Genomic DNA, 72,089 nt, shown 5'->3' with positions numbered 1-72,089 from the left:
CTGGCACCTGAAACATGTATAACCCTTCTAATGAAATAGCTCCGTGGGTTTGCGCTCCAAGCTTACGTGATCTAATTTGAAGGCAAGTAAGTGGGTCATATCTAGTACCTAAGCATGAGCCCTCATCATTAGTGTGCCTGTTATCCGGTGTTGTGTAGCATATCTGCAGGGGTGCAATCTTGCCTCCAGGTGTCCCTGATATTTGTGGTTACTGATTAGTTGCTGCCACTGGCTCTTCCTGATAAATTCCACATGTGGAGGCTGAGGCCTGCAGTACCCTGATGTCATGATGCATTGAAAGCGTGTAACCAGTAGCTTCATCAGGAGCACCAATTTGTACGTTTTCCATAGCTACTTTTTGAAGTTATATGTCTGACTTGTTGACTGAGATTTATGTACAAAAGCAGCATTGCCCAAACTCCACCTGCAGCATGGGTTATACTTCAAAGCTGCTGCTGCTTACAAAGCGTTCTTCTGTCTCGACAGTGGATTTACACCTGAATATCAAGTTGGCTGAAAAAGCAATGGGGTGCAAAGGATTATAAAACTAATCAGATTAATTCATCTCCCTTTGTACTGATCACAAATGAAGTATATTCTCATAGTGGCAAGTTTCTATTCTGAAGTGATCAAAAGGTTTTGTCCTAATGCATGTTAATTCATTCAAAAACAAAAAGTGTGGACCTGTGAGCTCAGTTGAGCACAGACCACTGCACGCTAACACCACGCGTCTTCCCAACGCATGGCTGTAAGCCAGCTCCAAACCACGAGCCATAACTGCCTGACAGATGTCCCAGAGTGCCAGTGCATCACTGTTGCTTCCAGACAAGCACTGGCTCACACATCACCCTCCTGAGCTATGGATGTCTCCATGGTGGCTCTTCAGCCAAGTGCTGAAATAGTTCATGTTCATTTAAGTCTGATAAATGGCTGATGTCTGTCAGGGAGACCACTTGGACATCCCATGGCAGCCTGCCTTTCAAACAGTCTGTAGATTTATAGCCTTCAGTAGATATGTTGATTCTGTGAGGGAACGTGGAGCTCTTCTGCGTTGTCCACTCTTCCCTGTGATATTTCTGAAGCTCCTTGCGAACAGAAGCTTTTACTCCTTTTTTTCCCCCACAAAGACTTTTTGATCATGTAAGCGGAAGTCATCACAATTTTTCTGGAGATTCTCTGTTCTAGATCTCAAAGATTTTTATTTTTTTCCTATTTTAAAGAGTATTTTTTGAGAAAGTGCCTCTTCTTAGGGAGAAAGTTCTGTTACTAAGATTACCGCTCAGCTGTAAGGTGCAAAAGTTAGACAAAAAGAAATCTTCTGCTATTTCAGACACGATTGCTTCTCTGTGCACCTTTCTGTTGTCCTTCAGGCTGATGTCACAATTTCTCCACTTACAAGTAACTGCCTTATTTCACAGTGTTATATGAGAAATGAAGAAATTGTGAAACCACCTCCCCCGCTACTATGATGTCATGAGCTTGGGGAGAAATGAACTCATTGATTTGAGAGCAATATGACATCCCAACAGAAGTACATGGCTGGCTGTTACTTTTTCATGAAAAGACAATGGTGTAAGAAGAAAAGGGAAAATTCAGTAAATATTCTTTCTTTAAACTTCTGGTTTAGGGATGCTGCCTTAGTGCAGAATGGCATTTCATCACATCCACAGACTGTCTTATTGAAACTGTGGAAACTGGTACGATTAAAGCATGTGATTGAAGCTGTTTGTGTGCCTGATGGTCCCAGGCCTCTCCACCTTCTTCATAAAGCTGTTTGGTGCCAACTCTTCATTCGGTATTCAGTTATACCTAGTGGGTTGTACTATTCTTGAACCAGATCCTCAGATTTGTCTTTGTTTCTAAATTGTTCAACAGAATATGGACCAAAGTGTGTTGTTTTTTTTGAAAAGCACACTCAGTCTGGTTATCATCACACCCCAGGAAAAAAGACAATGTGTTATTCATGTATGTTATGACTGTACGCTATTCAATTTAAAAAATAATTGTGAACCATCTGCAATGGTGAAACAAAGTCCTGTTCTCTTTAAGCGGAGAGAAAATGACCTGCTGGGTACCTATTTTCAGGTTAACTCTACTAGTTTACACCACTGTTTGTAAAAATAGAATGGTAAAAGTTGCAAACTCCAAAAGTAAAAAAAGCGTACCCAGTGGTAACTAAAAATTGACAGAAGCATATGTCTTCCCCTTGCTCACCTTTATGAAAAATAATACCAGAAAATAGAGCTTCTGAGATTCTGGCGTTCTAAAATGCCACATTTAAAAACTAAAAAAGCTAAAATTTACACTTCTGTTTTTCTTTAAATCTGAAAATTAAAACACTTTGAATTACTTCCATAGACTTAGACCTACATATCAATAGAAACCACCAGGCCATTCCCCTTGACTCAGTATCCTGACTCTGATCAAGGCTGGTATTTAAAAGAAATGGCTGAGTTATGGAGTAAACTGTCAACAGGGACAGTTTTTCTCTAACCCTCATTATTTAGAGTTGGCTTATATTCCACAGCATGATGTTAAGCAACTAAGATACATCATCAATGGTGGGAACATCTCAGTTCTGAAAAGCGAATTATTTAGGCGTGTTTTTCAAAACTTATTATAAATCAATGTACATTTCTTAAATGGGAAAACTATGAAATTCTGGAACAAGTTTCTTTCAAATGTATATAGTACTGCAGCATAACAATTCTATAGGAAACAAACTTACTCTTATTAAAGTCAGGCTTCATCTAATAGCTTCCACATACTTCAGGGTGGAAAAAAGTTATATACAAATGTCCTCAGTCTTTTGGAAAGGCTGTGACCTGCATGATATTTAAAAGTCCACAGGAGTATATAGGAATGAACACAGCAGTTGTTCCCTCATAGTATGTTATTACAAAGAGAACTGGGGGTCAAATTGCATGAATGATAAATGGAAGGTGCTTGAAATGAGTTGGTTCTTTTTTGAACATTATACATTGACCTTGGCAGTTTTGACAATTACATCCATCATTTCTAAGAATCCATTCCAGAACACCCGTCTGTTCTCTAATGTGGCCAAGTAAACAGGATTTGTGAATATACGAATCAAAGATTGATCTCCTGTGCCTATACACTGATTAACAGTTGGTTTCTTGGTGCAACTTTTTCATTCTATGAATTATGCGAAGATCATAATTCACCATGGCACACCTGTAGACAAGCTTGTTGGAATGCTTTAATCTTCACTCACAAGGTCTCAGTAGGATCAATAGTTGGCTTCTGAGTTTGATAAGCAAAATGGAATAAAACCATTAAAAAAGCACATTGTACACAGCAAAAATGATGTTTCACTGCCTCAATGTTCCCCCTAGCAACAGAACTTTCTGAAGACAAAGATGGGACAAACCAGGGTGGAAAAACTTATCTGCCCTTGAACGTGAGCATTCCCAAGCACTCAAAAAGTAAAAATAAGCATTTCTGCTTGCAACTTAAAGCTTATCCATCTCGGACTGACCATGTAAACAGGCCTTGTAATCCTAAGACAGGTAACAAAGCATGCTTATAACAGCAGTGTTTAACGGGGAGGTATTCCTGAGCAATACCTTTTTCTTCATCAGAACAATTCTATTCATTTGAAAGGTGTTAAGCTGAATCAATAAAGTTGGCATGCAACTTTGCAGCACATTAATACACACAGAATCACCTGTGCACGCTTGTTCTCTGCCTTCCAGTGTACTTCCACATATTCTTTAACAAAAAAAACATGAAAAGCAATGTAAGCCTTCACTGAAGAGATGAAGGTTGAGATGACTGAAAACTTGCTCAGAGTATAAACGGATGCAAATGGAGTCTGAAGTCCCAGAGCGATGACATCCAAAGCTCTGTGTCCTTGGAAGGGATCCAAGTAGGAGCCATCCGAGCATAATTTGGTAATAATGGCAAAATCTGAGTTCATGGAGTTAACATAAGGGGATCAGCTATGGAGGTAACCCTTAAGTAGAGCTTTATCTGACCTTCTTTTAGTTCTCCTCAGAAGACATAGCAAAAGTGAGACTAAAGAGAGCTCTAAGAGTTAGGTAGGTGGTCAGTGCGAAAGGGTACAAGCTTTCTGGAGATGGGCTTAGTTCAAGAGGTGGATGCAAGAAAATATAGTATTCCACCTCTTTAGCTATGATAAAAAGATTTAATAACTTCTGTACTTTGACAGATAATTCTGTAATATTTGAGTTTTTCTGTACAAAATTACTCAGAATTGGAATGTATTAGTAAAATAGCAGAGAATCTTGACTCTGTAAAAACTCACTCATTCTTAATTTTACCTGCTATTCTTTCACACTATGAAATCACACTATGATTTCAGTAGGGCTGCTTATGCTTATGTAAAGCATATTAGTGAGTCTGCGAAGGAACCAGGCTTAAAATGCCTACAAAAAATGATCTGACTGGGGATACAAACCATAGAAAGTAAGCACGTGAAGCAGTATAATGTCAATAAAACACCTTTTGCCCACAGACATCTTTGAATTGTGCTCATCCAGGTTATCTGTAGATGTATGTTACATTTGAAAATGGTGAACTGCCTTATTTTTTAAGCAAAGGAATTTTTTCAGCTGACATAATTTTTATTTTGGAGATGGAAGGTGCATTTAAAAATAGGTATTTAACACAATTGAGAAGTTCATGCACACTTCAAGAACTCACTTTGACATAAAACTTAGAGACTCCAGTTGAATAAATTAAAGCATGCACAGACTTTCCCTAAATAAAATCCATTCTGAGCTTTCTCTTCCACATTCACAGAATGAACACAGAACTCCATGAGATCTTGAAGCGGAGCATCTGCTGGAAGCGACTCCTTATGAACTACTCATACCTCAGTTTCAGGGAGAGGTGTTGCCAACCTCCATTTTCTCTCTTTTTCCCTGTTCTTTCTCATGGCGCTGTGAGAATGTCATACCTCACAAAAGAATGTGATATTTCAAATCGAGTCACTTTTTAGTCCATGTGATCTCCTTAATATAGAAACATACCATTCCTTTGCCTACAATTTAGACTGGTTAATACAGATACTACTTTTGATACAGGTTCTTCTCCTGGTTTTTGGCTCCCAATCTACCCTTACGTACTCTGATGCTCTTCTATTTTCACAGTTGTATGATGTGCCTTTAAAAAAACCCTTCATATAATTCATCCACTGTAACTAGGTCTGTTATTAATTTCCTATATTACATTATAGGAAATGACAATCTACTACGTTTATGGTAAATGTCAGTGTGGTAAATGTAACTTTCTAACCTGGTAACCCTAACTGCCCATCAGTTTGGTGTTATAACACACCATTACGAGGGAAGGGTGGAATTCAGTTACACTTCAATGAAGGCTGCGCTATGTTACTGCTTTTTCACAGTTTGTTTTAAAGCACTGCTATTCATTCAACTCCTTATTAAGACTTCAAATATCGTTATATTTGGCTCAAGTTTGCCGAGAGAAACATTATATTCTAGAGCAACAGTTACTTCAAATATTACTGTAGAATGAACTTCTTGTAAAGCATGGATATTCCATAGTTTTCCAGAATTATGCTTCCTTATAGTGGATAGCCTTTTCTTTTGCCCTAAAATGTCTCAACTCCCCCCCACCTCCCCCGGTTATGTGAGGTGATGTGAATCCTCATTTAAATCAATAGGATCTGACACTGTCCATACTTACCAGGATTTTTCCTATGTCTCATGATACATAAACAGTTTCTCTCCAGTGGTATGTCTGATATATGGTCTCTGTGACCTCAAAAGTTACCAGTGGATGCATGAAAATATATTCTTTTATTGCACGCATTCTACATCGAGATGTTGAGCCATCATGCCCTCTTATTCCTCTCTTGGGAAGTAACTAGTGACAGCTTAGATCATGACCGTTTCAACATTGCTGCCTATAGGTAAACCAGCTCACATGGTGTGCCCCTGTAATTCACAGGGTATGTGTTGCAAATCACAATGTCCCATACAACTTTGTATTGTGAACAAAGCTTTTAGTTATATATTGCTTTGGGGCAACTTGGAGGAGGAAGCATGCAAGAAGAGTGGCTTTCTACATAAAATTCTGTCTTGTCTCTAGCTCTTGAGGAATAGCACTAGAAAAGCATAAGAACGTTTATAAAAATGTTTTAAGGGCTTTTTTTGTGGAGGGAAGGGGCTTGAATAAAGATTACGATTAGTGAACTGCTCTTATGTTAGAGCAGAAGGCTACCTCCCATAACATCTAATCAGGTAGAGCTCTTTCGTTCTGTGTCGTGACCCAGGATTTTTCATTTTCATGTTGGGAACGTGGTTCACAATTTCTTTGCTTGCTGCAGAGTTTCAAGACAAAACCGTCGATGTATATATTCAGAGGGCTGAAGTATATTGCTTTGGTTCTTGAGTAGATCAGGAATCGATACAGCATTTATAAGCTTAAACCAAAGGTGAGTAGGAAAGTACACAGACCAAACAGAAACATCTCACTGGTAATCCCGTGTGCTGTAAGGGCAACTTCATCACTCACAGGGGTAGAAAGTTACCATCAGCGGTGTTCCTCCCCTCCTCCTCCTCTTGCACTGAATGAACTATAAAAAGACCAAAATGGTTACGTGACAAAGAATTAAATAGATTGCAGCAGGTGGTATCACAGGTGCCTGCATAATTCCTGTTGACACAGTCTGTAGCTCAGTGACGGGGAAGGATGGAGAGTCCCTGACTGCTGGTCAGCATTAGGGTAGGGTGAGGGGAGCCAGATTAATGGCTCTAGCTCAAGCCATGAGCCTATTACAGGGGATTATTATTATTAGTGGAATTGGAACAGACCACGGGTCCATCCAGCCAAGTATCCTGTGACTGGAAGAGGCATGCACTGACGCGTTGACGGAAAGTCTGCGGCGTTCCCTCACACCCCTCTTGATAAAGGCAAAATGGTCAAATCTGCGTTGTCTGTCTCTTGCTGGGACAGTCAGAGGGATTGCTTCAGCAATCTGCTTACAGTTCGCTAACGCAAGCGCAAAAAAGTTCAAGTTGAGACAAGCTTAGTGTAGCTGCTGCCACTGGTCAGGGGGCGAGCTCCTCTCCAACCCACCGGCAGCCCTGCTGAATTTGGACCATAAGGCTCCCAGTCAGGAGCATCAGATGTCAGTGCATGAAGGACATGCGTGGAGCCCTCCTACCAGATGGGGTGCTTTGCTAATCAGTTAAATCTGCTTTAGCTGATCTTTTCATAGCATGGATGGAAACCAGATTTTTGAGTTCATTTGAGTGGGATGGGAATATCTAGCAGCCAAATACAAAGACTTCCCTTTAGATTACACTGCTGAAACAGGAAGGATACAAAAATTAATTTCCCAAATCAAGGCAAATGTATGCATTTAATATAAGTGTCTGTATTTTTTTGTGAGGATTTCATTCATGTCTGCCTCGTTAGTGATAACCAGTTAAAAATTTATTGCGGTCAGGTGTAAACAGCTCTCACTTTTGTATGTTAATCTCTAATAGTGATGGCTTCCAGGAAAATTGATCCGTCTTTGCTGAAAGACTGCAATAACCGTCCTTGCAGAGGACACCAAAATCATACGTGATAGGCAGGGTAGCTCCATTCATTCTGTACAAGTCAACCTTCAGTGGCCTAATGAAAGCAAGAGGAGAATAGGTCCCACCAGAATGGCAGAAGAGTCACAATTACATCCAAAAGCAATAAGGAGATGCATAACCATAGCTGAGGAAGAATTCAGGGGAGCAAAAGAGAGACCTGTAAAGAGCAGCCCCCAGAAGCTCAATTGCCATGAGTTTCAAGTACAAAGGGACGGAGAAACACGAGCTACCTGTCCCTAGCTAAGGGAAAATCCAATGAGACAGCTGCTGCTGTGAAAAAGGAGGAGTTTAAATCTGCCGGCGGTTCTGGTTGAGGAATGGTGAAGGCCTGTTTGTTCTCTGCAGTCATCTACGGCCGCTGCACTGCCCGTGCCCTGTGCTCTGTGCACCTGCCTGTACACAAGCCTATGCACGGCTGACTTCGGCTGTGTGGTCTGGATGAGGTGTGGCACGGCTGAGTCGCTCCAGAAGGCACAGCTGGGCTCCAGGGACCTCCTGAGGTTTGGTAACTGCTGGGGTACTGCATAGGGAAACCGCTGCTTTCCTGCAGCTGGGGGAAGTCATCCTTGTCTCCTCTGTGTGCCCTCCCTATACTGTGGAAGCAAAAAGTATGGAGAAAACGCCCCAAAACACGTTAAAGGATGTTTTGAGACTGAAATTAAGTATACTCTGTCCATCTTAATCTCTAGATCTGAGTGCTTGTGCCTTGTCACAAAGATTAAGCTTTACCTAGATCCTAATTTATGTATATAATGGCAATGTGTTTACGACATATAAATATTCTGTTTTTAAGGGGCTGCACTTTATTGAATGATGTAGTCTTGATTCACGCAGAAAAGAAACATAGTAATAGGAATAAGCACTACGCACATTAATCCGTTTTGCATAAATTATGCCATGCACAACTATGCAAGGCTATTCAGGCCAAAAGCTGAGAAAAGATGATTTGTTATAATTCACCTGATTATAAATGATCCACTTATATTGTTGTATTTTATAATGAATAAGGGGACCTGCTTTCCTGTTGCAACCAGTAGTCTCTCTTTTTAAAATGTTTTGAATTTTTTCCTTATTCTTAGTTATTAAGGTCAAATTACTCTGCTTGGTTTTCCTGGTTTGTATATTGCAAGTTGTGAAGACACGGACTAAAGAGGAAATGTGAATACTAGTATATTTTTATTGTTTTTCTGCTTGATGGTAGCACTTTTTACCTCCTTCAAGAGAGTATTTAAGTCTTTCTTACTAATTAAAAATGTTTAGTTTGCTCCCTAGTAATTGGGAGTTGGGTTTGCAGACAAAAGCTGGAAAAGTTTTAAATATAGGGAATGATCTTTAAAAAAAAAAAAAAGGTTTCAGTAGAGCATCTTGGCCTTCTTGCATTTATCTAACACTGGTAGTTTAGTTAAATCATGTCTATACTGAAGTAATTGTATATACAGGACTGAAGTACTATTAGATCAATTCCTTAGTGCTACTAGCTGAGTATCTTTAGCGTCAAGGTCAATATCGATCAGCAGTTTCAGTATTTGGCATCACAGACTGAGTTTCGTGTTGGCAGTTACCATCCAGGTAGTGTCAGAACTGCATAACTACAAACGAGCTCACCCCTGTCCATGTGAGCTACAGCCGCAGTAGTCCAACGGACCTGGAGAACGCTAGCTGATTTTTAGGAAAACATGGATAAAATTTTGCCTGTGTACACTCCAGCCCCAAGCCAGCTGCTGGGCAGACATCCGCATTAAGCTAAAATGTATATAACTTTTCTTAAGAAAGACACAGTTAATTTGTGTAACAGGCACAGGCCTGATTTCCCATTCAATTTATGCATTTACAGTCTGCTTTTTAATGTCTGTTGTGTTTGTGTGCCTATATGATAATGGCTCAATACAACATATGGATGCTACTTTTTTCTTGGGTATATATTATGTGGCATATGCGTAAGGACGGATTATGCTAAAGCCTACGCATAAAAGATCACTTCATAACTATCACATTTCTTGGTGTAAGAGGCATCAAGAGGAATGTGGAGTGTGGGGTTTTTGTTTGTTTTTTTGTTTTTAATAGAAATGTCTAGAGGCTTAATGTGTGGGGACAATTTACTGTCATATGTACAGCTATTGCAACATAAAGAAAATTCTTCGCCTAGTAAATGGCACACCTTACATTAAAAGAATAATTTTCATACTTTTATGATGATAACTAGCAGCACAGTGTGAAAGAAAGCATAAACCATTACTTTTTTTCTACTAACTCAATTTAAGTGTTAGAGTCATTAAAATACACAAGGGGCATCTCCCTGCACAAGGATTTTATAAAATTTTCAGAGTTAAATTTTATATATGTGCTAGTCTGGATTTGGTGAATGCTGGACATGGCTTTCCATGTTACCTGAAGAACTGTGATAGTGACAGAGACAGAAACAGGTCTAGACTGTGTTGAATTTTAGATGTAGCACCTAGTGACAGATGAGTACAAAGCTTCAGTCCAAGCCCCTGCGGTGCCAGTGGGCAGGAATTAATACTTTGATGATGAGTATTAACAGTTCTCATGCCAATGTAGCCCTGATAATTTGATTTTTATCATCTTTCCCTTTGGAAAAGAAAAGAGCTTGGTCCCTTTAGACTTTCTGTACCCACTAGGAAGTGTTGTATGTTTTGTTTTTACTTAGCATCTGTATCTGATTTAACTATTTATTTCCAACTACGTAGCATATCTGGAGTCTAAAAATATATCTGAAGCAAAGAAAGCAATGATTGCTATGCCATAAAAATATTTTTCAACAAGCTGTAGATTTAAACTTTAAATGCTAACTTTCAGAAATGGTCTAGCTATTGTTGATAGAAAACGGCACAAGATACAAAAATCCATGGAAAGTTACTTTAGATTAATAGCATATTGTTTTATCGTGATATTTAATCCCTTCAGTTTAAATCAGCGGTTTGCTTTCAGCCTGCACATACTGTAAAAATTCTTGTCAGGGGCTTGCTCCTCAGCTGCTGCAAGTTTGCATAGCTTACCTAAGCTCAATGATGACATGAAATTAATAATTTAGTCAGAAACCACTGTTATAACAGTACGTGCATGACTCTCACAAACAAATTCCAAGCAGGTTTCCCCTTTCACGGAAGCAGGCAGTTACCATGGTGATAGGAAGTGTGCAAGAGCTAGAAGAGACAGAACAATGCATGACTTCAAAGTGCTCCCCTTCCCACCAAAAATGTCACTGCTCCCCATTCCCCAGCAATTCCTATGCATCAAATAGTATATGCCAGGACACCAGAGGAGTCCTAAAAAAGCTTTTGCGCAAGCAGAAAGAATAGCCCTATCTTCTATTAAGCCAAGTCTTGCTGTCCTCCGTGTGCCTTCTAAACCTTCCAGTGCCTTGGAAAGTCTTCTGCCAAAAGCAACTATCTTGATTCAGAAATCAGAATTACTGTAATCCAGTGCTCACTGCATTTCAATTTTAAATTGCTCAGAACAGTAGAATAATTAATATAAAGACAACAAAGCACATACCAAAAGGAAGCAATCTAGTTTTTGTTTTGGAACTTTATCCTTCCAACTCCGATTTAAACATTAGTCAAAGCATAGAGGTCATGATGAAACTATGAAGAAATAATACTTGATCTCAAAAGAATGTATTTTAGCATAAGATTTAAGGCCGACTTCTGTCCTGACTCTCACCTATGATGATGTCAAAGAGGAAGCAACATGATGTGAGTCAGGGTACAGATTGCCCCCAGAGAGAAGCTTTGGAAAAAAAAGAGGAGGCCTGGAGCCTTGCAACAAAGAAAGAAATGCCCGCGGACAAATGTGCATCCCTGTAGGCAATGGTAGGCATGGAATTTCATTCAAATGTAGAAAATAAGCAGTGAGCTCTTGAAAAAGTGGTGTGAGTGTACAGTTGTTGTGCTCTCTTCCACTTTGATTCCTACCAGCAGTGGGAACAGATGGCGCATTACACCTCCTCCCCAAAACGAATCATCATCTATGCTCCCACCCACCAATCCTAGCACCGCGAAAGAGGCAGGGACCTTGGAACAGAGCTCCTTCACGCTGGTTTTGTGTTGGTTTATTTCCACTGAAATGATTTGCATAACACTAATGGAAAAGGGCTAGAAAATAATCATGTTGTCTTTAGGAGAGGGAAGAGAGAGTCTCGAGGGAAGTATTGGGAGGGCATATTGAAGATGCATCCAATTCTAGAAGCTGAGCTAGTCAAGAAGGTTAAGTTCAAAACTGTCATAAAGTCTTGCTGTAGTAGATACCACCAAATAAGCCACCCAGGGGAAAATACATCTTTAAAAATTAAGCAATTTCTCTTGAGGATGCTATGTGTTAAGACATGCATACTAGAAAACCAAAGAAGTCAAAACCATTCACCAACCCTTCCTTATAATGGTATCTCTCAGACTTTAACAGAAATACTGCATTAAATAGTTGTACACTCCTTTCAGCCTCATGAAATTATCCTGACCATAAGCACATTGGCTAGGCTAGAAGTCAACTGAATCAAAGCACATTGAAATCAATGTGAATATATTGAAACTTTGATTTGATTGTAAGCGAACATCTAGACTTGAATTTAAATGTACATATTACACATATATGGCAGCATTTGGGCAAAGCAAAAATGTTTTTGAAAGAGTATCTTTCCTATTCTGTGATACTTAAGAGTTAGAATTTATTACTTTGAAAGCCTTTATTGCCCAGAACCTTTTTGAAGGAAACTTCAAGGAGATTCTCATAGTTATTGCCCTTTCCTTTTGCATATGTATATTGGTGTTTTCTGGTGAGCTTGTTCTCTGTATCTCTGTTCTGTTATGTGTTTGTGTGATACCAGGTCACAAGAAATGCAATACCAGATGGATAATAGAGGAATATTATACAAAGTGCCTAACAAATAATTAGCAACTTGGTTTTTTGGTTTTTCTTTTTTTTTTTTTTTTTTTACTTTATACAGCTGCAAAGTAGAAATAAGCATCAGAGGAGCACTTGCCCTGTGTATGACAATGAGGCGCAGATTAGCAACTGGCTACTTATCAAGAAGAAAGCAAACTAATCATCCTCTTTGTTATTGCTTTCATATTGTTTTGTTTAGTGAAGCTGGCTTAGCTGGATGTAATGGATACCTGTGTCGTATTGCACGATTTTGGGTTGTACAATGGGTGTAGAGCACCCTCTACTTTCTTTTGATCAAATAACACTCCTGGGCTTGAAGAGAAGGGTGTGTAGGGGGAACATCGATGCTGTTTTCCTGCAGATTTTTGTACTGAAATCAGAAGAAAGAATTTGTCTGTAGGGTTCATTAACTGTTGGCCTCTGCTGGCAGTAACCCATGTTATATAGGCCACCATTGTGACAGCCTCAAAAGAACTCCCTGAAGGAGGCAAAGTCTAGAAGGAGAATATCTACTCTGAAGTTTCCCACCTTCCCTGAACTATATCTGCAGAGCCACCCCAGGAGGGGAGAATGTGGCTTTGAAAAATAACACCTTTGTTATTCCAAGTGTTAGAGATGAAGCAGAGTTTTCAGATGGCCCCAAGGTTTTTGCACCCTTCACCAAACACAGATGGAAACTGGACTCTTTGAACTGCTTTGAAAATCTGTTACCATGCGTTGCTGTGGGGCCTGTGAAGCAGCCATTGCTAACTTCTGTCTGCCTGCAATTTTTATGGCCATGTGATGACAAGGGATTAAATAGCTTCATTTTAGAAGCAGACAGCTTTTAAATGTAAAAATGAAAAACAAAATAAAACAAAAAGCCCAATAATTCCTTGCTCAAGGCAAAACCTTAATAGATGCTGAGGTAACATTTCAATGAATGAGGTGAATCCTGAAGTAAAAATGCAAGCAGTTTAGAATTTAAAATTGTATCTTAGGCAATAGTTGCAAAACCTTTATAGCATTATGATCTTAGTACATTGGAATCCAGAAAACATAGATTATCCCTTCTTCCCCAGTTTAGGATCTATTGGAATTATGGTATATGATACCATGACTGTTCCTTGTAGTGTTTTCTATTTAGTGCCTGTAATTTACATGGAATTATTATAGAGGTGCTGAAAAAATTGTCAATTTATTCATATAATGAAAACTTCTTTGACTCATCTGAATTAACTGTGTAGTTGATGGGAAATAGCGTAGAGCTTTCTATAAGAAAACATCTTCTTTACAATTTGTATTGCATCTTATCCCTTCTTTCAGACTATCAGAAATGTGTGTGCTTATTACAACTGCTCTTGGTTTATTAAAAAAGCAATAGCCTTTTTTCCACCGTTATTTTATATATCGAATTTAACTAGCAATACATTGTGTTGTATTTTCATCTTTTTCTTTATTCTAGAAGTGCTTAATTTGTCTGTTAGCAAATAAAAAAAATTTTTTTATAGATAAAAACTAATCATTCAGATTTTGTTTTTCCAGTTCGTTCAGTAGGATAACGTACGCTGCACTCTGCTATATTCTCATCCGTTACAGATATAAAACTCAGGTGCAGCAGCTTTGCTAGCGGAACAACTTCAGAGGAGACAAGGTGGGACCTTTTCTGCAAGCTCTGTCCCTGCTGCCTGGGTGGGGGGTCTGAGCGGGGCGGTGGGCGCAGGAGCCCCCGGGCTGTGCTACCGCCTCCTTCGGGCTGGAGCTTCCCTGAAGTCTCTTGACTCCAGATCCTTGCCTTTTCCTCTCGGTAAGGTATGAGGATCGGCTTTCCCTTGGCCGAGATCCTCTTCAGAAGTTTATTCAATGACCTGATCTTCTCTCCAGCTGGTGAAAATTAGGACAGCCTGTGTTGGCAGAGTGTTTTGTCATAAGAGCTTCAGATACTGCAAGATGTTTTTGTTAGCTGAGTGTTTGGAGGTGGAGCAGCTGATTGTAGTCTGTTATCAGAAAAATTAATCTTTTTTTGTATCATGTAAATGTCTCTTACAATGATTAATTTTTCTTGAAGCACTCTGCGGTTTTGTGCACTGGAATATACTAGCAGTTTGAGAAATCCTTGTCTAAAATTTCTGGAGGTTTGAATCAGATCTGTTCTGGAAACTCTGCTGCTTCTCGTGTCGCTTCAGCAGCTGTGGCCCTGTCAAATGTTAATGTTTCGTCCAAAGTGCCTTATTGCATAAAATATAATATGACATATACAACTGCAGACTATAAATTAGTTAAAAACTACAGATAAATATTTTAGTCTGTCAGCTGTTAGGAGCTGTTGTGGAGACTTTGGAGGAGGTAGAGGAGTCCGCCTGGAACGCGATCTACCCAGAAAGAGGGAGGGAGTACTGGTCTGCAGCTTCTCTGCAAGCTCCTCGTCCCAAAGATGACAAAGGGCTTTCACTTCTCTCCACTGAAGGTTTCCTTTCCCTGGGAACCGGTACTAAGAATTACCAGTGTGAGAAGCCACTTTGGGTCTACTGCCTTTCCGGACGATATAGTTTATTTTGAAATAAGGGGGTAGTAAGGGCAAGTGCTGGAAGGCATATGGGAATATAATGCAGCCTCAGAGACCTGAGGTCGGTGCAGCAGTCCTGTGGGTAACTTCCAGCTCAGCGCTGAAGTGGCGGAATTAATCTAGCTATTACCACAGCGAGGCTGTAAAGTTCACCACAGCTTTCCTCCGCGTTCAGTGCCACAAACATCTACATGTTTAGGACAAAAGAATTGTGTTCTGCATATACTTGCATCACATGAAATGTCACTCATGAAAGGAAATTTTATTCCAACTCAAGGAAGCTCATTGTCATAGTTGCAGCTTACGTGGAAAACAGCTTACAACAGACATTGTGTCACGTATATTAGAATTTTCTTTTTGGAAGTAATTTTTCTGCTTTATTTTAAGTGCAAAAAAGATGCAAAAGACAGTTTGGGCACATACAGCGTCTTGCACCTTATCCTTTTCATGTTAACTTGAGTGCAAATAGTGTGCCTGTGTGTACAGAGTAAGGATAATTACTAAAGAAAATAGCAACAGAAAAATTTTTACCATATAAGAGTGTTTTTCACTTGCTGATAAAGGCAGGGACAGCTTTTAACATGCAAGTGGGACAGTCAGTAACACAAGGTGTGGAGGCACAGGGTCAGTGTGAGCAATGATAAGCTGGTAACAAATCTTTAGCACTTGCTTGCCATTAATCTCACTGACATTTCTTTATCTGCTAATTGAAATATTTCTTCTAATTCAGTGAGTTTTGAACTTTAGCACAAGTCATTTTAACTCTGAGGAGAGCTCAAGAATATTTTAACGTTTGATCACAAATTTAAGCTAATAATGGAAACATAAGGGATTATGTTTTCTTTAATAGCGGTCCTCCTATAATAGAAAGGGATACACTTTCTTTACATTTTACAGGAGAAATATAACCCTCAGCAGAGTTCTAATCACTAATTTTAAAAGCTCTATTCTCTAAGATACATAGATCTTAAAAGACAATTTTCTAGATTACTATTAATTTGTTTTTTATCTCCTTAAAGAGCAAGGGTCACACTAAGTCATATGCCACTAAAATCAGTAAAATAGTGTAACAGTGTTTGGAGCAAGAACAAATATGCAGGCAGTGACATCAACCCATTTTTCTCTAGGTTAAGTAGTTTTTGTACATGTTTTAAATCTTATAGGAAATATTTTTCAGATCTTATTTTGCAAGTGTGAAATGTTCCAGGTGGAGCTTTTACTCACTTCTTCTTTTGCTTGGCAAAAATCATAAAATTGTTCTTTCAGATACAGTCTTTTCTCTGCCACCTTCCCAGTTTCTCTGGGTCTCTGTATTATCCTTGTTTCCATTTCTTAAGGATCAGTTCCATGCATACGCATTTTGGTGGGGAGTGGTGGTGAGGTAAACCACCACACTCTGGTTTCATGTTTGCTTTTTTTTCCTTCACGCTTATAAGGTAGAGGAAGGTGGGAACTTGCCACCAAGCTGTCTCATTTCTCAGTTAACCAGAACTCATTACTGTCCTCAGAACCCAGATTTTTTGAAAAATTATTCTAGAGATGAACATAAAGGCAGTCAACTATGTTGAGTGGTGAGAGATCATTGCTTCTGCCTCTTTCAGGATTCCCTTTAGATTCAGCTTTTTAGTCTGACTAGAAAAAGAAAGAAGAAGAAGTTACTATGCAATGAAAGTGAAAGAAAGAAGGAAGAAAAACCTCAAAGTATTTTGTCTTGCACATTACTGCTCTACCCACTGTGGAAGCTTCCCAAAAGAATATTTTGATTCTGTTGTTCTTTAAGATCATTTCACTTTTTAACAGAAACACGTCACTACCAGGATGGCAAGAATTTGACATTTTCAAACGGGACCCTGATCTTTGACAGATCCTGAAGGTGTTTCACAACTCAGACTTACCATTGGCCTGGTGGATCACGCACTCAGGTGCAGGAGGGATTAGCCTCGTTTTGTTGCTGCTACACGGGAGTGCCCTGATGAGGAGGTGAATAATGATTCCAGATCCCTGATTTTGATCAGAAATTGCACTGTAGTGCTTTCACCTTCCCCGAGGAAGCCTAACAACAAAAAAAGTTTCAATTAACACATACTTTTATAGTATTATGTCAAGTTACTTAGATGCCTTTAGTTTGGTTAGACTCAAAGGTTCAAGATCAGTGGAAAGCTGAGACTTGGCAGTAAGAGGGAAATGGAGAACAGGGAGGCAATGTAAGCACAGTGATTGCTCTCACTAACACGCTAAGCAAAGTTCTCATATGCTTCAAACAAAATCCTTGTGGGTGTAGTGGGGAGGTGTGAAAAAGGCTTATAGGATAGCATCCTGCACAAGGATGTCCTGGCTGTACATACCAGTAGTCTGTTTCTTCATTATCACAAAGCGCAGCCTTGCTGTGGTCTTGGAGAGGTAAGATCCCCCGCTGGCAATTACAGCGCTGGCTGTATTCTGGGAGATCTGAGCCAGTGCTCAGTTACCCCTCTATTTTGTATAGCTGATACAGGCTAGCTGTAAATCCTGCTACAAGTATAGATCTCATGCTGCTAATACAGTCAAATCCTCTGCTGAGATATAAAGAAGTACTATACTGGAGATACTTGGTCTTCTTCACGTGGCCAAAGCCTTTTGTAACAGTAAAAGATCAGGTCATAATCTTTTCCCTCTGTGAACTTCATGCACACGTAGCCCTGCCTGCCTTTGCAGTATAACTACATGAATCACATCTAAATACTAGATCAATTTAATCAAATTCTCTTTCCTATCCCTCAAGCAGGAAAAGAGACCTGGCATTTTGCAGCTTGGGTCTGTAAACATTGTATTTACTAAGTATGCCATATACTTTGGGGCAGTGGCAGATCTATCTTCCTCCTTGTTCAGCTCAGCTTGGCAGCCTGTGTCTTTCTCTTATAGCAGACAGTTATCTATGATACTTTGAAAGAGACTTTGGACTAATAAAAGGTCATATTAAGGCAACTCGGTTGGTATTAAGTGCAGGAGACGGATGGCTTGACTACAAAGGGACAATTGGGGGAGTCTTAGTTTAATAAGATACTTTTAGCTTATTAATGCACATAACTACAATCCCTTCTACCCTGTGAATATCCTATTCAGAGTAAATTGATCTTGGTTACTGTAACTTTATTCTCCTCTTAGGCCCCAACACAGAAACTGGATCATACAAGGTGTAAAATATTTTAGACTATATGCATTGACCCTTAGTTGACCCATGAACTTTGAGTGTCTTCCCGTAACTGGGACCCATGCTGCCTTGCCTTAAGCCAGTCTGCCATGCAGAAGCCCACTGCCTTCTACCTCCTCCTTCACCCTGGGGGCAGGGACTGATTCTTCCCTTCGTATTCTTAGGAAAGCGATCCCACTTGGTTGTGGCGAGAAGGCCATAAGTAGCGTTATGGGATGTCCTCATCGCTTGGCTGGTGTGGCGCTCATGCACCAGGCTTGCCCGGTCAGCTGCTGGGTAAGAGAAGGCACCATTAATCATCTCTCTAGAACAGTTGAAGCATTTGGTATGATGCACTGATTGCTGCTGCTGTTAAAAGCTTGCAGATAAATGCTACTGGTGTAACATATTACTGGTCTGTAAGTAGGTAATATGCTTACGTAGGCATGTAGTATGACACACACCTTGGATACGTCCTAAATATATGCCTGAGGGGAGACAGAAAATAACTGGAGAGCAGCAGAGATTATTTTTGAGACTCTCAGCTTTAAATGTAGGAAGGGAACAGAAATGGGCATCTTTGCAGCACGCACAGACATATTAATCCTCTGAGCAATAATGGTATTTTTGCCACTATACTGTGAACAAGAGTTGTCTAATCTACAGATACAGAAGCATCTAGTGAGACAGTGTTGATTCAGCCCTGCCTCTTCACAATCAGAGACACTTTCATAAGTCTTGTAAGAGATTTTGTATCTAAGCCAGAATGAAATGCTTAATTTTTGGAGACAGTGTGTAATCAGAATCAGTCTTCCCGGTGTTACACTAGACCTATCGGTTCCAACACCCTTTTAAAGAAAATGACGTTGAGCTAGGCAAGCCTTTCCTACTGCTCAGCTTTCCAAACTGACTGGTCCTAAAACTAGGTATGCCATTTTCTCTAAGGAAGTGATGAAATGTTGTGTTCTATATTGTTATTATCCTGGAGAAACATTCATTTTTCATCAGTAGCTAATGAGTGCTGACACTTGTATCTTGGAGGCTACCAGATATGCAAGAGACAGTAAAATTGGTCATTGTGACGCAACTAGTGGGAAGCAATTATTTTCACAATTTTTTTCTAAAATTCTTTCTAACGAATCTGCAAAATTCGCTGCTGTAAATGACAAGCAATGCAACGTCTCAGGTAAAACTCCTTGGTATGTGGCTCTGCAAGATTTAGACATAGTCAAGCAATACTTTTCAGTACACGGACGACGACAACAACTCTACATTTTATGATTTTTCACCTTGTGCTGAACAAGTCACAGCAATTTGCATGTAAAACACTTTCTGTACTCTCAGGTGTCTTTGCTTTGGCCTCTCACCAGTGAGTTAATCCAGGCTTTTAAATTGTTAGTAACTGAACAAGGTTTAGATCCTGATGCCTTTTATAATCAGTCATATAAATACAAATTCTGTGGGAATTTGTACTCTCCAGGGATGGGAAAGACATGAGAGTCTTGGCAACTATGAAGTAAGTCACTGGCTCCTTTCTAATCTCTTTTGCTTCTACATTTTATGCACATTGCATGTGAAAATAATATTTGCTGGATATTATTTAAAAGAACACAACCTATTTTTAATTTCTAAAGAAGATGGCTATAGTATTCTGAAAATAGGTATTTTTGAAACAAGTTTCTGTTGAAAATATGAACTTTTTGGTACTCAGAAAAAATCTGCTAAACTATTAAGCAACTTTATTTTAGTAAACAAAAAGAAAAAACTCAGCCTAATTAAATTTAGTCAGCACATTTATCAACAGAAGTCATCAGGGAAGAACAGTAAGACAGTTCTTGGGAGCAGCTGTAATCAATCTGTACACTCTAGTCTGAATGTGTGTGTGTAAAACTATACAGAAATTACTTATATGAAAGAAGTTAAGATTTAATTCACATTCCTTAAAATGAAGGAAATCTGCATGCTCACAAGGCTTTCTGATGAGGAATGTTGGGTGTATAGAAGCTAAATCTGTTGTGTGTCCTTTCATGGCCTTACAATCTTTATGTCCTATTTTTTCCATATTTTTACATAGTGCAATTGTAGTTCAACATCTCGTTTTTCATATTTTTTTTTATATTAAATAGTTATTCCTTTGATGCACTTTTCTCTTGGAGCATGTTGGAGTGCTACATTCTTAGCTGATCGAAGCTGCTGAGCTCCCTGTTGTTCCAATATATTCAGGTTTATTTATTCACATCAGCTTAGGATCAGGGCCTGGAGTAATCTTTTTTTTTAAATATGAACTTCATATGTAAATGTTCTGGCATCTATTACTGCTAAAGGTCACCTGGCTGATTTTGTTCTTTCTTTGGATTGCAGCAACCCTTTGAAGAGTGTTAATTGATTGTAATTGTTTTAGTTAATCAATTTCAGGGGATCAGGAACCTATTTTACATGCAGGAGTTGTTTGCTTCCAGGCAGTTCACAGAGGTAGTTAAAACTACCTTAGGTCAATTGTTTCTTTATCTTAGGAGATTAGGTGGTTTGTATGTACCGGGTGACACTGGGTTTGGAATATGTATGAGCGGAGCTATGAGGAGAGTATGGCTCCCTCATATACAAGTTGGAGAAAAATCTCTCTGATAACAATTGCTGAAATGGTTTAATCATAGAATCATAGAATAGAATCATAGAATCATTAAGGTTGGAAAAGACCTCTAAGATCATAGAGTCCAACTGTCAACCCAACACCACCATGCCCACTAAACCATGTCCCTAAGCGCCTCATCTACACGTCTTTTAAATACCTCCAGGGATGGGGACTCAACCACTTCCCTGGGCAGCCTGGTCCAATGTTTCACCACTCTTTCAGTAAAGACATTTTTCCTTACATCCAATCTAAACCTCCCCTGGCGCAACTTGAGGCCATTTCCTCTCGTCCTATCGCTTGTTACTTGGGCGAAGAGACCGACCCCCACCTCGCTACAACCTCCTTTCAGGGAGTTGTAGAGAGTGATGAGGTCTCCCCTCAGCCTCCTCTTCTCCAGACTAAACAACCCCAGCTCCCTCAGCCGCTCCTCATAAGACTTGTTCTCCAGACCCCTCACCAGCCTCGTTGCCCTTCTCTGGACACGCTCCAGCACCTCGACGTCCTTCTTGTAGTGAGGGGCCCAAAATGAACACAATATTTCAGAAGGGTTAAAGTTTCCTCTGATAATGAGAAATCAAAGATATGGAGCATGTGGACGGGACTCTTCTGGATTCAGCTTTTCTAAAACCTGTTTATCCCTTTTTTAAAAATTGAAGATAAATAAAAGGGCAAAAGAGAGGAACCCTCTCTGGGCTTGGTGTTTCTAGCAGCATTTAAGGCTGCTCGCTGATATGGACATCAGTATCTTGCCAGCTTTGAGTGATCAATCCTGTTCCTTCAATGAAAGCTTGAGGCTCTCAGAATGCTGGGGAACATGTACCAGAGTGCCAAGGCTTCCTTAGAGGGCAGGTGAAATCCGAAGGGTTTCTGTGCAAGAACTCTCATTTATCTATGAAGGGCTGTTTATTTGCTTAGGACAGTACGTCAAAGTGTAAGAGTTTGTGAAGTATGGCCGTGTAATAAACTTCAAGGGCAGCTTTTGGAGTTCTCGAAAAGCAGACTTCACCTACTCAAAAATTTTGCGATAGAGGAAAAGTGTGTCCTCTCCTACTTCTTTTCCATTGCAATATCATTTTCCCTCTCTACCAGTCAAATAAGGTACATTAGCTGAGAAGGGGCTGGTTAATGCATTGAATGTATGTTGTTGTGTATGAAATGAAAGCGAAACTTCATTATAATCGGAACGTAATACGGCTTTTAGAAATCTTTGGCAGGTGACCATTTAAATCCACCAAAGTGACCTGTCCTATGAAAAAAGGAGGAACTTCCTGGTTTCATCACTGATTTCTGAACACAGCCCATAGTATAATTTCGTGGTCTGCATGTCTTATGCAGGGACTATGCACCTTAGTGCATAAAGTGGGTTATTTTTTTCTTAAATGTAAAGCTGACGCTTGTTTCATAAACTTCAAGTAAGCTGCAAGGCTGTCCTTTTTCTCTCCCGAATGTGTATTTTTCTGGATTTCAGGAACTTGCTGTTCTTTTTTCCCCATGACTCTTGCTATCTATGCAGTAACATTCAAAATTGGCAGATGTTCAGACAAATTAAATACCAAAATTCTGAGGGGAAATGGAAAAGGCTTCTGACCCAGAAGTATGGGTGGCTCACTGAGGGGAATGCTATTAGCAGAAAATGGCAAGGAAGGTAGTTAATGTGAATCCCAGGCTTCTGCTAGGAAGAGAAAAACAGAAGTATCAATGAAATGAAATTACCCAAATAAAGAAATCTGCACTTGTGGGCTAAATAGTACAAATATCATGCAAGGGGGACTATGAATTAAAGGCAGTTGAGCATAAAGTTGACCATATAATTGGAAACTCTGCAGACGGAAGTGGAGGAAGGGAGAGAAAGGAGTAACATTCACTTTAAAATACCGAGTGAAAATTAAAAGTATACAATTTTTCCTGGGCTTTTGTATTTCTTCATTCTGCCCTTGCTCTCCCTCTCAAAGCCCTGTCTATGACTCGACCTGTGTCTGCTCACATGTACCACGCACAAACGTTTCCTCCTACGCTCCTGGGACCACTGGGAATGAATGGTGTTGCCCTTAGACCCACCAAACTGGGCAGAAACTGAGCATGGATGTCTGCACTGCCTATGTGCTTATACTTTAAGGCATGGATGATTATTTGACATCTAATTCAAAACCACCTAAATTTAAAAGTCCTAGTGGTTCAGCCTCTAACTAGAGAATCTCAACGCTGAAAATCTTTCTACTGAAATAAAGAAAATCTGATGGGTGTGGAAAAAACGGCTAGAGAGGAGCAAAAGTAACAGCAATTAGGCTGGGGGGTGAAGATTGTTGTGTCAAGCCCTAAATGTTGTCCTTTACTGTGTGCATTTTGAAGGGGAGTAGGACTGCACCTGGGACACATCCTGATCCCTTTCTTCTTGGGTGAAGTACCACTGCAATCCATAGGTCTGTTAGGGGAAATACATGGAGCAGAATTTTCAGGAGAGGAAAAAAAAACCCCTAAAACCTTTTTTTTTTTTAATTTTGTGGAAAAAAATATTAGACTGGTTCCAGCCTGCTAACTTCCAGAAACAAACGGGAGTTATGGTAAAGAACAGCACGTTCCTTCTGATTTCGTCTGCCTCAAAAAATCACAGGTGCCTGACTCATTTTATATACCTTTCTGTTGTTAAGACAGGCAGGAAATTTGAGAACAATATAATTGTCAGTATGATAAATGAGAAGGCAAAATACTGTTGAACAGTAGAGGACACCGGGTGTTATTATGGCCTATTGTTGCTATGAATAGAACCACCCAGACACCAATTAACATCTCATTGCTATGATTACTTGCTACAGTATCTGTTCCACTAATCAAACTTGCACCTTTTTAGTCCATATTTTGATTTCAAAAAGTTATACCAAGAAGAGATTACATTTATCTCAAATGCAAATAAATGTGAAGCTTAAGAAGCTAATTAAGTTTATAACCACTGAGAATAACATTAAAAAGAAAATTAAATTGCTTGTTTTGGAGGAAAACCTTTTAGGAAACATTTGTTGAATAAACATAAAAGAAATTCTCCTAATGTACTCTTATGCAAATAGTGTTCTGTTTATATTTTCCATATGCCAATCATACGTAACTCTTATAATTTTTCCTTCACTAAACACTCTTCTTCATAGGAATATTTACTATCAAGCACACAATATGTAGTAAGTATGAGAGCTACATGACAGCAGCCTGCTATAGATTCCCAAACTTTTTAAGAACAGAGTTTCAGTTTTATAAAAATTATGGTGCCATTACAAATATTTAGTAAATAATTGCTCCAGGCAAGGAGATGGAAACGAAGGATAAAGCACACGAGGTGCTCCTTCTCTCATTTTTCTTTTTTTAGTGGTCATAAAAGGTACCAGATTGAAAGCCCCGGAGAAAGGAAATTTCTGCTTATGCGTCAGGCAGCAGTACTGCAGAATTTCTTGGGCTGGGCTCCATCTTCCAAAGCACTGTGGTGCTGTCCCTGGTCTAATAGACTGCTAAGGCATGTTCACCATCTATCTAAAGTCAACGAGAAGACAAGGGTAGTTAAGCAGACCCTTAAGTGTTTTGCTGGATCACATTGCTCAGTTCCTTGACAGGCTGAGCCTGTGCCCCAGCAGTGCCTCAGCTAAAAGGCTACCCAAACTGCCTTCTGCTGGGAGCACTCCTGGCTGGCACAGGTTTTGCAGCAGCTTGCTGCCCAGGAGAGTTGGCTGGCCCAGAGCTTCTCTCTCCCCCCAGATGGATCAGCTGCGCTAGGAAAAGATAAGGTTTCTGGCTACAAATCATTCCTCTGGTTTAAGGAAAAACAACTTTTGAAGGAGAAATAGGAATTCGTAGTCCAGAAGACAAAAGGGGGGGTGACATGATTTCTGCTTGAAGAGTAGTCCCGTGAAGAGTATTGACTCAGCTTCTGCTGCTTCTGCTCTTTCTGTCCCACTCTCCCCTCCGTGGAGCAAAGGCAATCAGTGCAGCATGCACCCCTCCTTTGCAGCTAGCTCCGGCTCTGCCAGGGCGCAGAGGAGCAAAGCAAAGTGTCTGTGTCCTCTTTCTGCAAGTAAATCTGGAGAGGAGGTTGGGGCATACCTTCGTTCTTCATTCCTATGTACTACGTTTAAGATTTGACAGCAGCAGAGTCACTCACAGGGAGTCATGGCAATAAATCTTTTGTTTTGGCTTGCCCTGTAGGGTATGGATGCCCTGGATGAGCTGAGCGGTGGTTCTACCCTCTGCTGGTAACAGCTTCATTCCTGTGAGCTGGGCACGACGAATATGGGGAGGAAATTGTCGCGATGGAAATGGTGGATATGATGTAATTTCTGAGGCCTTGAAATTGTTATTTTGTTAATCTTTAACACATGCCTTTAGCTCGCTGGTGTTTGGAGAACATCACTTTCACTGCAAGGGTTTCAATTACGACTAGAATATTTTGAATTTTGAAATGTGCCCCTGATGATCCATCACAATTTTTTTAAAAGCTTTGGACATGGAAGAGCAGTGTTGAACTTGGAGCTTAGATTTAGATATAATTTTTTTATAAAGCAGCTGACAGGTTTGCTGGATTAGTGTTTATAATACTTATTGACATCCCATGATACCTTTCCATAGCTGAGCAGAGTTTAGATTGACTCTGGAGTATTAGTACTTGATGAAGGTAATCTGTTTTCTTGGCTGAAGCTCACAAACAAAGCAGTTAAATCCCCATTACAAATGGGTAAACAGGGACCCATTAAACTTCTTATAGGCCTGTCTCATTTCTATAGCCCCTGAAACATTTATAAAGGGCACTGTTAAAAATTTACAGAACCTTGAGATAGTTTCTTAAGCAAAGCTACTCTGTGTACACTACCTGAAACATGCAGTCTTCCTTTAAAGAGTAAAATAAAAGTAGTTAAAAACTTTTTTCTGTACGCTTTGACCTACGGTAACTCTTTTAGCTTTTCATGATTTATTTTCAAAGTTTCATAGAAAAATAAATGTTACAGGTAGAAAAAAAACAATTCATGCTTAAGCTACCATAGGAAGGTGCTGGGGTTGGTTATTAATAATCAAACCGCCTTTGTTAATGTCTGTTTCAATTATTAGTTCTCCAATCACCCTTTTTATATGGGAAGTCACTCTGGAAATTGTTGGCACCAAATTTCAGATGACTATGGTAATAGTGGATGTATCATGTTAATGAGAATTCTCATATTAAGAAATATAAGACATTATTTTAATGATTCTACTGGCATCAAACCTTGGAAGCCACAAAGTTATTTTTTTAATGAATCAATCCCCACAGGCCTAAAGTAATTGTGTGAAAAGTGTTGAGCTTTTTTTATTCCAGTAAAAGACAGCCCCAAACTGAAATTATACTTTTCACTGTTTTAGCTGATGTTTTGCAATAATACCAGGTATTTTGTAAACCTCAAAAGAAAGAAAACGTTTTGCACAGCACTGGAGCGAGGAGGTTGAATCAGGCCTCCCAATGCATGTCAATAAAGAGGTGATAATTAGAGAGAGAAAAAGCAAAGCCTTCATTAGGCCACAGATTATTTGAGTTGCATGGGCAAACTGTCAAATTGAGCTCACCAGGGATGACAGTATCTTGTGAGACAGCCTGTACCTTAGTGCGTGGGGATAGTGGCATTTGTTTGTATAATAGGGACGTGGCACCGGGAAGGGGGAGGGGACGGCCAAGAATAGAAAAGCACTATTGTCTGGTTTGGTTCATTATATTCTAGTCATCCTCTCTAAGAGCTTAATCTTCTGCTCAAGTATTTTAAAAATAAATAAATGAGCGGTTCTGTCTTTCTAAATATGGGAGATGATACGGGAGTGTGGGGAATAATGAAACCACACTGTGTCTGTATTTTCTAGTTCCTGTGAATTTTGATAATTTCCAGATGGTCATTTGTAAGTATATGCATCAAATGTGAAGAATGGTTTTAGAGACCGCAATATATATTCTAGGACACCACTAAACTGCCTAGAAAATGTGAATCTTTAAGTATTGCTTTTCTCCCTAACCAACCGCCAATGCTGAAAGGAGTAATAATAAAGAAGTTCATATGATAGCGTGCTTTTTATTTACATGGATCCTGAAAATATATGTTAAGCCATCTACACCATCTGCTCCACTAGGGTCAAAGCCCCAGCTGTACAAGCTTAGGAGTAAGTGCTGTAGAGCTGATATTTTATATGGGATGAAGTTGATGTTTAAAGTAGTTTCAAGGAAGCCTTTCACAAAATTCAGGGATGCAACGAATGCTTGTTAGCATATTCCTTCTTGTGAGTTCTTAGCTGAAAAATAACAGATCTCTTTACCAGGTATCTTAAGCAAGGTACACAAAAGTTGTCTCTCAGCTGGGATTAGAGAAGCAGAAAGTGGCTTCTTCCCTTTGCAGTAGATAAGAAGGGGACTACTGGTCAAATAGCCAATTAAATGCCCAGTATAATTTAGTTGGGCAATCTTCCAGTTTAACAGTTTCTACCTGCCCAGCTCCAAAATATGGATCAACTGTAAAAATGCCACCCTGTGCTGGATTCTTTTCCCTTCCTTTTTGTGCTGCTCTTTGTCAGTTATTTGTTATCCCAGCACAAGACACTAAGGAATTATACAAATCCTTATGGTGCTTGTACGTGTTCCAGGTACTTATTTTAGACCTGTCCTTTTCAAGTGGGGAAGTGGATCATTAGACACAGGACAAGAAGTGTAGGAAATTAGCAGCAGCATCAGAAAAGGAAGATCCATTTTGGCTATACTTGCCCTAGGATAGTCAAATATCCTAGGGTATCCTAGCAGGATAGTCCTTGTTGCTAAGCAGCTTGTGTTATCTTGACTCTTTTGAATCTTTTTAGATAAATACGGCAGAAGGAAAGGATTGCAGAATGTCAGGCCAGAGTTTGGTCTTCACTTATACTGTCTTGGCTGGCCATCTTCCTAGAAGATCCCATTCTCATGTTGCACTTGCTTTTGCAACTTCATCGATCTAAAATACTTTTTTACTAGATGGGTGAAGTGCTTTTAACTATAAGAGTATTTCCAGCCCTTTGCATTGTAGCCATACGGTCAATCTATAATCAAAAAAAAGCACACCTTCGGAATATGGCTGAGTTGAGCCTAAAATTACCATGGATAATCTACTGCTTTCACACAGGCTTGTCTTATTGTATTCTTCTCAAACATTGGTTCTCAATTGCAGAATTTGAAAGAAAGCCAGAGAACCCCACCCATTTCTGTCCATCTCCTTAAGCGGGCACTCCTAGATATCACCGAGTATTTCAGTGGTTACATCTGGCAGCCTATGCTTGAAGGCAGTGATGAAAACAGGACTGAAAATACAAACATAATATTTAGAAATACTGCTGAGGGAGAGGAGGAAAAAAAGAGCCCTCACATACCACATTTCTACTGTTCTGTCTGTTTAGCAGTTATGCCAGTATGACAAACCAGACTGTTTCAATCATGAAATTATTGTTATTACCAAATAAAAAATTTTAAACCCATGGCTTGCATCACTTCTTTAAATGCCATCTTATGCACATCTGATGAAGTCCTATTTGTTTGATACTTGCAGGATCACACTTAAACAAACTCTTCTGTGAGCTGAGGTTGCCCATTGGAGTGTTATGTTGATACCGCTAGTAGTTTGAAATAAGCCACTTTAGGAGTCCTCTGTGCGTTCTTCTGCAAATCAAATTATCTACTCGCTAACTGGGAGAGCAATAAGAGGCAAAAGACAATTTGTCTGAAGAAATGAAGGCATAGAGAAGGGAAGTAGTAACAACTCCAGTTACGGTGTTTGATATATCCCCGGAAGAGAGGAATGTAAATCCTGAGTCTGTCCACAACCGCTGGCCCAGGTGCAATGGAGATTCCTTGGTATGGGTCTGTCTTTCTCTGTTCCTGTTTACTGAAAGTCTGTCTCTGCAATAGTGCTCCAGAGCAGCCTTGCTATGAGAAGTTATACGAGGGCCTGCTATAAAGCCCCTTAATTACTGGGAGCTGATTTTTTTTTTCCCTCCGAACACAGGTATGTCTCTTCCTAGTCCAGTGCCAGCACTAGGTACCGAACTCAGAGGTGTGAACTTGGGCAGTAAAGACTGAGGATGTTCTGTGGAGTCTGCACTGCTGTTTCTGGATAGACTTTTAGTGACTGTGTGATCCCAATTTATCTAAGTGTTTAGATTAGGAAACTAGTTTTGTACCCCTTGGTACTTTTGTTCCGATAGAAATTCTTAATTTGTGATATTTTGGCCAAATTTAGCTGCAGAAATCAGACTACGTTTCATTCGAGCTGTAACTATGCATGTGACATCAGGAGGAGGCTGCCACTTTGTTCTCCTACTCAGATCAATCTTTCTACGGACAGAATAAGTCACTTTGGTAGGAAGGAACTCATATTGAGCAATATCCTCCCTGCTAGAATTAAGGATGATCATGACAAACCTTTCCAGTTTCTGCTTCATGTGTAAGGCAGTTCTATTTCAGAATTTTTAACCCATTTTTTAAATTTCATGCCAGGGGTAAGTTTTCAAACATCAGGTATTTGTAGGAATATGATACAGTTACACCAATGCTTTTTGGAAAACCTTTGTATCTCTAGAATGGAATTTAATGAGACTTGACAATGCTCTCCCAAAAGGTCACTACCCAGGTGATTTTGTCATCCTGCTCTGAAGAAGGACTCAGCAGCTCAAATTCTTCTCTTCCTATTCCGGTTGGGGATTAGACTGAGAGTTCTTAATGTCTCTCCCCTTGCACCCTCTGAACTGTCAGAAATGGCTGTACCCACTTTCTCTCCCCTAGGATACTGAACTCCTTGGCCTAATTCAGATTAGGAATAGCTCTGGGCTGTCACGGCCTTGGATACGTCCATGGTAAGGTAGGGGTTCCTCCTATGCCTAATTTGGAAAAGGGTTTGGTCTTGAACCTCCTTACAAGGCAAGAAAATTACTTCCTACCTGTTCTTATTTCTTTGACGTCGTTGTTTTTCACTAGGAGATAACGTATTCACAAATGAGTTTCTACAAAACAGTTCTGCTTGGTGTGCTTCTCTACACAGGGAGAGAAGGGAACAGAGTTGCGTAGTGAACACCTTGCTTCGCTTGTTACCAGAAGATGCTTAAAGGTAGCATTGTAGGAGCGCTTATGTAAAGTGTTGTGTATGAAAGTTACCCTGCATTTCCTGGTCACACCTGCAGCCCACCAGAGTACATCCCAAGCCTCCCAGGCCGTGGATTTGCACCTCTCTACCTCGATGCGTGCTGTTAGTTATCACGGGAGTTTTGTCTGGGTTGTGGATTAATCTGGCTGTGAATTCAGAGAAGCCACACTGAACTTGGGCTGGGTGCCGAGCGTGTCAAGCTGGCTGTCCCCCTCTGCCCTGGCCACCGGAGAGCACGGAGGGCAGGTGCCGGGTGCCTTGGGGGTTCAGGAGCCGGCGCTGAGGACCAGCACAGCTGAGTGAGGGCTAGTGCACCCACTCGCCCAGCCTTGAGTGTCTTGCTGCTATGCTCTTCAGCATGTTACCCAAGTTTTTCGGTTGTTCAGAGTATCCCCAGTTACCATTACCCCAGATAATGAGCAAGTGGTTCATTTTTGTGGATGCCATTAACATTATCTGCCATTCTGTTGAGTTCTCTAGATATCTTAGAAGCTCTCACAAGTAGGAGCTTCCTTTACAAAATCACGACTGCAGGTGCTGTGAAGAAGTAGTGGCTCTTTCGGGTCATAAGATACCTATTTGTATGAGAAATGTGTATCTTTGGCAGACTGCTAAATATTACTGCTTAAATCTATTACAAGGAAGCACAATTTTCTGTAACTTAATTTCCTAAGCCTAATGAACCCAGTAAATTTCCTCTGATGTCTTCCCAAGTTAATATGTTAAATCTAATTTATTTGGCAAAAAATTGGACAAATTTCCTCTTAATTGAATTAACCTAGAAGAAAAAAATGTATTGTTATGGAAATCTGTGACTAATAATTCACAGATGTGAAAGTCCTGGGTTTGGTTCCATTCATTTACTATCTTACAATCGCTATTTTTGTTTGCTATAATTTAACTAGAAAGAGTTAATTGAACCATATATGTATCTGAAAAGTTTGACTAATGATACTGAATTACTTTCTTGTCGTTTAATGTTGCAGAAGATTTTTCTGTCCTACGGGATTATTTGAATACTCCTTGAATATTATATTTGCCAATTGATTTTCTTGATATGTTACTGATATTTTGTGGACACCGCTAATGAGTGGATGATGCATTTTCATCAGCAACAATACATTCCTAGCAATTTTGACTGCTAGATCTCAAAGTGTTGCAAAAAGAATTCTCATTGTTTGTGTCTTAATGGTGGGAAAACCAAAGCGCTAAATCCCCACAAAAGCCAAAGCAAAACCGTGACTAGGAGCACGTCCTGAATGTAGTTTAGTAGCAACACAAAAACATGAGTTTGCCTATGCGTACTATTTTGATTTTATGTGAACAGGGTATATATAAGAGGGATATAGTTGCGTATCCTCCTGGAATTCAGGAGGTAATTCATATTGTTCATGCCAACAGCTATAGTCCTGCTTTCCTGCCACTTATTATATGTGGAGAGATCTGATGTAAATAATGGAGCCAAACCTCTGACAAATATATTAAAAGGGCCACTAATGAGTGCAAATCCATGTATGACCTTTAAAGCATTCATGCAGCTGTCTCCACCCTCTGATGTGCTGGAAGAATCCTACCGATACCTAGCATTTCAAAATGACTATGCATATCAAAATAATAGAGTTGGTTTCTTTCTGTTCGTATATCTCTACCAATTTCAGAATTACTCAGGACAGAATTTGGATTTAAAAATTTAGGCCAAAGATCTTTAAGGTTCTTGCATTTTAAAGTGGCTATTAGTGATGTCCAATATTATTTACAAATGGCCCAGGAGTTTTCCTGCTATAATTTTTTACCTAGACGTGTATCTTTTCCAGCACAGCGGCAATTGCATGAAAAATAGTCAATAAGCTGCAATACTAAGGTCAAAAGTTTTAGTATTAAAATCAGTTTACAGTATGTTTGCTTGAAGTGCACATAAATTCAAAGAGGCAAGAAGTATAAACAGAATAGCTGATTTCTTGGATGCGCTCCAATATAATTATAGCTATTCACCCTTGTGACTATTTGTGTGTGTAGCTTAAAGCTATTTGCCTGCCCTAAGGTACAGTAGCAGTATTTTTATACATCTTTGTATCTGATTGAAATGCAAAACTCAGTAAACCTGGAAAGGATGCTAACAAGCTTAAAGAAATGTATGAGTAAAATTAACCAGCAGATTGAATGTGCATTTTGACATTTGTTAGCAGCACCACCCAGTTCCTGGTACAGGTACCTCTCATTCTCTTCAGTTTTGAAACTGAGATATCCCTTAAGGATTTGTCACCAAAATAGTGTATTTCTAATAGGCAATTATGAAAAAAAAAAATCATCATCAATCACATTTATTGCAAACATCTCATAAAACAGTAAAACATTTATGTGGCTATGGAAGGCAAGTATGTTGCCATGTAATATACTAAGATTTGCATATAAAGAACAGCAGGCAGCAAACAAGTATCTTTCCCTTTCTTATTCCATTTATACAAATGCCTTTGATGCAATGTATCTATTTAATTTACATCAAAATGTTATAGCTGCAACACCTGAGTGATATTAACTGTCGTTAGGTCTCAGAAGCACACCACGCGAAGGTAACGGGTAACGCTGCTTCCTTCAGGTAGGGTCCGTCAGGCGTGTCGCGCCTTGTCACAACCTATCTGTCACCCAGGAGGCAGGGTTCGTCTCAAGCTGATGTGCACCTGTCACGGATATATTATCTTTTTTTTTTTTTTAGTTTCCCTCCCCCCAATATCATTTTTTTCACCAGGATCATTCACGTCAGGATTTTGCTTCCAGACTAATTCCAGGGATATCGGGACTCTGTTTTGTTTCTGTGAGAATAAGAATAAAATGCAGTTGCTTGGAAGGAAACACAGTGCTTGTTGGGGGGGGGGGGCATGGCGACTGACTGTCGATACCAACATCTGCTAATCTCCTCTGTAATCATCGGTACCTTAAGGTGCTCGGCAAACACTCAGAAATCATTTTCTCGGAACTTTTTTTTTTAATAGCTCAGAGTGCATCTACCGTGGGGCTGTATGATATAAAATGACTAATAAAATGTAAGGTTATTTGTGCGTCAGAGTTGGTAACAACTGTCTTTATCTGGGTTTTTCCACAAGCCTCAAGGTAAAACGAAGCAGGCAGCATTGCAGGGAAGAGAGAAATGAATGACATCACATTGTACAAATCTGTGGGATTTTTTGACATTTGACTTTCAACTATCATTTTAAAAAATTCTGCCTTCTATTTACTTGTCAGAATTGGATTTAATTCTTATATGCTGCAAGGAATTTGCCATGTTAAGATATTGATATAACAAATTGCTGAATGTTTTAGAGATTGATTCTTGCTGTCCAAAATGGGCTTTCAGATTGGAAGTCTTTTTTTCCAGAAAACACCTGCTGAGATAGAAGTCTGACTGCTACACAAAAGAAATATACGGTTTGTTTAGTCTGCTTCTATCTAGCAATTTGCAGATGCTATGAAAAATTGCATTTTTTTAATGAAAATTACCTAAGGATTTGGCAAAGGACCTTGATTAAAATGGACTGAGTGGCCACTGTCAGGCGAGTATTAACAGACTGATTGGTTGCTACTTCTGTCAGTCTCTCTGCAAAATTATGACAGGCCACACAGCAGGGAGCAAATGATCATTAATACTTCATCCTCTGGGACACAATAAATTGCCATTCACTTGCATACAAATAAAATACATAAAGCTTGTCAGACAAGGTGACAGAAAAAGGTGCTTTTTCAAAATTATTTCATACTACAGTGGGATGTGATCCGTTAAGACATGTTTTTGTATTGTGCGGTATATGTTCTTGGCAGCAGCGTCTTTGAATTCGGTCCGGTTTAAAAATATCTTTTAGTGCTTTTTGCTAATGTTTATTTTATTTCATTAGAAGACCGTAAGATTCTGAGCACTGTTCTCAGCTGTACAGTGGAAAGTTAACAATAGCTTTTGCAGGAAAACAATCCCCTCAAGCCAGCGACGTTTATGCCATCTAACCTAACACCAAAACAATCCAGGCTCTGCGCCCGTGCCGGTGCGTGCTCTGCGCAGATGAACACAGAGTCCGGTGCCAAAAGCTGCCCATTGGAACAAAGATTCCCAAGTTAGAAAAAAGCTGCTCTCAACTTGAATAAGCTGTTTCCGCAACATTTTTAAAAGCAAAAAGTCTAAAAAAAAAAAAAGAAAGTGTTGTGTTGTATTATACTTTTGGTAAGGTCAGAAAGAGGCTAGAATTTGAGGTATTTGCTTAACCACTGCTTCCAGTAATGCTTTTCTGTTCTGGGAAGTGTGCTGAAAAAGATAATTACTGATTTATGAGGAGATTTTGCGTGTTCTGCCTATAGGGTGTTTTGTTTTGTTTTGTTTCTTGACACATCTACCAATGAATTATTAGGTGGATACTGCAGTGGAAGTTTTGTGTAGGCAAGGCTCATAGGGTTGCTTAACCAGTCAGTGTGGAGCCTGATAATCTCACTATATTGGCAATTAATTCCTTTGACATTTACTAGAAAAACAAGTTTTCTGACACGCTCTTCATGTTTCAACCCCCTTTCCTCCTTTAATATTTCCCATGGAGATTTATGGGATGCACTATCTGCCGCTTTGTGCAAGCATTTGAAATATTGAAATATTTGAAATATTTTAATTTCATTAAAACTACACTTTTTAAGGAAGATTTTGACTGTTTTGTGCAACTACAGCAGTTTCTATCGTACCAATGGATCTCATCTACAGAACTTTGAAGTCATACTTCGTTGCTTATTTCACTTTCAAGGCAGGTGAAGAAATTTGGACTTTTCCTTTGCCAAAATTGATTCTGAATTAATGCTTTCACAGTTTGGTTCTGCTTGGTTTTTTCCTTCTCCTGGCCTTGATGGCAAAAAGAAGAATTACTAATGAATGCCGTCTCTTGACTGAGCTAGAGGAAAGAAATGCTGGAAGTTTCACATGAAAGCTTGGTAGATCTGCCTGTGTTCCCTTCTTGGGTTTCTGCCCCTTCTACGTCCCAGTGCCACTGTCGGTATTGTGATGTCACCTACTTTAAAGACCAATTATGGCAAACCACCTACGGATGACAACGCCATTTAGTACCTGAGAATCAAGCATATATGCCAATTGTAAAAGTTTTGGTGAGGAATCTGCCAATATTATGTCGGAAGAAATAGCTAAATGTTGTTGAATCCATGGCACCGGTATTCTCACGTGCATGACTGGACTAGAAGGAAAATAAAAAGACTAACAGAAAATACTTCTTATATCACTCGTGCAACTTCTCTAATTTCTCTTCTTTGTGCGCTGAATTACCCTGATTCCGGACAACTGCTGCACAACGTGAGAATGGAGCTGCAAAATTAAACAGTGCTCTGGAAAAACAGGAGGAGGAAACTGTGATGCAATGTGACTTTTCCCTTTTATGCACATGCATTAAGCGGTTGTGGGTTATTGTTTTTCTGTCATTAAAGAAATGGAAAAACACCTGCTGATTTCAGGCCTAAACAGAAAACTAAATAGTATCTTTAATAAATAAATACTCTGTTGGCAGAAGTTTACCTTTCATATAAAGATAGACTTTTAAAGATCTTCAAGATAGATCTTTTATATTAAAGTCTATCTTTATCTTGAAGGGAAGACTGCATAGGGCAAACCCGGAGACTCAGAGCAGACTGGATAAGGTAATGACTGCCTTGAATTCTCTGTGAAATGTTGTTAAGTATTGTGGTACTCATTGCTTGGGGATTGTGAAGTTCAGGGATGAAATCAGGTTGGGTTTTTTTTTTTTTTGCATAGTAATTTCACTTCACCTTCTTTAAGTCCTATCCCTTCTGGTTTGTGCATGCAGAAGCATGAAAGTTAGGACTGATTAGATGGCATTGGCATTGCAAAATCCCAAGAAAAATACTACTGTTAATGAGAACTGTGTGTATAACCCCCTGCTTCCTGCAATGACAATTCACTCCTATGACTCTGTCAAACATTGCAAAAAATAAATAAACCTGATAGCTCAATAATAAATAACTGCTCAAGGTGCTTTTTTTTTTCTTTTTTAACTTTAAAATGCAATAGCCTAAATCCTCAGCTAGATTGAATCCACCTCTCTCCACTGAGTTCAGTGCAGCTAAACTGATTTACGGTGGTTGGGGAATTAGCCTGTTGTGACTCAAACTGCAAAGTATGCAAAAGTTTTGACAAATCCGGTTGGAACATGGACGGAAATGAATATGGGGGTTTCAAATGTTAAAACAAAGCATTGGTTAAAAAAACCCCAACAACTTAAACCGCTGCTTGAAAATCCTAAACTACCACTGCATATGTTCCAGTAATTTGCTCAGCCATGCAGTATGTTGTATTCACTGAATGAAGAAAACTTCTCGTGAGAATGTTTAAAATGTCACCGAGGTTCAGTCTGGATCAGGGTGCAGGTGGCTCTACAAAGGCTTTGCTGAGGGGATGTGTTTATACAGTTGCTGCTGACGGATGGTATTGATTGGCTAGGCAACTCATAAAACAAGCGACCTCACTTTCATCTTTGTGGTTTCTGTTCCTTCAGTAGATAGAAAAGTGGTTTTAATTATTCACATCATCCATTTTAATATTTTTTTTTTACTCTTATCCACCCACTGTCTTATAGCCAAATGATATTCTCATCTTCTGATTACTGTACAAAACATGCAAAGGGGGCAAGAGTGGGCAGATAGATAACAAATTTTTGAAAATACAAAAGCTGATGCTGCCTCACTGGTAAGATTAGCAGAAGCCAAGCTATGCTGAAATCTCCACCCTACAAGACTGTCCGTTTGGGTCACCTTCAGGATGACAGAGCACTTGACAGCAACTGAGATTTAGGTATTGCCACAGTATCTCTAGTGTTTTGCTTGTATTTATTTGTGACCTGGATTTTTAGAGTATCACAGCTTCTACATGTAAAAACAAATACTTGCTGCTCTTGCGATCCCTGTTCCCTCCCTCTTTGCTAGATGATTACAAAAACCTACAGCCCTGGTGTAAGCAGTTGTTTGGAAAGAGAACAGCAAACAGACTTAATCTAGCACTTGGATTTCCAGGTAAAAAGTGTACCAGAAATAATTAGTGGGAAAATAAGATTTAAAGTCCCAAATGCTTAAAAGGGAGCTCTAGTTCTACTGATAATAAGCAATCCTAACTGTGCTTCTGGTCTTAGTGCGACAGTGCTGGTGTAAGGCATTCTCTGCACGGCGCTCGCTCCCTGCATCAGTCCTTGGATACCCCGAAATACTGCCTGCATAGGCACAGGTACGTGCTCTCTTCAAAAGTACGGCGTTACAGGCTGTGCTCTCTTTCCCAAGGCTGCACTCCTTTCCCCCACAGAGGGTATTTTTCTCCCATTACATGACAAATATTTCAGCTTTCATATAACTTGGGAGTTGGGATAAGAGCTTGAGGTCATTTAATGCTTCTGGGTTTTGCAGGTTTTGTTCATCCTTAGAACAGGAGGATGTGATCCATGTCATAATGGGAATTTTGGTGCTTTCAGTTACAATTGTCCATTCTTTCATGTATTAATGGCTCCCAAGGAGAAAGAAATATAACACAGGCATGTGCAAATCAGAAGACAACACCTTTAACTTTCCTTGTTTGCATTTTTAGGGGAAAAAAAAAGGTGAATATGTTCTTTAATGTTTGTGGAAGTGTTGACAAACCTAGAAAAAATATCCTTGGTTTTGGGAATCATAGAATCATAGAATCATTAAGGTTGGAAAAGACCTCTAAGATTGTCGAGTCCAACCGTCAACCCAACACCACCACCCACTAAACCATGTCCCTAAGCGCCTCATCTACACGTCTTTTAAATACCTCCAGGGATGGGGACTCCACCACTTCCCTGGGCAGCCTGTTCCAATGTTTCACCACTCTTTCAGTAAAGAAATTTTTCCTCACGTCCAATCTAAACCTCCCCTGCCACAACTTGAGGCCATTTCCTCTCGTCCTGTCGCTTGTTACTTGGGAGAAGAGACCGACCCCCACCTCGCTACAACCTCCTTTCAGGGAGTTGTAGAGAGCGATGAGGTCTCCCCTCAGCCTCCTCTTCTCCAGACTAAATAGTCCCAGTTCCCTCAACCGCTCCTCATAAGACTTGTTCTCCAGACCCTTCACCAGCTTCGTTGCCCTTCTCTGGACACGCTCCAGCACCTCAATGTCCTTGTTGTAGTGAGGGGCCCAAAACTGAACACAGTATTTGAGGTGCGGCCTCCCCAGTGCTGAGTACAGGGGCACGATCACTTCCCTACTCCTGCTGGCCACACTATTTCTGATACAGGCCAGGATGCCATTGGCCTTCATGGCCACCTGGGCACACTGCCAGCTCATGTTCGGAACAAAATACTTCATTGGCTGATTTACAGTTGTTAGCTTTAGTTAACGTGTGAGCTAGTTAGTACATACGTGTCATCATCATGACCTGTATGTTCTACTCATCGTCTTCACAGACAACCTTCTCAAGGAGTAGTGCATGGGCATGATGACTCCAGCTGCTTGCTAATTCTGTGACGTGACGGACTTGAGTCAGGCTTTCTGATGAAAGAGCACTTGAATTTATCTGAGGTTTTCATACTTTGTACATGTCTGTTTCCCTGGAATTGCTCTGCTAAAAAAAATTTCCCCTTGGAGCTGTGAGCTACAACAGAGTTGTACTTTCTAAATGCTTACATTTAATAAGCATTTATAGAAATTATGAAAGCTGCAAAATCTTTGCTACTTTCTGGCTTCATAAAAAAAGACCAATGTGTGACGTAAAGAAACACGAGATATGGCAGAGCAGAAGAGTTTCTAGGTGGCCTGGTTGACAACTCCAAGGAAAAGCAGCAGATAGAGAAAGCATTGCTTCTGTTTCTGAAATGGCCTTACAGAGCTCTGAAGAGGTCTCTATCAATAGTGGTCTCAGATACGTTACACAAAAATGCACAGGTGGGTTCTGGTTCAGAAATAACATGTCGTTATATGGCACAGCAAGTGAAATGAGAAGGGAGTATAGATGGGAGAGTTCCTTAGTCAACGGTTGGACAGGATTGTTCAAAGAAAGCTGTAGTGAAGAGTGACTTTTCTGTAGTTTTTTTCTTTATGAGATGCTCCCTTTTCCTTCAAGCTAATTTTAACTCTAAACCAGCTGCGATTATTTTCTTTTTAAATCAAGTTGAGCTTTAAGGGGAAGGGGGGCAGGGAAACAAGAACCAAAAGCTGCAAGGTGGGATTCCTCCTGCATGCAGTCTGCTGGAGAGCACAGTTCCAGAGGAGAGTATTGGTGGATGGTAGGAAAAGCTGCCTCACTCTCCCCATGACAATATGTAAGTAAAAGGATAAAAAAAAAAAAAAGTACGGCTTTTCAAAACCTTATTTTATGCTTCCTTCATATTTAGCAGTCCAATCTTGAATACAGCACCAGTTTAGGGTAAGTATATATTCCTTTTATGCTTGTTTTGTTTCCTCTATTGCTTCAGCCTGTCTCTCAGAAGTAATAATTTGTGTGTGGAAGAAAAAAAGTTGAGCTGATTGCAGAGGATGCATATTTCCCATCCCCAGTAAAATAAACTAGGAACCCATGTAAATGAGGCATACAGTTTATAATGAATTGGGCTGATCACGATGATGTGTTCAAGTGTATCTCCCAAAGTTCATTAACTTAATGTAATATACAGTGGCAAGAATGATACCTATGATTACTCCAATTAAAATGATAGTTTTGTGCTTTTCTGTGATGCAAGTTAGTGCTGTGAGAACGTGAAACACACCTCATAAATGCCACCCAGCTGCAAACGTGACAAAGTCAGTCTGCCAGCTTTTCCTGACGGCATCGGGAATAATAGGCATGGCTGCAACTGGCTTTTGTTATTGCTGGAAACTCTGGAGGCTCACCGAGCGTGGTAAGACCAAGGCATTAAGTCTGTGATAGCATTGCGCAACAAGTCATTAAAACACACTATGGAAAGCATATACTCTTAAATGGAAATAAAAATAAAGCAAATACCACTATAAGTATATGGTATGTGGATACCACTAAGAGAAGGCTATAAGCAAGTGAGGATAGCACGCCATCCTGCTCAAAAGAAGTATAGGATTAAAGCTTTGCTCTGTTTTGAGCTCACTGCTTATTAATAAAGAGTGAATGGTAACTGAAGAGATGAAGAGACTGTATTGTGAGACACCACAGAGCACTGCATGTGTGATGCTCCTTCTGAAGCCATAATAACCATTTGATTTCTGACCCCGAGGTGAATTTTGTATACTCATATGCATGAAGGAGGTGAAAGGATATGCACTGAGCTATGCCCTTCTTTCCAAACTGTGTTTTTAGAAGTGACATAATTGAGGTATAAATAAAATAACAAAGAAGGCTTTTATAGATATATATTATTATTTCAAACTACCAACAGTTGTCTTCACACTTGCTGGCATTTTAGAGTCCTGAATTTTAAATGGCACAGCTCTCCTTTACCATCTCCTGTAAAATGCGCTCAATAGAGAATACATCTTAAGGGAAATTTCCAGAAATCAGGCCTGTAATAAACAGTCCTAGGAACTTAACTTGAGTTCCCTGCTCATCTCCTATTTGTCCTGTGACATCTCTGACAATAAAGAATACAACCCTAATACTGGCACTTGGCAATAGGCGAGCCCAAATCCTTTCCCCAAAATTAAAATGGGGACCTAGCGCATGGTAGTTGCTTAAAGTGTCTGCCATTATGTGGGATGCCAAGAGGCCACCTCCTGCCGTTTTCCATTCAGATGAATGGGAAACCTATGGATAAATTACCACCTGCAGCACGTGATAGCGGACATTGTAAGCAGCTGTCACTGTAGCTCTGTAATTATGCAAGTATTCTTCTAATATTATACAATTAGATGGCCCCATCTCCCTTTCTTTCTCTTGATAATGTTTTTGTAGCTGTCAAGAGCACTGAACTCTCTCCTTGTTCAATCATTTACGTCTCCGTGCAATACAACCAGCACTTTCCTGATGCTCCTGGAGCTGGCACTGCTCCTATACCAGAGATTGTCTTCTGCTGCATTTTCAGTACTGTATTAGATTTTTGTATTGTGAAATAGCAAAAACCATGGGGATAACAGTCAGTAAGCAGTCACACCTTACCTTTATTAGGGATATCGGGCAGTGTTGGTGGTTAGAAAGATGCAGCTGGCTTTATTTTCTTCAGCAGAAGCTTCCTGCAAGCATTTGGTGGCTGAAGTGTGATGTGGGAGGTAGATCAAAAAGTATCAGTGCCATCCTTTATGCATTTGAGGGATCTTTGTACTAAAAGGAATGGGAGAGAAACTGGATGGTATGAAGCAAAGCCAACTTTTTCAAAAGTAAAAAAATAGACTACAGTTCCCAACCGGGGGAACCATCTTAGTAGCAAATGGTTAGTTTGTTCTTTGAAGTTGTTCAGAAAAGCATATTTTACTACAAAATATTTCTACCTTTCTCATTATAGTCTCCTCCTCCTCTCCTCAGGATGCCAGTCTATAATTAACAGTGAGCTTATGAATACTAAAAGCTTGAATTTTCCTAAAGATTGTTAATAAAAATGGCTGATATTCCATTTTTTTCCCCCGCAGAACCCAAGCCTCAGTTGCCATTTTACAATCTAGTGCTTTTGGTTTTGTCCATTTCTCCTGTATTTTGTTTCTGCAAGTCTTTATTTTAACAAGAAACTGTGGAGATCTCTTGGTGCCATACAGGGTATCAAATCTCATCCTCAAGAGGTGGCATTCATTCTGAAGTGGTCTAAATATTTATTGTTAAAGCAATCTACAAAATCTGCCCATTTTAGTTTTTCCTATATTTCTTAACCTCAGGAATGGCAGTTACATAAGATGAGGATCTGTTCTTCAGTTAAACTTTTCCTGTTAGACTAAAGTTTAAAATAAGTTTAGATTCAACACAAAGGTTGCTAATTAGTACCTGCTTTTTTTACCTATATTTGGGCTAAGTCACAGTGAATTTTACGTTTGAAAGGCTTCCTTCTTGCTGCCTTAAAGATAATTCCCGCAAACAAAAATTGTGAGCCAGTTTTGAAATTGCCTTTAATTCTGCTCTTTACAAGATCCTCAAACCTTCTTTCTGCAGAAAGCATGCAAAGATTATTAAACTGGGCTTTGGAAGCAGCTGTAACGGTTGGCACGTTAACCCTCCCCCTGCAGCCACCCGGCACCCGGCCGTGTGAGCTGTGCTGGTAAACTGGAGTGCCGACTCAAAAAAGGTTCAGGGAAACCACCATTTTACAGACCTGTCCTCACGTTGGCAGTTACGCAGCCATATGAGAGGTGAACAGGGATAGTGATCTTTTAAATCACTGCAGTTGTGGAAACAAATGTGTGACTCTGCCCAAAGGCTCCCGCGTGGTGGCACCCGGGGCACGACCCCGCCGTCAGTCCCCGGGGGCTTTTGCTGGCGCTGTGGGGGTATTTACACACGACATCGCAGGGGACCGGGAGACTGGCTGAGACTTGGCGACAAAGCCAAAGTAATTTGGCGGGCTGTTGCAGACTGCAGGTTCTCCTGCGTGTGCCTGATGTGCCGTGCGAAGGCACAGGTGGACCAGAACCGTCCCGCCTTCTCCCATCACCCCTGGGGTTGCATTTCTTTTCAAGTCAACAGTGAGGAAATACTCTCATGCTGTGCAGAGCCCAGGACTCTAAAGTTATATTGCCTTTTGCATCTCTTCCCAAAGGTTAGTCCCTTGCTTTCTTTGTACATTCACTCAACGACAGATTTTTGGCACTTTACAGATTAATCTGCACATTTCAGAGTATGTAAATGGATCTAAATTAAGTTGCAGATAATAAGAAAGGGTGCACGCCCAACCTTTTGGATGTTCCGAAAAGGACTTTCAAAACAGCAGAACATGTAGAACATAGTTTTCTGCACTCATTTCTTGATTTGGTGTAAATACAGGGCTTTTGAGAGCTTGATGAATATGACAATAGCAGATCATCATTCTAAATTGACAAATTAGAAGAACAAACCACGGTAACATAATGCCCCCTATGGTTTGCAAGGGAGTATGTACAATAGCATTAAGAGGAATGCTTCCTTACATACTTCTTCTTAGGAGAATTAGAATTACATGTCATGCTCCTCAGCTACAGAAGAAAAATATCTGGCTGGATTTTCTAAATAAAAAGGTCAGATGCTGATAATTTAGATGCTCTACATCTCCTCCTTCTTTTTGCAGATTCAAAGCAATTGGGATCAAAAGTGGTTTTGAGTAATGTAATTGCATAACTAGTAGCAGCTGAGTTAATACATTTACAAACCAGACAGTTTAATGGAGAAAATCATCACCTAAGGAAAGGCAAGCAGCCTGCCCCAGAGGGGAGAGGGGCTCTGTAATTGAATAAACGGCCACTTGATGGCAACATTTTACCACGCACAAGTAAACCCAGCAGAATTTGACCGTAGCAGCTATAAACCTGGAAATGCACGTTTTCTCAGGTCCCAGTTAAAAAAGCTCCAGGCATTCATACAACATTGTTTTCCAATAACCTCTGCAAATAAGACTTTTATCCACCATAGCTTGTGTATATCACAATTGTATGTCCATTTAGGAATTCCCTCGCTACAGGATTTCATTTAGCAAGTTAGCGCTTCCTTCAGTAAGCTAACCCTTTCAAGCAGAAGCGGACATAACGTATTAATAGGTTTGCAGAGTGATAAGTCGCCTCAACGGTAAGTTATACTGAAGATAATGCGTAAATAACGATAGGACATTTTGCTGGTAAATTAGCGCTTTTTCTCTATTCAGAGTTTTTTTTATCCTGCTTCCCCACATCCAGTTTAAAGGCAAGTCTTCCCCTGGTACTCTCGGTTCCTTTATGGTCTCATGGTGTCAATGAGGGCAGAAGCACAACTGTACCTGGGAGAGGGAGCAAACCTGCCCGCTTACCAAGTGCTGTCATCTGAAAGCACTGACAAGCCGGGCTGCCCTGCTCTGAACCTGCGTAGGAACTGTGAAGGCAATACCCAGGGTTGCTCGGTGCAGTGATCCAAGACCTAAAATGGATGAAATGAATGATGCCCACCTTTGAGCTGTGGATGGGGAAACACCCCAGGGTCGGTTCTCTTTCAGTTCCCACGGAGCCCACAAATTCACTTTTAAACCTTGCTGGTGAAAACAGAAGTCGCTGATCCTTGGTGGTGGTGAACTGGCAGCAATCAGGGCAGACCCACAGGTGCCTATGAGTGCACACATAAAGTAAGAAAAAATGTATATTGGCTGTTGCAGGTCACCAAGGAGCCAAAGAGCAAATGTGTGCAAGTTGGCTGTTCAAGCAAGTTGGCTATGTGTAATATGATGGAGGAGATGAGATGTCTCGCAGGCCCAACGTTCTAGGATTGTGTCTTGGATCGCTTTGTGTTTCAGGACTTCATAGAATCACAGAATCATTAAGGTTGGAAAAGACCTCTGAGATCATCGAGTCCAACCGTCAACCCAACACCACCATGCCCACTAAACCATGTCCCTAAGCACCTCATCTACACGTCTTTTAAATACTTCCAGGGATGGGGACTCAACCACTTCCCTGGGCAGCCTGTTCCAATGTTTCACCACTCTTTCAGGAAAGAAATTTTTCCTCATGTCCAAAAATGGACTGCACTGGACTTAATAAGTCCAAAAATGGACTGGACTTAATAATCTTGATTCCGCATTTCTTCTATTTCAGTAACTACTGAGAAAGTCACGGTTTTCCTATATTTACGTCTTTGCAACCTGGGAACTGGGTGGGAGGGGAAAATACAGGGACAAAGCGGGAGTGACTCACTGGGAATAACATGCAATATTGCATGTTGTCAGAATGTAACGAAAATTATTTTGGTCTTCTGCTTTTAAGCTGGAATCCTGCTAGTAAACTGTAGGCAGATTGATTTAGCAGTAAGTACACTTAGAACTCTGAAAAAACCAGACATTTCATTTCACTGACAGTTTATGATAGTAATCCTCTTGCTACCTCTCAGATACAGCCAGTGTGTGTCTGGAGCGGGGAGCCCCTCTTCTTCCTCGCTCCTTCTGCAACAGTCATTTATTTGTTGGACTGGGACTGAAAACACAATTCACTGCTAAATTTGCCACAGCTAAGGTTAAACAAATGGCTATTTGTTATTCCAGCTACCGGTCCATGGGCATATATACAGTTAATACTCAAAATCCATGAAAAGACATATTCACAAGGTTTGTGAAAAATGAGGCAGTTTTCCTTCCCATAATGGCAGGGATCTCAAATGAGTTGTGTTGTCAATGGGAGCGCAAGAGGTTATATAGTTTTCCATAATCTATAAAGCTTCTTCAGAATCATGTCATTAGCTTTCCTGTGGTAGTGCACAGCAGAGCTAATAATGCAATTATGGTTCATGTAGTTAAACTATGCTATTGATATTTTTTTTTCCCAGGAGGCCTTCATTTCTAGCAATTCTAATCATCTTCATTGTACAGCTGTATGGATTCCACGTTTCACTATGAGGGAAATAAAATTGCAAATAAATACCATCTTTCCTAATGTCTCTGTAAATGCCAGATTTAGTAACCATTAACCAAATGTTGGAGTCCATAAAATGTATAATTCTTTGTATAAAAAAAAATATAGAAGAGGCCACATTCATATACCAGTCACCAGAATAAACTATTATGCTGGAGTAAATAAGAGCAGAATTTAATCCAATATTTGATTATTCTCATTTCTTGCTGCTATAATTCATTACATTTTCTGTTTTTGCTATACTAACTCTTCCTCTGTCTGTCTACCGTATTTAAACTGTAAGTATTAGAGTAAATTAGTATAATTACGACATGAAAACAGTGTGTGTGTTTAGCAGGGGGGGAAATCTTCTTTTAACTTCCCGTTCTTTTGAACAAATCTGGAACCTGGAGTTCTGTGCTTTTACCTGATACGCAACAAGTATGAGAGCTGGCAAGCACAGGATAATTGAGATGCTATTTATTCTATTATTAAGCATTAATGTATGACTCCCATTAAGGAAATATTATATTTTTTTAGAAAATGAATGGTTCCATCTGTGCCAATCCCCACTACAGTAAAAATCTCAATCCTGAGATGTTGGAACCCTCATTCAAAAATATAAAGCAAGAAATAAGGATGTTCATTGCCTCCATGGTCTTGGTCTTCCACGATTAAGGCTGTTCCGAGAAGATAAATTATTAGAGCAATGAATCTCTGAAAGGACTGCCCTGTTTTCTTGAGAAAAATTTTGTTTCTATTAACTATTGTGTTTCTTCTGAGTAAACTACCAAACACATTACAAAGCCTTCAGAAAAGACAAATGATAAGGTGATAGTGTGTTAATCATTTTGCTGAGAAACATCCTCCTCCTTTAACGTGCCTGGGACACAAAGATTTGAAAATAAACACAAAGAATGATTGCTATTAGGTGTCTGAGGGAAAAACACAGATATAAGAGGACCTGTTAATTAGGATTCCTCAGTGGACCACATGGAGATTGAAAATAAAAATAAAGCAAACATAGCTAAGGTCTTCAAATATTCTTGCAAAAAGTTGTTGCCTGTGATACTGAACTCTCCATGCTCTTAGTACCTTTAGAGAGAATATCCATCATTTTCCTGTATACATCAGAGGCAATGTAGCACCAGGTTGTCACTTGGGATATCTCATGGGATATACAACAGTCCAGGTCAAACCCAAGGGAGCTGAGATGGGGAGAGAGCAGGACCAACTTCAACTATCAGGTGCATCTTGTTATGGGCATAGAGCAGTTCCTGCCATTCCCCGCTCCGCGATTGCTGGAAGAGAGAGGGGCTGTGCAGCGACAGAGCTGGCAGAAGCATTAGTGGAGTTCACATGCATTTTCCATTATAACCCGTATTTTTAAATCGCTCAAGTCGTTCTACATATTCTATTAATGCTGTTTTTTTCTGATACATAATAACTCTTTTGACTTTTGTTCTTCAGTAAAGCATTGAAAATATTCAACCTGGTAGTTTGAAATATATAAGCAAAATGCTGTCAAGATATACTCATTAGAAAAGTCGTGCACGCATAACTTGCTAGTGTCCTCTTTTGCTCTCATTTGTTTTACAGATGGTGCTAGGTCAAAGAAGCAGGCTGTCTTTACAGGGCAAGTAGTTCTGAAATTACGAGCATCAATATATTTTCGTTTATGCAGAAGTTTTCTCCTTAGCTTTTTTTGCTAACCTCAGCCTTTGGCGGTTTGCTAATTTTTTCTTCTCTCCTTGTACTGCATGTAACAGGGAATCTGCAAAGTGCTTTGCAGGAATCTAAAGTACAAATTTGTTGCTTTTGGGAATCAAAAACAAACGGAAAAACTTGCTGTGATTTTTTCACCAGTAAGTGATACAAGGAGAGAGGAACATAAAACAAGCGTGGGAAAAAAGAATCAGTTTTCCAGATCTGCTTTGAGCAGACTAACGAATTAGCGCGTCTATAAAAATGTGTGATTTGACCAGTAGTAGAGCAGCCACTCGGTGACCACTGAATGGTCCAGGTAAACTGAGGCACAAAACACCTGCTGTGCAGCTTGATGTCCCAGATACATTCCTAGAATTTTATTTGACCCGGTTGGGATGCTAATGGGTGGGTTTGTTGGAAAATCAGCAGTGGATAAGGATTTAAAAAAATCCATGGGTTATCCCTATTGGTTATCAGTTTTTATAGTAGGAAAAAATATGAAAAACTAAATTACCTGGTACCCTGCAAGAATGACTTTTCTTAGTGGGCCACTGCCATCCCTTCGATAGGTAGAATGTCTGAAATGCAATAAGTGCAAAACCAAAACATTTTCAAATTAAAAGAAATGACTAATAGTTGTGCTGTACTATTGGGTAGAATTTCTAAACATTGCTACTAAATGTAGAAAACAAATTGGATTGAGATCCTTAATTCCTTTTATTATTTTTTTAGGGGATGAAAAGCTTTATTAGAATTAAGCTCATCTGAAACTTATTATTCTTTCAGTATGCTAATTAATAGAGCAGGATCATGGATTTGTTAATTAAAATAAGATACCTCAGGGAAACTGAAATTAATTTTGATGTCCTAATAGAGTTACCATTATGTCATTAAATCTTGTGGATGTCTTATCCATTTCTCTTCTTTTTCTTCCCTCAAAAAGTGAAAAATGTTTTATTTAGTTTGAATTTAGAATTAGAATATTGAATGGTGACTTTCTGAAGATGTGGAGGAGATCAGCTGATAATCTTGGAATAGCTGTAGCCCTCGGGAGAGTGTCAAGACTGTTCACCTCATGTGCTCTAAATGAGCAAAAAACTCTTCACTTCTGGGTCACTGGATCTGTGTTACTAGGGATTAACTTGTAAGCAGTCACTCCAGCAGCTTACTAGAGTAACTTAGTATGTTGGCTTATATTTTCCAGAGATGGAACCACCAAAACTCAACCATCAGGCAGACATCGTAATGACTGCCAAAAATGTATTGCACCTTAATGAAATGTCTTTCATGGATGGAAGGTGTCATCCAACAGCAAATACTGCGGTCAGCTGGGTATGTCCATGTTAGTGATTGAGTTCGTACAGAGTTTTTTAAGGGAATCTCCCGGTCATCCCCACTTGCTGTGCTTGAGTGTAGTTTTGGAGCAGTCCTGGAGTGGGCAGACTGATCCCCATTGGGTGGGACCAAATTGGAAGACATTCCAGGAGCACACCAAGAGCCACCAACGGCGCTCGACCGAAGAGCCACACAAGAGCCGAAGCAAAACCCAGAGCCACCGAGCATGGGTGAGTCCTCAGTGCCTGTCTTTTCTGTCTACCGGTCTGCTGCTGTTGCACCGCGCTGTTGGCTAATGTGGACATAGCTAGGGCTGTCCAGGTCTTACCTAGTGCCTTGACAAGAGATCAGACAGTTGATGCAAATGTTGATTTCAATTTAAGTCCTTTTTACAGAAGGAAAAGCACCTAAAATATACTCAGTGTTTTCTAATACTCTGACTTCCCAGTACACTTTCTTCCAATTTAGATGTTTCATAGTGTAGACAAAGGGAAAAGGAGAGGTAGGTATGAGAGAAGTATTAGTTTTTCTTCTACAGCAAAACACAATTGTTCTAATTGTACTTAATGAATTTTCAAGGCCAGCAAAGAAATTCTGCATCATCACCAAGAGTGTTAATTGCATTTGTATCCAAAACTTCTGTCATTCAATATACTAGAAGACAGAAATAATCTTATTAATATACCAGTGTATGTTGTTTGAGTACTTTATCTCATTTTATCAATGGGTTAAATGGGTAAAATTTAATTAGAGACAAGCACTAGATCTAATTGTTAGAGGCTGCTGAGCAGTTACAGTTTGGTTAGTCTTGTGAAAGCTTATGACTTCCCACGAAGAATGCCTACTGTTTGCTTTCAGCCTGAGAAGTGTTCAGAGGGATTTGGTTACATGTAAGGAAGGCCAAGACGCAGTTGTCTTACTGTTGAGTCTGTGTTTAATAAGCAAAAAGAAGTTGAGATGGTTCGTGAATTTCAGTTGAACTTGGCAAACGGTTTCAAGCCAAAATAAAAAAAAAAATAATCAGGTAAAATTCACTTCAGCTTCTCAAAATAGATTAATCACAATACTGTTTACTAAAATAAGCAGAAAAGAGGCATGAAATGTCTTTGTTTCCAATACACAGTTGAAGCAGTGAACTTCATATGTACCTCCAGAGTGCTCTTGCCACAGAGCTATAAAGCTATTCTCTCTGACACTCAAACCTAATGAATATTAAAGGATATTTACCTGGAGCAGAATAGCTTCAGGGTAGATTTAAAAAATTTCCCTCAGAGTGTTCAAAATTCACTCAGAGGTTTCAAAATTTCTTCATGAGCAAAGAGAAGGTTAGGTACATGGTTTGGTGCAAGATACATTCAGGTCTTGCACACTGCTCCTTTCTGGCCTTATTTTTGCTTAAATCCCATTGGTCTGCTTACATAAATCAACCTCTTCACGGTCACACTTCCTCTGCTTTTGTCCTAAAACCTGTTTAATAGGATTCAAATGGAGATATTTGGGTCTGGGGTTGAATTCAGTATTTTGGACCAATCATTTCACGCAGCTGTTTCAGAACTGCTAGGAAACCAGAGTGGGTGTGAGGCAGTGCTCACCGGCAGTGCCCACAGCCCCTCCCCGTGCTGTATTTTCATGAGAACAAGACTTTACAGGTGATTTAAAAAAAAAAAAAACAACAAACAAAACCCCAACACAACAAAAACCCACCCCCCAAAAAAAACCCTGACAAAACCCAAACCCAAACACCCCCTCCCCAAAAAAACAACCAACCAAACAAAAACCCCCAAAATCCTTCTCTATCTACCGTGTCAAAATTGGGTATGGAAGCTAGTTTATGAATTTCCAGTTGATTGCTATATTTTGCTGACATCTATATTTAGGCTCTGACCCATATCAATACTTGCTGGGAGTAGCGTTAAAATTTCTGATACATATTCAGTACCCATGTACCGTTTCTAAATGCAAGTGCTTGAAAGGTTTCTTTCTTGATCTTTTCTTACACAATCATTTTAAGATTGCTATTTTGATCCCATTTCTCCCAGTTCAGTTAAATGCAAAATAAAGAGCAGATTTGCTGAAGAGTTGTTATTTTAAAGGTTGTATTTTTCTATTAATTCATGCACAACAGTCACCTTGTGGAATAGCTATGGTAAACCTACCATCGACAGACAAATGAGAAGCCTGTTCCGCAGTGCCGTGTGCGGTACGTGCGCTGTCAGCACGGGAATTGACTGGCGAGCCAGCCGGTCAGCGCTGCCGATGCCGGGGTGCTGGCTGCAGTATTTCAAGATGATTGCAGACGTCTTCGGAGGGGAGGAGTTACTGTAGACACGAGCTGAAGCAAGACGCCTCACAAACCAAAGTTCAAGGTGAGATCCATACTAGACAGTAGCTGATTTAAGAGATTGATTTTATTTTTTCCCCCCAGTGCAGAAAGCAATACGGGGTAAAAATATATAACTTGGAGCTTCTTATTGCACAGGATCACGGTCTGATACTTATGCTCATGCTCAGCATTTCTCCCTGTACTAAAAGCAAGTCTAGGAAAGGGGAGAAGGCTATATAATTTCCTATTAAAAAATTGACAATAACAACATATTTTAATGCTGGTGACAACTGATATTTTGAGGAAAGGAAATTTAAAATAGAAACGGGCACTAGCGATCACCCCTCTTAGCAGCAGGGAAGCTCAGGCATTGCTCGGTGAGGTTTCGGGTGCATTTCATGGTGCCTGCATGTTCTCCTTAACCTGCCTGCTGGATGGCACAGCGCATCCCTAGCTGCTTGGACCTCAGTAAAGGCAGGTGGGGAGGAGCTGAGCTCTCTTGCCTGAACTTGTCTAGACTGTGGGGACAAGGGGAGAGGCAGTTCCTGCTTACCTGGGGGAGCCGATAGTGATACAGTGGGGAAAGGGCAGTGTCGCCTTTTCCCCGTTGAGTACAAGGGCAAATATCTTGCACCAGGTTTATAGGGCAGTTTTCCGAGCAGCAGGGAGCAGGACAAGAAATCAAACAGCTTTTCCTAATACTTTGAAATTTGTTGCTGTCTCCTGTTTTTCTCTTGGCACCTCTGACTGCTAGTGAAGGTGGTTTTTGTGAAACCATTGCCATACTCCGGCTGTGGTGCCAGTAGAAAATAGAAGCGTGATTAGGCTCCAGAAAAGCAGCACCTGTGCTGAGCCATAAGGTATTTTTGCTCTGTTGATCCACCTGGTTGGCTATTACTACATGCTTTCTGGAGGAAAATCTGTGTTTTGCCTCTGTGCTGTCTGGGACAATGATGTCTTAGTCCATGGATAGGTTTCCTACAGGCTGCAGTAGTTTGTGTACTAACCGTTAACCGCAGTGGTGTTTGCATATCGGCTTAGCGGGGATGGATCCCTGTGCTGTTGGAGAAGTGGCAGTTATAGAAAAGATGCAATGTAACTTTTCTTTAAGGAAAAAAGGAAGGTTCTAGATGTATAAACTCCTCCAGCCAAGCACTGCTTGCCCTGATCGGAATAGTCTCATTGATTTTATGGATCCATGCTAACTTGCGCCTTCTGAGGATTTGCCCATCAATTTTTATAAGCTTTACAGCATGGGATGGAACAAGTATATTTTACAGGTAGAGGGAATACATGTACGCGCACACAGTTTCTTTTTTTTTTTTTTTTAAAAATACCCGTGAATGTGTTACAGATGTCCAGCACATTCACACAGAGGAAGGAAGTATAATCTATTATAGTGCTCAGACCTCTAACGATAGAGTAAATGTAGGCAGTGATCCCCCAGAGCCTTCTGCAAGGGGCAGAGGCAGCGAGCTCGGTGTCTTGGCAGAATTCCCCTTTGGGTGCTGCCGCTCTGCTTCCTGCAGTCCTTAGGACTTGGCTAGAAATAGCTGTACGCAATTCTTTAAATGTTTGTCCTGATTTCTTGAGTAGTTTTTCCTGTGCGTTTCTAGATGGCTCCAAAGCATGGCTGCATTTGTGCCTGGATAAATATGATTAAGCCTTCTGTTCCTGAAGTCCTTAGTGAGGCTGCTTCTAATCATGGCTGGAGCAGATTTTGACTGATATGTGAGTTTTTATTTAAAAAAAAAAAAAAGAATAAAAAAGCACCAAAAATTCAGATTAAATAAATTATTAAATATATAGTTTTACTTGTAAGGACCTATGCCAGTGCAAGACTATTGTTTACAAATCCCGCAGAAACCTATTGATATAATCTACTAAAATTATTGCTTCGGAATAAAACAATAAGAGTAGGGTAAGAGGGGACATTGTAAAAGATATGGAAATTTGTGAAAGAAATGGAAAAACATAAAATGTACTTCAAGCCAAGTTTTATATCTTTCTATAACCTATTTACTGCAATTTTGTAAATAATGCCAGAAAATTAGTTCTTTGGGGCAGAACTGCTTCAGGGAAATGTTTATTTCATGAGCGGCAGGATAATGAAACCTGGCTCCTGCAGACGGGTGGACCTGCCTGTGCCACCGCGGCGGCTCTTGCCCGGGAGCCCGTGCCACGGCGCCAGCGGCTCCCAGCACCAGCAGGCTGTCCTGTCCCCGAGCCCGCAAACGCTGCGGGGATGACTGGGACTGGTCCCCTGTTACAGGTACTGAGTACAGCACAGACAGGCTGCGTCGGTGTCCGTGTGTTCCTCCGGGTCAGCAAGCGAGCTGCTTGGACTTCTCAAAAATGGTTTTTAAATGCTTGAAACGTCTTCTTGCAGCATATATATTTTTAGTGTGTTTTGTCTATTTTAGGCACCTTTCTTAATGTACCACACTTGCTTTATGCATTGACAGAATTATTGGGAATTTTTCTTTGGTTTGGTTTTCTGGGAGCTAAAGTAAGTCTTTATTCATTTTTAAAGGCAGGTGGTTGCTATCTCATCTGTCATCCGTCATTTTCAAAGTTAGGTTTACTATATTTATCCAGAGTTTTTCCTTTCCTCTTTTCTTCTTTGTTCAGGCTTTGTGTCTGCTCTCCAGGTTAGATCCCCTGCTCCAAAGAAACACATCTTTGACGGGAAGAAAGGAAGCAAAAACTTTTAGTCATTCTTAATCTTTATTTCCAGTGATGTCAAACTTCTTCCCAGCCCAGAAGGATTTGTTTGGTTGCTGAAAAATGGGCATTAAAGTTTTTGTCCGTGGGCTGCCTTCTCCCTTCACATGGTGTTTCCAGGAGTGAGCACAACAGGGACCGGCTGCTGGGTTGGGCTGTGCTGCCACTGCACCCAGGGACTTCTCCAGTGGGCAATAATAAACTCCCGGGAAGTTTCGCATGGCCAAATTTTTACATGGTCCATAGGTAGACCTGGGGCCTTTGCATGGACTAATATAGTTAATAAAAATCAGCTTCCGTTTTTTTTTTTTTTTTTTGAGGGGTTTTCTGTATTCTTCCTTCAGAGATCCTCATCAGCATCTTCCTGAACTGTAAACTCTGGAATTAAATCTGCTCGGACATGCTCCTACAGACCGTTTCAAATCAGCAGGACTTGCAGTAGCAGAGGGAACAGAAACTGGTCCCCAACACCTCACTCTGCTCCACCGGGCTCTGTGCATAGGCTCTGCCATTTTTGCGGCCATGCATCATATCTGACTGCAGATCGTATGTGCGTGATGATCTCCATGGCGACTTGGGCACTTAAGGCAGAAATATGAGCTGGTAAGTCAAGGTTACTCTCCCTGCTCCTCCTCCTTTCCTCTCAGTGCAATGCAGGTGTGTTACGTTTTGGTATGGATGGTGCTTGTCTGGAGCAAAGCACAGCCGATCTGTTTTAATTCTCCAAATCCAGTTTAAACACCTCATACAGATCAGTAGAGCCCTGCATGGGGGTGTGTGTGAGCGGGAGTGGGGGGTGCAGGATCATTTTCTGGGTCTGGGTGCAGGCATGGCATCCCTTGTGGGGGAGGCTGATGCTACGCGGATGGAATACAGTGAGAAATCCAAGGTAGCTTTTCCTGCTCTGTGCATGGGAAATGTTGACTGGGGGCCAGCCGTAGGGAAATGCAGGTAATTAGCTCCTCTGTCTTTACTGGATACCCTGAAGAAATGGAAACATAAATATTGAATTATAAAGATAGAATTTTTGTAGTCTCAGAATATATACATACATTATAAAGCAGAATTTTAGGTCTAATGTATTCAGTTAGCCAGTGGGTACACTGAAGTTTTTCCTCTTTGTGTTCACAAAACACTTTTCCCTCTTTCCATTGGTGCAAACGACTTGAAATGAATAATGTTTTTCTTGTTTGTTAGCATCATCTCCCCCTGTTGTCCATCGACATGAAATGCAGTGTTCTGGAACATGAGAAAGGCAATACATTTCCTCCAGTTCTTTGTAAGCTGATATGAAGTAGACAGACACCTTCTGAAGTTTTGTGCATGCTGTGCTCTTTTTTTTCTTTGCTGCAACAAGAAAAGCCTTTTCTTTTAACCTGGCTTCCTTTGAAGAAGTAACTCAGGAAGCTTCATGGCCTCTCAAGGTAAGTGCATCTATAGTCTGTATTTTTAGATCATGTTTACAGAAAAGTACAGTCTTGTACGTTTCCAGCAATCAGCAGTCTGATGAAATGAGAGTTTCAGGCTAAAACCACAACAGCCAAAGCACAGTTGTTTTGGCTTCCTTTAATTTTTCAGCATTCAAGAGGCTCCTAAGGAGCCCAAAATCTATACTAGAATGTTATTTGAATAAAATATGTTACAAAATGTTAGCATCCGCATTCAATCAGAAAATTTAGTGTTTGTATCTTTGCGCTTAAAGCTGTCGGTACAGAATGTGTGGGAAGGGCAGGTACTGAGCCAAGGGTACCACTATTTCTGCACACTTCTTTCCTATTCCACTTATTATTCCTATTCCACTAAAATACCAAATCAGCAAATGCTTTTCACTTTCAAAACTGGCCAGAGTCCTGATAACCACATAGGGAAAATAAATATCTGAAGAATAACTGAATTTAATCAGATTACTCCTATCTGGGTTAATCTTTGTCACGTATTGTCTTTTAGCAGCAGCCAGTTGGGTGCTCAGGGCTATAGGCAAACATTGCAGCACGCTGATCTAACCAGCCTTCTAAATCATTTTCTCCATGCTTTCAAATACTTAAACTAAGTAGAAGGACACAAATCTGTTTTTTCTTAATGAATGCAACTCCACAGAGGTCACTCTGTTGTGACGTACAGAGGCAGATGCTGGCCCAGGGAGTTTCAGCAATGTCTATTTATGTTTGCCAAACGTTTACCCCTTTTTTTTGCCCCCAAAATACTCAAGACATTCTGCATTTACAGCACTAAAAGGCATACAGCAGCAAGCAGGTTTTACAGCATCGTTGTACTCTTGCAATATACTTTTTTTTAATTTTACTTATCTTTGGCCATATAAAAGATCTGGTTTTGTATATTTTTAATGCATGGCAGTTAACAGAAGCAGCAAAATAGTCATGTTGTGTAATATGGTTTTCATAATGAAGGAACTTGGTAATATACCTCTTTTAGGAACAAGTAACTCTACAAATTACATTTGTACAGTATGCTTACTGTATCATATGGTAACTTTTAAGTTTTCCCATACCATAAATGAAATGGGAAACATCCACAAGAATAGACAAAGTGTCAGAGTAGCTTGGATTGTCATCAATATTTAATGTATTTTCTGTTTGATTTTTGTATAGCTTAAAATTTGACAGGTAGAACTGCAATTTGTTGTCTTTTTTTCTCTTTATTATTCGAGAATAACACTAACGCTCGGCCACTTCATGGCATTTCATGTAACAACAAGAGTTACGGCAGTAACAGAACCCTGTGAGGTAAAATGATGCAGAAGAGCATATAAAATATTTATTACCCAGCTATACATTTTTAAAAGCCAGCTTCAAATTCAAAGGGGTTACTTATTCTTCCTGTGGTCTCAGACTTTGACAGGAAGCAGTGGCTGCAACGACAAATTAAGATCAAAATATGATTAAACGATGTATCAGCCACAGCGAGTTCAAATAATGCTAAAGGATCTCATTTAAACCCACAACAGCAAAAGAGAGCTTCAGACTTAGAGCCAAAATTCCTCCTGGACCTCAAACCCCATCGTGCCTAAGTATTGTCACACATGATATAAAAATGATCAGTTTGGGGACTGCTTTACTGCCGAAGTGCAGGGGCTCAGCTTAATACGAGGATTTGCCATTTATCTGTGGAGAGCTTCAGCTTGCTCTTTCTTGTTCCGGCAGAGCCAGTGTTACTGAAGGCTGTGGAAAGCTGCTCGTAGCAAAACCAGTAGGAGTTTGTTGAGGCTCAAACGGCTAAGGTGATCACTGCACTGTGGGAGACGGTGCCTGTGCCTCTGAAGGCGTGTGGGCATACAGGTGCCTGTAACAGTAAATACTCTCGTTACCTTCGCAGCACTAGCCGAGGTAACCAACAGCAAACCAGAAAACACAGCTTAACGATATCTGATCTTTTCATTAAGATAATAATGAGTAATACGCTGTAGAAGGCTGTGCAGACTTTGATACCAGGGTTGTAACATCCAGCTTGGGGAATTTGAGATCCCTGGAAAGGTTATCTCTAATTAAGAGAAAATATGCATGCCCTCAAGATGCTAGAAAGCATCTTGTTAGAAGCAAGCCCTCAGCAGCTTGGTGTACATTAGCACGCAGGGCAGCACGTGGGGAGCAGGGCTGAGCAGCCTGTGCTGAGGAGCTTGTGGCCACTGCTCGCGAGCTGTCAGAGCGGATTAGGTGCCCTCCGAGACCTCATCTCCTGGTTTAGCTTCATCTACGGTGATTCCACTTTGCATACTCTAAGACTGCTTTATAAAGTGACTCAGAGTGCTTGAAGTGTGGGATCATCAGGAGATTCGTTTCAGATCCTCACTCCTGATCTGAACTAAAATGCTGATATAGTCACAGGCAGAATGTGACATTATTGTTCCAGTTTTGATCCAAGTAGCTAGCTGTTGTTTGGCCCTGTTAATTTCTGATTTTTTTCTTCTTTTCCTGCAGAATCTCAGGGACAAACCAACCCAATCTTTAACGATTACCTCCCTGGTTCTTCTGACCTTCCTGAACAGAATAAACCTGTTGAACCAAGAAGTCTCTGGAAGCAAACATCACACACTCATAACTTGCCACCTGGTCTGGAGTACCTGAACCAGGTCCTGAATCTTTCCAAATGTTAGAATTGTTTTGTTTTCCTTGTAGACTTCTTTGATACCTTGGGGGATGGGGTTGTTTGGGTTTTTTCCTTGGGGGAGGGGCAGGTGGAGATGGAGAGGCTTTTTTGTTGTTTGATACTACTGTGAAATAAGGAGCGTAGGAATGACAGTACCTTCCTTCATTGCAGCCATTCATTTTTATAGAAATCCATTTGTTGTGCATGCAGCTCTCCTTGCACCAAAACCATGGTTTTCTTCCCTTTAGGACTTTTTCTAGGTCACAGTATTACCCCTCTCATTGTTCCCCCAGTTTCCTTCCAGCTCCTTAAGAGCTCACCCTCAGGGAAATGGCTATCAAACTCCAGCTGGCCTCAGAAAGACTGAAACAGGCAGTGTGTGAAGGAATTGTCACCTCCTTATAACCCATCCTTTGAGGAACACGAAGGTCTTCTGAGCAAGCTCCTTCTGCCAAGGACAGTGCTCTCCAGGTTAGAGGTAAGGTCCTGGGGAGGCAAGCTCCCAGGGAGACAACTTTGTGAGCATAAGCCTGGGTGGCTACAAACCCGCACCCGCTCTGTGTTGGGTCCCGGGGCAGGAAAGCACTAGCGCCCGAAGAGAGGGAAATGCCTGGAAATGGAAGTGGACAAGTAGGTCACAGGCAGGGGAGGGAAAGGGAATGCTAAATTCTTCTCAGTCCTACTGCTAAACGTGCGGCTGTCCATCTCGCTCTGTCAAACCTCTCAGCTCCTGGAGCTCAGACCAGTGATGGTGTGCAGGTCTGCTCCACAAGTTTAACCTCTTCCTGCATTTTTTTACTGGGAGGGTCACTCCCTGCTACCGCTTTGACACTGACTCCAGTTTGCATTTCACATGTGGCTGGATTCTGCCACTCTTACATATGCTGAGTAACACTTCATACACCCTGCCTGGTATGGGCAGGGACAGAATCAGGCCCCCAGCGTAGTCCGGTTGTGATGCTGATACACACGCTTCTGCTGTGTTTGCATTTTGGTGGTGCTGGGAAATGTTTATTTCACTCGAGGTCTGTATTTTAGATATACATTTCTAGTAGTTTTGTACAGAAGCAGAAATTGAATGTATTTTATATTTGGAGCTAAGTTACCTAGATAGCTAATGAAACTGGGAGACCCTTCAGAAACAATCTTTCATGTGGAGTTACGATTTTCATTTCATGGTGCCCATGCACAAAATGATATGTGTTGTCAATTACATGAGCATTTGCTCACAGACTGTGGGAGCTACATTTTTTAGTCTGAAAGTGATTGTGATAGTAAATACTTGGCAGGTTACATATTCAGTCTCCCGTACGAACATGAATTATACCTCAGATTTACCCATACAATGTGGGCAAGCAAATTTTATTACTCCATTTTATAGAAGCTTTACATCTGACATAAAGACAAAAGAGCAAGTGGCTGTCAGAACTATAACTAGAACTCCAGACTCCACTCATGCTTGTTCTCGGCCCAATAACCATGTGTCTGTGCTGCAGCCCTCGCTAATTATTTTCAACTTTCTCTGCAGTCTGAAAAGTGGAAAGCATGTGTGCAATGCTGATTATTGGCATATACCCACAGCTAGAGTTTCCATGCGTTGCAGAACATTTTGGTGTGCGATGCTGAAGTCGTACTGGCTGTGTGACTAATGAAACAAGCTCATACAGGATAGATCGTAGCAGAAAGGAGATCCGACCAGCAGGGAGAGGGCTGCCTGCAGAATGAATGTGGGATTCACAGCTGCCAGGGTGATCCCTTGGGATTCATCCTGATGGACTAAGATTTTCACGTAATGAAATTCTCAAGTGAATGAAGATGTTTTTAGCAGAACTGGGAATTTCTGATGCCATTGGGAAGACTGGAATACTGTGTACCCTTCTGGTTGTGTGTGTATTGGGGAAAGGTGGGTCCAAATTGAAATAGGCACAGACAGGTACTACTGGAAGGACATGGGGAATAGAGAACCTGCGTTAAAACAAGACTGTGAGTGTTTCATCTTTAGACTAACAAAATGCTACCAGAGAGGGGACTGTGAAAGCTCTCACCCCTAGAAGAGTAAACACCCTGTGGGAAAAACAGACATTTAATTTATAGAATGATATTACCAGAAAAAAGATTGTATAGAAAGTGGTTATGAATAAATACAGGATAAAAAATAGAAATTAGGTGCGGGGATTACCTCCAGCAGGAGCAGGGAAGATAGCTGGATAGATTGGAGAAAGCTGAATATATTTCTTAATAAGAGCATGATGTGTTTGACTCTGAAACAAGGATCCAACTTTAGTGAATCTCAGAGAGATCCCTACAGTCTTACTCTAAACAGCAACTCAAGGACACAGCGTATAGTGTCGGATGAGAGGAAAAGAAAATATCTGTCATGTACGTTAAGGTCAGACAGCAATATTTGACATACCTGGAGTCAGTCAGGCTGAGGAGCGATTCACTCGGCAGTTCAAGGTGCACCAGAGAAGGGCAATAAACTGCTTCTGCCCTGACAAACTGATACCACGCTTTCTATCATCACAAGAATGACGCCCTACACAATTTCCTACAAAACAGGTTACCCAAACCTCATTATTATCTTCCAGATCACAGCCACAGTTCGAGGAATTGGCCAGTGCCCATCACAAAAATCGAGGGAACCTGTGCCCATAGCAGGAATAGACAGACGAGACCTCAGAGAAGAATTTTCCAAGTAGCTCAACGGCGTTGTGCCACCATTCAGGCTTAACTAATTTTGTAAGAAGCTTCTTAGTTTATACTTGCTTAGACTGATCAGATGTAAATTTAATGCCCACAAAACTGAATGCTGAGAATTAGCTGTGTAGAAGGAATTTTAACACATCTGAGCTCAAGAGGACGCAGACCCTCGTAAACCAATGGGCTTTAGATGCTTTCAAACGCAAGTGCAGAATTCCCTTAATCCACGAGTACCCCAATAAAAGATGCATCAGAATAGCTGCCTTGCAGAAACCAGGGAAAGGCAAAACAAGCCTAGCAAGTGGTACTGCCACGTTGTCTCAACATTGTTTATACATTGTTCACAATAAACCAAGACACAGACCAAAATCACTCAAAGCTTTTAGCAGTTCAGGCCCATTAATTTTCTCTTCCCTGTGAGAGTCTATGTGGGGCAAAGAAATCCATATTAAAATCAATACTAAAATATTAAAATAGCCTTACGATCTTTAACTTGTTTATTATTTTTTCATCAGCAGAGCACTTCCCATGAGCTAACTCCAAGAGCTCACATCTCTCATGAAACCTAAACAATAAACAGCAAAGGTTCTTGGGAGAAAATTTTTAAGTCCAAATATTTTTTATTATTTCAATTACTGGCATGCACATTTCAGAGATTAATGAAAGGGATAAAGAAGTTTCTTTTTTACCAGCTTTTCTTTGCAGCCTGAACTAGCTGCAGGAGGTGACTAGAATTGACAAATGGCTGCAACAGTTTGAATACGTACCAGGCAAGGTTTATCAATTGTAAAATATACAGATGCTGGAGAGCTGTGACATGCTGGTCTCAGAAGGTCGCTGTGTGCTTTCTGTCTGCAGCTGTGAGTAACGGCAAAATCCTGTGCCAAGCATTTGCCCATCAGGAATTTAAGGAAAAGAGATTAGCAAAGCCTAAACTATCACATAAAACAGACATAAAAACTCACATAAAACTTAAAGGTAGACTGAAATTAAGTCTTGCTGGTTTTATAATACTAATGACTGTTCTCTAAAAAAGAATAATGTCAGAGGGACGATACGCACAGCAAAGCTGGGTATCATGGCAAACAACTTTTCTCCTGCATTTGTAACCAGCTCACAGGGGAAGACAGTTTCAGCCAGCCAAGGGTTTCTCTGGGGAGCTGTTGTTTTGCTCATTCTGGCACCCTGGCGTGACCGTTTGCCAGATTTAGGGTGCAGAACTCCCGTTGGCTGAGATCAGAGCATTAAAGCTCGTGTGTGCCGTCATTGGCATCATCTGATAGCCCTGCTGGGCTGCTCCAGCGGGGCCCTTTGGGATGTGGCTACAGCACGTTTTGAGCTTGAGCCCAAACTCATTCACTCCTGCACTGCCATGATGCCCAGCACTAACCTTAGCTTTGGGGTAAGGGGCTTCCCCTCTGCCAAGGCCAGGAGGGAGGAACAGGAGTGAGAAGTGGGTCCTCCTTCTCCCATACATCTTTCTGTTGCTGTTGTCTTCCTCATTCCCCCAGCGAAGATTATTTTTCTTCAAACGTGTGGGTGAATTATGTGACCACAGCACCCAATGTCGCACTCCTCAGTCATCATTTCAGAGAGATGTCTAAAGTGTGACTTGAGATAGGCCTCAGGCACCCAGCTTGCGCACCTCTGAAAGGAAAGAAATCCTAATAACAGGGAGATGAGCAATAAAAATAGGCAGGTGATCACTGGCAGGCCCAGAACTTTCCAACACCCACCATCTTGTTTGTTTATTTTTTTTTTTTTAAACAGCTGGACCGGATAATTATTCATCAGCAAGTGGAGCTTCTTGAAGGTATGGTGCAACCCTTGCCACTCTTTAACTGTGCTGGTACACAGATGTTTCCAAAAGGCTTCCAAGTCTTGCCCCCAACTTGTTGAAGTCATTGCGAAGCCTCCTGCTGACCTTGCGTCAGGCCTGTAATGTGGTGTTAGTGTGGTGAAAGCTCACTTTCTTTATGCCTGTTCCGCAGCAAACCAACAAGGAGAGAAAGATTACAGTGAGTAATCTTTATACCAGTCCTAAATTCTCTCCCTCAGACACCTCCCTCTCAAAGTTCTTAAAGTTTAACCATCTTTCCAATCCATGGAAAAATTTATTGTCTTTAGCAATAATTAACATGCTACAAGAAACAAAGCAAATAAAGAAAGGAAGGTCAGAAGACACAAAATGAAGCGTAAGAATTTCTATTTACATAGTTCCTCGGAATTTCAAAGTACTGAACAAGTATTAAGTTCTGCAAGTAAAACATTTTTCAACGTATTTCTCCCATTCAAAGTGTTTTTGGCCTGATTCTTGGATACCTTGCTGGGTGAAAGTTTTGTCACTGAAGTGGGACAGCCTCATATTGTTACTTTTCACAGATGATAAAGTAAGAAAAAGCCCAAACCAAAACTCAGGATCTGAATTCTGTTCTGTGATATGTACTTTAGCGTACAGCAAATTGAAGTCTTTGAACTAAACGTTCCTTCAAAATACAGACCTGACATTATTATTTCCTTATAATTGTATATTTTGTTTGTGTCATTATTTCAAAACAATTTTTTAAACTGTCTCTGTTCCGTAGATTTTTAGAATATATGCTAATATATATATATACTAACATTTTACTAAGGTAATGTTCTACTTGTTTTGCTTTATTAGCCATACTTGGCACAGAGACCTCCAGCAAATACGAGATAAAAAACCACTTGGGACAAAGAGTTTACTTTGCAGTAGAAGAAAATGATTGCTTTGATCGTAACTTGTGTTCGCCTCTAAGGTCTTTCACCATAAGGATTACCGATACCACGGGCCGAGAAGTGATTACAGTGAACAGACCCTTGAGGTGCAACAGCTGCTGGTTCCCCTGCTTCCTGCAAGAGGTGAGCGAATCCCAACTGCCCTTTGTCCGAGCACCTCGCTGTATGTGCACAGCGTTAACGAAGCCCCGTGCGACCTCTGCGAGGGTGGCAGGAAGGAGTTCACACCCACCTCTCGTCCCGGGGACTGCGTGGAGGCCTTCGTTTAGAAGTAACTATTGATAAACAAGGCCCTTGTACGAGCTACGTTCCCAGCGTGCCTCCTCCCTTTCACGGGACCTTACTTTCCTGACGTCCCAAATACAGCTTCTGTGTCTGACGGTACAGACGTCTCTCCAGTCAGGTAACACAACACCCCAAAACGCTGCTTGCCCTGACACAGACTAACGTCCGTTAGTGATACGGATGGAAATCACCCACCGTACTCCCGGAGTGTGAAGGATGGAAAATCCCTGGAGGCCACTAGTGCGTGTGGGTACGACTGGGAAGCAGCTCGCCGAGGAGGCCGACGCTTCGCTCCGTGGCTCTGCCTCCTCAAGGCCATATATCTCTGGGAAATGGTAGAACTTGGAAATAAGCTGCTTTGACTGAAAAATGCAGATCCTACAGAGTATCAGATCTTTTCTCCTTATTTTTGACTCTCCTTTATTCAGACATCTTTCTTGTTTTACGAAAATGTTTTATAGGTTAATTCATTTCCCTACTTCTTCAGTACTGCATCAGGGTTTAAAAAAAAAAAAAAAGGTCCTTTGGTAGCACGGCTACTGTGTACAAAAGCTTATAGGATACTCACTGATTACAGTAACAAAAACTTCTCACAGCGTACGGCTTTTATCAAATCTTATATTATATGTAAGATGTTAGTTTCTGGTGCAGCTTTTGAGCTTCATATTGTCCACTATATTTAAAAACACCATTAGACAGCCTTGTAATACCCAGTTCACAGTTTGGTAAAATTATATATATTCAATAAATAAATATTTTGTCATTATATAAACAATACACTATTATGGACTTATAAAATTAGTTTATAAGATTTTTTTGTTTTCTTTTGTTTGCTAGTTAGAAGTTCAGTCCCCACCAGGTACAATAGCTGGGTACGTTGTACAGAACTGGGACCCTTTTCTGCCGAAGTTTACTATACAGAATGAAAGTAAAGAAGATGTACTAAAAATAATTGGCCCATATGCAACTTGTGGCTGTTTTGAAGATGTTGACTTTGAGGTATGTTTCTTATGACTGTTAAGAATTTTAAAGTTTTACTACTTTGAATAAATTTCTCACTCAAAAATCCTGTTATTCTACCCTTAAAAATACTATGTATGTTGCTATAATTATGGAACAGAAGTACAACAATGTGCATTGGAGTTCCTGACTTGTACACTCAGATTCCTACAGATGTTTTCTGGACAGGAGTGACAATTCCTTCAAGGAAATAAACATGCTGCTAAGTGAAGTCCTGGTCCTCTGCAGTCCATGAGCACTCAGACATTGATCTTGATAGGCTCAGGGTTTCATCCCACATGCATTCACTGTTAACTGACACATAGTCCCTTGAAGCCTGTGGCATTGAATCTGCTGCCTTCATTACTCTCAGATTGAGAACGACGGGCAGGATTACTGTCCAATATATCTACATCCATTTGACAACATTCATCAGGAGAAAAATAACTCTGAGGAGCCACCGAGATATTTAAGGGATGAGAGGGAGAATGGGAGATACTCGAACAAACCCTGGACAGAGTTTTCTGGTGTGAACAAAGCGCTTTGCCTTAGTTAAGGAATCATAAAAGAGCTTCTGTGTTGATCAACTCGTTAGCCAAATCAGCAGACTTCAGTGGGTACTGTCCAAAATTTCAGTATACTGTGAGAATCATAGAATTATAGAATGGTTTGGGTTGGAAGGGACCTTAAAGATCATCTAGTTCCAATCTCCCCACCACGGTCAGGGACACCTTCAACTAGACCATGCAGATGGCTACATAATTGAGAACATATCTGTCAGTTGTAGGGGACAGCAGTCCACAGCAATGGTGCTGCTGTGACTTGGACCATATCGGAAACACAAGACAGGAAAAAAAGAACCCCATTGTGAAAGAAGAGCAAAAGCGGTATAAACTTTCACAATTGCTTCCCTCCACTTTTCTGTCAGCTCTAAAGATGCTGATGTTTCCAAACTTGAGACCCTTTGTTGTGTGCCACTCCTAAAGGCAAATCTGACACTAGTAGAGCACCTCAATGATAAGAATAAAAGAAAAACCTGACAACTATAGCGTGCTCTGTGCGTCGGGGCATAGTCATTAATTCTATGGAGATATAATCAGTGTGTACTTGATTTATTTACATTTAGGTGTATTCCTATTTTTTATTTGTACAGGTAAAAGCTCTCAATGAGATGTCAACGATTGGCAAAATTTCCAAGTACTGGTCTGGATTCGTAAACAATGTCTTTACCAACACTGCCAACTTCGGGATCCAGGTCCCTGTAGATCTTGATGTGAGAATCAAGGCAGTAATGATTGGTGCTTGTTTCCTCATTGTAAGTATGCAAACCCAAGAAGTAGACCTATAGAGGTGGGCAGACTGGGACCAAAGGGGCCTTTGCTATCAGCTGTGATCCTACAAAGGCATAAGTGCAGTGGAAATCCAAACCGGCTACCTAAAAGACAAGTTCACTGAAACTCTTTTAATTTCTATGGCTGCTTTTGTTTTTTTCTTATTTGCTGAGCATCTTTAGGTTCCTAACAGTTTTGTTTATGAAACCGTTTAAATAGTACTCCACATATAATTCAATATCTTGCATGGCAGGATCAAATATCAGCATAATGTCAAACCTACCAGACTCCCCCAAAACCCTTATCTGTTGTGTTTGAACAGGTATATGAACCAAAACAAAAGTTATGTTATTTCTAACGGTAATTTCAAACAGTGAGTGCCACTTCAATAGTTCTGTCGAGTGCTGTATGTAAGACCTTCAGGTCATATGAAATTTCCTACAAAAATTCCCTTGTGAAGATAATCATAAGAGAAGAATTGTATGAAAAGGAGAATACTCACTGCTAGGGGTAAGGATGAAGTTAAGATGCATGTTTTCTAGAATTGCAAATTGATATTTGCTGTGTACGTCTTTTGCCAACAGTAACATGTTAATATTAACATGCAATGGTTGCAAAATCATATGTGATACTTACATCAGAGAATATAAAATTAAAGGACAAAACTATTTAAATTATTCACTGGAAAGTGTTTGCTTTAAAATAGCAACAGCAGTTCAGATATTTTGCTTTTATTAGGTTAGAAATGTAACTCTCATTATACTTAAGATTTTTGGATTGTGTCCTCCAAAACTCCTGTTGCTCAGTGGCAGAGTAATAGAAAACGATTGACTTATCTAATTACTTTAGGTAAAAAAAGCCTACAAGTAGGACTTTTAATAGCAATTGTTGCATTTTTGTACCTTCCTTACCATTCACAGTTTGTTTATTTGTAGGACTTAATGTTCTTTGAAAACACTTTGGATGGATTATAACAAGATGACAGAAACAATAAAATATGCAGAATGTGTTTCAGTAAGTAAAAATGAAAATAAATTGATCTTCTTGCTTTGAAGACTTATACGTTAGATACTTTCTAATTCTTTTTCATTTTCTTCCAGAAATCCCTTGAGCTTTGGACCTGATTTTGAACTGTACAAATCCTTGTTTCTTATAGGAAAAGAAAGGGAGCTAATAATGATGTTTATTAAAATATGTCTCATGTAAATAATAATTTCCCACTTACATTTTATGTGTGTTGTAGCTAAGCACATACTGTTCACACAGAGCACTGTTGCTTTGGAACAGTGCTATTCTCTTCTTTCTCTTTTGATGTTCCTGCATGGGAAATCATGAAAGATTAGATGAAGGCTTGCAGCATCACTGATGAAAGTCTATGTTTAGAGAAGCCTTTGATGTTTTGCAAGTGCTGGTACCAGTTACTAGCCGCATGAGGGTGTGTTCTGGGGGTTTTGCTATTTCATAATTTTAGAAGTAATTTTCTGATTTGTTATTTAATTAATAGTAACACACTGACATTGAAAGTAACAAATATAAAGACATCACCCGATGGGAAATTCAAGATGTTATCTGTTTCAGTGAGTCGAAAGAAGGGAAGTGATGTTTGCTAGTAAATTAATTTTATGGTAAAGATTTGTTTAATGAGTGGCAGCCAGAAATTAGGCTTCCAGTACTAGACTTGGGAACGTAAGCCCTGTTCTGATCATCTGGTCTTCCACTGCTTTTATTGAATGCAGGCCATAAGGTTTGAGAGACGGTCCTCTATGTGCTAGAGGCGCACAAACCGCTTCACATTTGAACTGTCTAGCGTTAAGGATTCTTGCTCCCATCCACTCAAGACTTTCCTTAAAAGGTTTGTTCCTCTTACTTAATAATGTCTGGTGGTTGATAAGTTTTCATTCAGCCTTGCCTGAGGCCACCCTAGAACAGAATTATTCTTTTCATTTGGCAAGCTCAGGTATTTTCTGTGATAGGACTATGCAATAGGAGCTTTTTCTATTTCAGATAGCAGTTTTACATAGCTGTTCATTCCTGCAGTCACACCTCGTCATACTGTTCCCAAACAATCCCACCAACAGGCTTTTACTAATACAAGCTTCCTTTGTAGGAACATCCATGATATATATGCAAGACATAAACAGAAAAATTTTTGTTGCAAAATATTTGCTGTATGAACTTGCTTATGCCTCTCTTAAAAACTCCAATGAACCCTCAAGAAGCAGACCATTACCATACAGTATTGGTGGTAAAAACAAGTGCTGTCATAGTCACCAGTCAAGTTTCCAGGGGGAAGATTCTACAAATCACCATGAATGTTGCGTTTTTTTAGCATGAACTAGTAATTCAATTCTTGCAAATAACCAACACATCAACGGAAAGGAGAGGAGATAATGAATAATTCATAAAAATGAAAAAGAGCTAAATTTATCAGGTGATTAATTCTCAACAAATATTTAGACTAATTTTAAATTAATGTTCATGGATATGAATTCAAACACAGTGAAGTCAGGAAGTTGCAACTAATGTTGCCGTAGTGAAATTAACTCAGGAATGCTTATAGATTTAAACAGTATGTTTTAGATTATATACCACACTTAGGTATTTATACAGATTTACATATGTCTTGAAAATAATTGTGGTTAACAAGCTCTGACAATCATCATCTGTTAACCATTTCCTTACTGGCTCTCGCTGTGACTCTTAGCAGCGCAATCAGGCTGCAATCCGCAGAAGTTACGAACTCACAGGGAACCACTGCCGTCACCTTTCCCAGGAGGAAGCACCCTGTGCAGTAGCTGTGAGCTTCGTGGGCAAGAAGCTCCCTCGTGTGGAAATTTATAGTTTTGCAGAATACGGAAGACTGATGCCAATTTGCTATTCTCACTAGTTTCACGTTGGTGTCATTCTATTAAAGTCAGTCCTTTCACTCCTGACTTACTCTAACGCAGATTGAGAAAGAGAGCCAGATTTTTATAGCAATTTATCTCTTTACATCCCTTTGCCACTGTGACATGCCAACGTGACTATTATTGTAGCCAACAGTCCTGGGTCTCATGCAAAACCACGTTCTTGCGCTGTTGTTGAGTTGTGTGTGTCTGAACGCCCGGCTGAATGCAGTGCCAGGTGAGATCAGGAGGCTCCCCTGCTACCTGCTACTCTTCCTCTGCAATTTCCAGCCCTCTTAGGACCCTTAACAAGCCAAAGACATCTTTGAAGCAAATGTGTCCAACTGCCATTGAAGTCAATACAAAATAGGGTCTTACTTACCTGCAGGGCTGAATTTGGCTGTGAGTGTCCACATATATACCTTGTAGGTAAGCAATAGATGCGTATATTTTTTATATATTGCAACCAGATGATAGTACTGTATTTCTTGCACTTAGTGACTTTGTTGCTGTTTAGTGTGTTAGTACAACTTTTTTTTTTTTTTTTTTTAAGTCTAATGCTTGCATACGTGTATGAGTACGCCTCTGTTTATACCCACAGCAGCTTCTGAGACATAGAGGAACAGGTTCAGTCCCTGGATAAAACAAAGCACTGGGGCTGGGACAGCTCTTGCTGGCTAGAACTTCCTCTTGACCTCGGTCCCACCCTTCAACATCCTGGTAGAAATTCAGTGCCAATGCCAGCACTTTTTCAACTGGAAGCTCTTTCCTCTAAACCACAGCTGCCGTACGAGGGCAGGTATTTATCCTCAGCAACGATGATGGAGTTCTGCGTGATATTACTAAAGAAAAGCTAATGTGTACTAAGATTTTTAAAACCTGCAGCTCTAACTAGTAACTCTTTCTTATTAATAGCAGTGTTTCACGTTATGGGAGCTACGTATGCTCTTTACAAATCTCACCTCGCACGATTCCCCCACGCTAGGAGTGGCTCTCCAAAGGAGAATTCAGTATTCCCCAAAGGGGGACAGATATTCTCTAAAGCAGATTCATGTCCTGAACATCTTTGAGAAAGATACATGATCCTTCTAATGAAATAGAAATTCTACTTAATCCAGCCAAGCAAATAGTTTCACACTTGATCACTAGCCAAATTGTAAAGCTGTGTAGTACATAACTCTTGTGTTCAGTAGATGGCAGCAACAGTTCATTATTACAATATTTAGCTTTCCACAGATCACAAGCTGTACCCCGGATGCTGATTGAAGATCAACACACCTTTAACCTCTAATTGATTTCTACCCTTAACTGGACGATTTTATTTTCTTTGTCTGATATTAAACCTTTGTCACATGATGCTGGGTTATCTTTATTGCCTGCAACTTACAGATGAACTATTGGTGACCGATACTTTATGAGATCTGGTAGATGCATGGGCAGAATCCAGTCTACCACAAAGTGAGCTCTTCTGGTCAGCCCAAAAGCTATTTTTTGCACCTAGAGCATCTCTTCAGCTTCCCCAGGTGGACAGGGGAGAAGCCCCAGCCCCAGGACATTCCCTACCTTCTGCAGAAACAGAAAGTGCTGTGTCTAAAGGAGATTGCTTTGCCGTGGGGTCCCTAGACATGTGGAAGGTTTCTATGGGTAAAATAACTTTGCCCCCATGTCATGTCATCATGGTCCATCACTATGTGCTGTCCTGGGGCAGAGGGATGGAACCCCCCTGTAGTGCCACAAACCCAGGTGATACCACTACCTGGGAAGGAGCTGGTTTGTCCATGGGAAGGTCAACCACTTTTTCTAAGAGAGTGGCAACACAGCATCTCTGCAAGTCCTGAGATCTTTTGGTCATCTAATAATTTGGTGGATGCAAAAGTACTTCTCTTTGTAGACTTTGGTGTGCGTATTGAAAAAATCTCTCTTTGTTTCAATTGGGTTATTTGTTTTAGCATTAGACAAACCTAGAAATGATCCAGAATACACATTTTCTAATGGAGTTGTCTAAGTGGTACCTGTTTGGAAAGAAAATATATGCAATTTCCTCCTCCTGACTCTCTTCTTAGTTGTATTGATTTCTTTTCAATTAGAATAGTATGTTCTATGTTAGAATGATACATATTAGTTTAATTCAAAGATCAACTTTAGGTTTTTAAATGTGCTTTTTCCTTCCCTAAAAATGGCTCCCTTAGGGGGCAAAAAAGACTTTAGTTCCTTAGGGAAAATTACCCCATATCCGGTGAAAGGAGATTTGTTATTTTTTTTTTCTGGGATCCTAGATGTTTTTCTAAACTCGTTCCCTCTTAGGGATAGCTTCCTTAATGCCAAATCATTATTGAAGTACTCTATTAGCACCTGCTATGAGACAACAGTTTCTTCATGATTTGTCAGCATTTTATTACTTCACTTCCTCCAAATGAAGTCAACAAAACAATTTTTAAGAGACTAATACCTACTTTTTGGAGTGAGACAGTCCAGGCCAGATACAACTTTCTGCTTTCTTTCTGTACTTGTTAGTATTATGCTTACAAAAGCCCACTAACCTTTTACAAAAGAAAGGTCAGAAGGACAGAGGCTGATGTGTGCCCAGTGACTTGCCCCCAAAGTGCGTTTGCTCCTTTATCCCAGACACAGTGAATTCCTGCCACTGTGAAAAGGAGTCCTGTGGGTGACCTCACATTGTTGTGTACCTCCTAGATTGCCCTTGAAAATTCATCTCAATTCACAATTAGTTCTTACTCTCCAGTCTCTCTTTGCAAAAACAATACAGAGACTTCTCACCCCTATTCTCACTTTCATTTCCTTCTGGCAAAGGAGTATAAACATAGTTATTACAGCATTGCTGCAGGAATCGGAGTCCTGACCTCATCTGTCTTGATACCCAGCAGACCTACTTGAAAGCTAGAGAGTTCACATTAAACCTTCTGTATTAATGTACACAGGACTATTTGATGCAATGAACCTCAGGTCTCACTGATTATTGAAAAGGCACACACGAAGTTCCTGTTGATGGACTATGTTTCCAGTATGGAGTCCTGGGGTCAGCTGTGAAGCCATGCAGCACCGGTACTTACACGGCTGGTTTGTCAGTCTTGGTTTTGAAATAAATTTACTTCACTGTATTGCATGGATTAAATCTATCTCCTCCATTTAGTATCTTCATTCACGAGGACTAAATAAGTTAGGCAATCTTGTATAGACCCAAATCCAGTGCTTTCACAGGCTGCGGGTTCAGTTCTGTGTAATTCTTATTACATGGGCTCTGGCACAGAATAGCTCCTAAAATCTGGATATTGGCAAGCAGACAAGCATGGAGACTGCTCAAATGCTTAAAGATAAGTGAGCACTTTGTGTGCTCTTATTTCTAAAGAACCCAGCACTTTCCAGGTGTAATCCTCAAATAACTATGTAATAAAAAATGTTGACAAGAACTCCTGAGTTCTCACCTATTATCCTAATTGGG

The 72,089-nt window shown here is 40.3% G+C and overlaps 1 protein-coding gene across 1 annotated transcript; it reads left to right on the top strand.

The window, feature by feature from the left end:
* Positions 1-54,976: 54,976 nt before the first annotated feature.
* Positions 54,977-66,718, top strand: LOC143161546 (phospholipid scramblase family member 5-like). The gene is made up of 7 exons (XM_076340628.1): positions 54,977-54,989; positions 57,501-57,652; positions 62,140-62,182; positions 63,032-63,252; positions 64,252-64,413; positions 65,567-65,728; positions 66,680-66,718. The coding sequence occupies exons 1-7, from the start codon at positions 54,977-54,979 to the stop codon at positions 66,716-66,718; spliced, it is 792 nt and encodes a 263-aa protein (XP_076196743.1).
* Positions 66,719-72,089: the final 5,371 nt, after the last annotated feature.

The sequence above is a fragment of the Aptenodytes patagonicus genome, chromosome 6 (assembly GCF_965638725.1).
Source record: "Aptenodytes patagonicus chromosome 6, bAptPat1.pri.cur, whole genome shotgun sequence".
NCBI classification, from domain to species: domain Eukaryota; kingdom Metazoa; phylum Chordata; class Aves; order Sphenisciformes; family Spheniscidae; genus Aptenodytes; species Aptenodytes patagonicus.
Note: the sequence above shows the minus strand (reverse complement) of the source record. Positions and strands in the feature narration are given on the sequence as shown.

Coding starts and splice junctions, on each gene's coding strand:
- LOC143161546 (XM_076340628.1), top strand. Junction 63,253..64,251: donor TCCCCTGCTTCCTGCAAGAG/GTGAGCGAATCC, acceptor TTTGTTTGCTAG/TTAGAAGTTCAGTCCCCACC. Junction 64,414..65,566: donor TTGAAGATGTTGACTTTGAG/GTATGTTTCTTA, acceptor TTATTTGTACAG/GTAAAAGCTCTCAATGAGAT.